Raw genomic sequence first — 72089 nt, 5'->3', positions numbered from 1 at the left:
ACCCTTCTAAATCGGGTAATTTTGTAGATCTTGGCTTGGCGCCTCATTAAAAAACCTTTTCGGGAAAAAGAGTGCTTCTTAACCTAAGATCTTTATTACTTTCTAACTATAGTACATTCTTAGGTTACAGGCATGCCATGACCTTGGTAGTTCTCGTCCCTCGAGGTCGAATACTGTTCCGAGGGTTACCTGAAACTGTAGGTCGATCTCGGACGAGATCTTCTGTACTGGTTGAAGCTGATGTGTCCGACTTGATGATGGTGGCCAGAGCTGCCGTGTTCGACTTGTTGGACTTGGTGGTGGTGCTGATCCTTCGTCACCGGAGGGTGGTGGTACCTGCAAGGGACTCCGATTCTTAAGTTAGCAAGGGTATTAAGCAGGTTTTTAGTAGAATCAGAGTATGAGTTATACCTGGGTGCTCTAGTGTATTTATAATATTTGTAGAGTGATCTTTCTGGGGATAAGATAGTTATCTTATCTTATCTTTGAGTGAAGTCATCTTTACCTTTAAGGGAAATGCCCTTATCCTTCTAGGCTTGGGATGCCTTTGGATTTGGGTCGTGTTCCTCTGTTTGGGCCGTTTTTGGGATTTCCTGGTGATTTGGCCGAGCTCTTGGAGAAGAGGTCGGATAGTCCTGACCTGAAGAGGTCGGTCGGCTTGTCGTCGATCATCCCGGGTTGGACATCTCGACCCAGGATATGAACAGTGCCCCTGCTCGAGTGTGGTCTTCCCTTTGAGGCCGAGTCCTTAGTTTTAGGACTTTAATCCTTCTCTGGAGAAGCCGAGCCGAGCATTTTCGATTTATTCTTTGTAGAGTTTTTGTTCCAAGGGTTACTTGAAACTGAAGGTCGATCTCGGACGAGATCTTCTGTGCTGGTCAGTGCTGCTGTGTCCGACCTGTTTAGAGCTGGTGGCCGGAGCTGTCGTGTCCGACTTGTTGGATCTGGTGGCCGGAGCTGTCGTGTCCGACTTGGTAGAACCGGTGGCCGGAGCTATTGTGTCTGACCCGGTGGAACTGGTGGAGCTGGAGATGCTGCTGATCCTTCGTCACCGGAGGGTGGTGGTACCTGCAAGAGACTCCGATGCTTAAGTTAGCATGGGCTTTAAGCAGGATTTTAGTAGAATCAGAGTATGAGTTATACCTGGGTGCTCCAGTGTATTTATAATAGTGTGGAGTGACCTTTTTGGAGATAAGATAGTTATCTTATCTTATCTTATTTTTGAGTGAAGTCATCTTATCTTTAAGGGGAACCACCTTTATCTTTCTAGGCTTTGGCTGCCTTTAGATTGGGCTATGTTCCTTTGTGGCCTGCTTAGGCCTCTTATGGCGATTTGTCCGAGCTCTTTGTGAAGAGGTCGGTCATGGCCAACCTTCCAAGAGGTTGGTCATGGGCCAACCTTCTAAGAGGTCGGCCAACCCGGTTCGTTACAGCTCGAACCGATGCATGAACAGTGCCCCTGCTTGAGTTTGACCTTTCCGTGAGGTCGTGCTTTCAGAGCTTCGATCTCTTTGGGGAAGTCGTGCTCAAGCATCTGTCTGGCTTGTTTCTTCATTGCTTTGCAATTCTTGCATATTTTCTAGAGGTTTGGTACTTCCCAGTCCAACCTCTTTTGAGTGGTAGTGTGGGTTTTCTACCCTTGCCTTCTGGATCACGCCTTGCTTTAAGTTTGTGTTGACAACCCTCTGCTTTGGCGAAGTTATCCTTGCGGCTTGATATCCGGGCTTTTAGTGACTTGTCTAGTGACTTTTTAGTGTTCTTTATATTGAACCTTTTTTAGTCTCGGATGACGTTCGTAGCCCTGTTTGAGATTGTGCCTTCTTTGAGCGGAGTTGTATCCCTTTTAGCTAAGCACATTTGAGCCTTAAGTTGTTTCCTAACCATTTGGCTTGTTATTTTTTGAGATCGTACTTGCGCCTCTTCTTAGCTGACATCGACCTATACGACTTTGCCCCTGCTTGAGTTTGGACCTTTCCGTGAGATCGTGCTTTTAGAGCTTCGATCTGTTTGGGGAAGTCGTGCTCAAGCATCCTGACTTTGGTCGATCTTGAGTAGTTTCTCCTTGTGCGAGTTTGGTATTGCCCTTTTTAGTTTGTTGAGAGGACTTCTCAGCCTTATTCCGACTTGTTTGTCTTCACTGCTCGGGGTTTTTAGTCATAATCCAACAACTTTTTAGGTAGTTGGTATGCGAAATTGTTACTTAGGTTGTGAATTTTTGTTCAAAATTGATTCCCTGGCGATGGCACCAAAAACGGATGCACAGAACTAAGGTCTAAACATATCTTCACAACTTCGCATAACTGACCAGCAAGTGCACTGGGTCGTCCAAGTAATACCTTACGTGAGTAAGGGTCGAATCCCACGGAGATTGTTGGTATGAAGCAAGCTATGGTCACCTTGTAAATCTCAATCAGGCGGATATAAAATAGTTATGTAGTTTTCGAAATGTAGTAATGAAAGAAGGATAGAAATACTTATGTAAATCATTGGTGAGAATTTCAGATAAGCGTATGGAGATGCAATCGTTCCTCTGAACCTCCGCTTTCCTGCTGTCTTCATCCAATCAGTCTTACTCCTTTCTATGGCTGGCTTTATGCAAGGGCATCACCGTTGTCAGTGGCTACATCCCCTCCTCTTGTGAAAATGGTCCAAGATGCCCTGTTACGGCACGGCTAATCATCTGAGGTTCCCGATCATGCTGGAATAGGATTCACCCTCCTTTTGCGTCTGTCACTACGCCCAGCAATCGCGAGTTTGAAGCTCGTCACAGTCATTTAATCATTGAATCCTACTCGGAATACCACAGACAAGGTTTAGACTTTCCGGATTCTCTTGAATGCCGCCATCATTCTAGCTTACACCACGAAGATTCTGGTTAAGAGATCTAAGAGATACTCATTCAGTCTAAGGTAGAATGGAAGTGGTTGTCAGGCACGCGTTCATAGGGAATGATGATGATTGTCACGTTCATCACATTCAGGTTGAAGTGCGAATGAATATCTTAGAAGCGAAATAAGATGAATTGAATAGAAAAACAGTAGTACTTTGCATTAATCTTTGAGGAACAGCAGAGCTCCACACCTTAATCTATGGAGTGTAGAAACTCTACCGTTTGAAAATACATAAGTGAAAGGTCCAGGCATGGCCGAATGGCCAGCCCCTCTGATCTAAGAACCAGGCGTCCAAAGATAAAACTTAGGATGTCTAATACAATAGTAAAAAGTCCTATTTATAATAAACTAGCTACTAGGGTTTACAGAAGTAAGTAATTGATGCATAAATCCACTTCCGGGGCCCACTTGGTGTGTGCTTGGGCTGAGCTTGAATGTTACACGTGCAGAGGCTCTTTCTGGAGTTGAACGCCAGGTTGTAACGTATTTCTGGCGTTCAACTCTGGTTTGTGACTTGTTTCTGGCGTTTAACTCCAGACAGCAGCATAGAACTGGCGTTCAACGCCCTTTTACGTCGTCTAAACTCAGCCAAAGTATGGACTATTATACATTGCTGGAAAGCCCTGGATGTCTACTTTCTAACGCAACTGGAAGCGCGCCATTTTGAGTTTTGTAGCTCCAGAAAATCCACTTTGAGTGCAGGGAGGTCAGAATCCAACAGCATCAGCAGTCCTTCTTCAACCTCTGAATCTGATTTTTGCTCAAGTCCCTCAATTTCAGCCAGAAAATACCTGAAATCACAGAAAAACACACAAACTCATAGTAAAGTCCAGAAATGTGAATTTAACATAAAAACTAATGAAAACATCCCTAAAAGTAACTAGATCCTACTAAAAACATACTAAAAACAATGCCAAAAAGCGTACAAATTATCCGCTCATCAGTAGTGTTCCGATGGGGAACCTTTTTATAGTTTGTTTGGATGACTTTTTAGCGCCGTTCTAATTTGTGCTTTTGCCTTTTAAGTAGTGTCTTTTTTCAAGACTTCGTACTTTTTAGCGAAGCACTTTTGGCTTTGGCCTTTTGACCTTTCCTTGGCCTTTGTGAGATGTTTATAGAGTGCTGGTACTTTACTGTCCGACCTCTTTTTGATCAGATCTTGTTTTGTCTGTCTTCTGTTTGGGCGAGATGATCCTTGGAGCTAACTTGTCCGACAACTTTTTAGTGTTCTCGTAGGACACTTTTTAGTCAGTCTGAACAATTTTGATAGCCTTGTCGTGGAGTCGTGGCCTTTTAGGCTGAGCTGTGTCCCCTTTTAGCGCACGCTTTTCGTTGGTCTGACTTCTCTTGTCGATCCAAGCTGTAGCTTTCGTTGGTCCGACTTCTTCTTGTCGGTCCAAGCTGTAGCTTTCGTTGGTCCGACTTCTTCTTGTCAGTCCAAGCTGTAACTTTCGTTGGTCTGACTTCTTCTTGTCGGTCCATTCTAAGTTATTTCTAGTAATCCATTTTATTTGGACCTTGTTAGGTCTCTTTTTATGGATTACTTTTTATAACTTTTTGTAGTTTTGTTGGGCCGACTTCATCATGTCAGTCCCTTCTAAGTTATTTCTAGTAATCCATTTTCAGGGCTGGCCAGGCCTCTTTCTTATGGCTTTACTTTTTATAACTTTTTGTCGCTTTGATCTGGTCCAACTTCTTTTATGTCGGTCCATTCTAAGTTATTTCTAGCAGTCCATTTTTTGTTTCAGACCTCGTCAGGTCTCTATTCATGGATTACTTTTTTTTATAACTTCTTGCATTAATATGTTTTTATCGCTTTCATCTTATCCGACTTTGTCGAAATTGGACGATGAATTCTGCTTTCACTTTTTTCCCGACCTTGTCAAAATCGGGCGATGAATTCTGCTTTCATCTTTGCCGAATTTTATCGTGATCGGGCGGTGAATTTGGTTTTCACCCCGCCGACCTTGTCGTGATCAGGCAGTGAATTTTTGCGCTCAGATTAATGCGTCTTGGTAGGAAACTTTTTGGGGAATCTGCAAACCTTATTTAGATAATAGAAATAAGATATGAATAAGAGTGTGTGCACGTTTAGTGCTTACCCTTCTAGGTCAGACAATCTTTTAGATCTCGGCCTGGTGCCTTCTTAGGTTGCAGGCATGCCATGACCTTGGTAGCTCTCGCCCCTCGAGGTCGGATACTTTGTGGTGACCTTTCCCCAGTACCTCTGAACATTTGGTATGGTTCTTTCCAGTTGGCTGCTAGCTTCCCTTCTCCTGACCGACCTATTTCGATATCATTTCGGATTAGGATGAGATCATTGTTGGCGAAACTTTGCTGGATTACCTTCTGATTGTATCTTGAGGCCATTTGACGCTTTAACGCTTCCTCCCTATTCCGAGCTCTTTCTCGGACTTCTGGAAGTAGGTCGAGTTCTTCGCTTTGGATTTGGGAGTTGACCTCTTCATTGTAGAGGATCATTTTGAGGGATCCTTCTTCGATCTCTACTGGGATCATTGCCTCCATTCCGTAAGCCAATCAGAAGGGTGATTCCCCCGTGGTGAAGTGTGGAGCTGTCTGATATGCTGATAGGACTTGTGGGAGCTCTTCAGCCCAAGCTCCCTTTGTGTCCTGTAGTCTCCGTTTTAACCCAGCTAGTATGACTTTGTTGCCAACTTCTGCTTGTCCATTGGCTTGTGGGTTTTCTACAGATGTGAATTGGTGCTTTATTTTCAAGTCAGCCACCAACTTCTTGAAACCTGTGTCCGTGAATTGAGTGCCATTATCTGTGGTGATGGAGTAAGGAACCCCAAACCTTGTAACAATATTTCTGTACAAGAATTTTCGACTTCTTTGAGCAGTGGCATTAGCTAGGGGATCTGCCTCAATCCATTTTGTGAAGTAATCCACCCCTACAATGAGGAACTTGACTTGTCTCGATTCTTGGGGAAATAGTCCGAGGATGTCGAGTCCTCACTTTGCGAACGGCCAAGGTGATGTTACACTGATGAGCTCCTCTGGTGAGGCAATGTGGAAGTTAGCATGCTTTTGATGTAAAGCTTTGTATTTGGGTTTTTGCTCTGTTGTTGCCTCCAAAGGGTGCCCCTGGACTTTCGTGTGAGTCCTGGGGTTTCCCTTTTACTGCTATATCTGTCACTTGATGTTTTGCTGTTATTGTCCGAGTTGTTTCCTTATTTGCCCGAGTTGTTTAGTAGTAACCCCATAGTTGACCTATGTCTTCTCGAAAAAACATTGCTGAGATGTCTACTAAGATCCCGGACGGTATGTCTGATTGGCTGGATTTCATAGTTTTAATGTGTTACTGTCACTGACGCTGAGTACTGTGTGTGACTTAGGAGGTTCCGTAGAATTTGTAGGGATAGGGATGAGGAGAAGAATTATGAGTTGGTGTCGCCAGACCCTGAGGAGAGAGTTTGTTTTCCTTCCTTGACTCTGGGAGAATGACCATTTTTCTATGCTTATGACTACTGTTCATACCCTGGGTTGAGATATCCGACCCGGGATGATTAGCGACAAAGCGACCGACCTCTTCAGGTTAGACTATCCGACCTCTTCTCAAAGAGCTTGGCCAAATTGCCAGAAAAGCCCAATAAAGGGCCCAGATAGAGGAACACGACCCAAATCCAAAGGCAGCCCAAGCCTATAGAGATAAGGGCGGTTCCCTTGAAGATAAGATGACCTCACTCAAAGATAAAGATAAGATAAGATAACTAACTTATCTTATCTAAAAAGGTCACTCCACACCATTATAAATACACTAGAGCACCCAGGTATAACTCATACTCTGATTCTACTAAAAACCTGCTTAATACCCTTGCTAACTTAAGTATCGGAGTCCCTTGCAGGTACCCCCACCCTCCGGTAATGAAGGATCAGCAGTGCAGCCAAGCTCAACAAGTTGGATACGATAGCTCCGGCCGCCACTCACAGCCGGACACGTCATCTCTGATCAGCACAAAAGATCTTGTCCGAGATCGACCTACAGTTTCAGGTAACCCCCGGAACGTTGGTGCCGTTGTCGGGGACCTGAAAGTCATCCCATCACCATGGTGGACGACCATGACAATGACCATGATTCAGATCTAGAAGATAGAACGCCGCACAAGAACGCGGACACTACACCAAAAGATACTCCTCACCCTAACAAAAACAATGATTCACCAAATATGGAAGCTGTGGAGGCACTTCAAGACCGCTTAAAGCAACTCGAAAAAGAGGTAGAGCATCAACGAGAAGCTGAGAGAGACCTGCGAAGGGAAGTTAGGCGATGCCGTGAGTTAGAGGACAAGCTCCTAAAACTCGAAGCAGATCTCAAAACCAAAACTACTAGATCAAGTCACGAAGATGATTCCCGGAAAGACCAAGATCCATTCACCAAAGAAATCATGAGGGAAAAAATCCCAAAAGACTTCAAACTTCCTGACATGACTCTGTATGATGGCACTACAGATCCTGGCCATCATCTCAGCAATTTCCGAAGTAGAATGTACCTCACCGATGCCTCAGATGCAGTTCGCTGCAAAGCCTTTCCGACTAATTTAACAAAGACAGCAATTAGATGGTTCGACAATCTACCTCCTAGGTCCATCTCAAGCTTCGACGACTTAGCCAAGAAGTTTCTGGCCAGATTCTCCATCCAAAGAGATAAAGCTAAGCATGCCCCGAGTCTATTAGGGATCAAGCAAGGAGATCGGAAAAGTCTTCGCAACTACATGGAAAGATTCAACAAAATATGCCTAGACATACAAAGCCTACCAACGGAGGCCGCCATTATGGGCCTCATCAATGGCTTGCGGGAGGGACCTTTTAGCCAATCTATATCGAAAAAACACCCCACATCTCTGAACGAAGTGCAGAAACGAGCAGAGAAGTACATTAACATGGAGGAAAACTCTTGACTAGGAGAGACCTCAAAATCCGGATTCACCTACCGGGATAAGGATAAAGAGTCCAAAAAGAAGGAAGATCGACATAGGAAAAAAACCAAAAAATACCACAATTACACCCCTCTTCGGGTGTCCCTTGTGGATGTCTACAGAGAAGTTTGCCACACCGAAAAAATACCCCCAGCTCGACCACTCAAAGGCAAAAAAAGGGGAAGAAATCGGACTGAATATTGTGAATACCATCGAATCCGCAGGCATTCTACCAATGAATATTTTGACTTAAAGAATGTCATAGAAAAACTAGTCAGAGAAGGGAAATTAGATTGGTACCTGACCACCCGAGACGATGAGCAAAGAAAAAGAAGAAGGGACGAAGATGTCGGACGAACTGAGCGATCACCTCGTACACCAGAAAGACATGTCCACATGATACACGGAGGATTTGCGGGAGGAGGAATCTCCAAATCATCTCGCAAAAGATATCTTAAAGAAGTATATCATGTCGAGGGAAAGGAGGAAGCACCCCGACATCCCCGCAATTACTTTCACCAAAGAAGACGCATCCGGTGTCATCTCAGGACACGGCGATCCCATGGTCATCACTATTATACTGGCAAACGCAAATCTCCACCATATACTGATAGACCAATGAAGCTCTGCCGACATCTTATTCAAAACTGCCTTCGACAAGCTCGGCCTAGAAGAAAAAGAACTCAGAGCATATCCGAACAGCCTGTTCGGACTAGGAGACACCCCAGTTCAACCACTTGGATACGTCTCACTACACACAACCTTCGGAAAAGGAAGCCAGTCAAGAACACTCAAGATAGACTACATCGTGGTCGACGTGAGTTCGGCTACAACGCCTTAATAGGTCGGACAACATTGAATCAGCTCGGCGCAATAGTCTCGACGCCACATCTATGCATGAAATTCCCAACTACAGAAGGGATAGCTACAATAAAAGCAGACCAGAAGATGGCGCGCCGCTGCTACAATGAAAGTCTAAACCTTAGATGCAGAGGAGAAGAGTTCCACACAATCGAACTCGGGGGAGTTCAGAGGCGGGAAGAACTCCGTCCACAGCCCGAAGGTGAAGTAGAGAAAGTCCAGATCGGAGACATCCCGGACAAAACAACCAATATTGGTACAATCCTAAAGGGAGACATAAAAGAATCACTCGTACAGTTCTTACAAGATAACGTCGACCTCTTTGCGTGGAAGGCGGTAGACATGCCAGGCATAGACCCCAAATTAATGTGCCATAAGCTGGCGGTCTACCCAGGATCTCGGCCAGTACAACAGAAATGAAGAAAGCTCGGACCAGAATGATCTCAAGATGTGGAAGAGCAGGTACAAGCCCTACTGGAGGCATGATTCATACGAGAAGTCAAGTACCCACTATGGCTAGCTAACGTCATCTTGGTGAAAAAATCAAATGGGAAGTGGCGAATGTGCACCGACTACACTGATCTCAACAAAGCCTGCCCAAAAGACCCTTACGCACTCCCAAGTATCGACGCTCTAGTGGATGCCTCCTCTGGATACAAATACCTCTCGTTTATGGATGCATATTCGGGATACAATCAAATCCAGATGTACCCACCCGACAAAGAGAAAATTTCATTCTTAACCCCAAAAGCAAACTACTGCTACATCGTCATGCCTTTTGGACTTAAAAACGTAGGGGCTACTTACCAGAGATTAATGAATAAAGTCTTCACGGATCACATCAGAAAAATCATGGAAGTCTATGTGGACGACATGTTAATAAAGACACAAAGTGAAGAGACGTTACTGTCCCACCTCGCCCAAGTATTCGACACCATAAGAAGGCATGGCATGCGACTTAATCCTGCAAAATGCACCTTCGCAGTAGAAGCTGGCAAATTCCTGGGTTTTATGCTCACACAAAGAGGAATCGAGGCAAATCTGGATAAATGCCGGGCCATACTCGATATGAAGAGCCCGACTTGTGTCAAAGAAGTACAACAACTCAACGGAAGGTTTGTAGCCTTCTCCAGATTTCTAGCCGGATCGGCAATAAGATCTCTCCCCTTCTACGCCACTCTAAGGAAGGGAAAGAAGTTTGAATGGACCACTGAGTGCGAGCAAGCCTTCCAAGATTTCAAAAGATTCCTGAGATAACCACCTATCATAACTCGGCCACGGGAGGAAGAACCACTCATATTGTACCTCGCGGTAGGAAGTCGGGCAGTAGCCTCAGCATTAGTCCGAGAAGACGACAGTGGGCAACAACCCGTATACTTCATCAGCAAGGCATTACAAGGATCCGAGCTGAACTACCAAAAAATAGAAAAATTCGCCTATGCTCTCATCTTAACATCTCAACGACTTTGCCCATATTTCCAAGCCCACAGCATCATGGTTCAGACCAATCAGCCAATAAAAGGCATTCTGCAGAAAACAGATTTAGCAGGAAGATTCTTACAATGGGCAGTCGAGTTGTCTAAATTTGACCTTCAATACAAAGCTCGGACAGCCATCAAATCCCAATATTTGGCCGACTTCATTGCAGAATTCACAGACACCCCGGAAGCCCCTACAAAATGGAATCTCTACGTAGATGGCTCCTCAAACAAAAACAGAAGCAGCGCGGGCGTGATAATTGAAAGCGATCAGGGAACCCAAATCGAACTTTCCCTCAAATTCGGGTTCCCTACCTCAAACAACCAAGCTGAGTATGAGGCACTACTAGCTAGTTTGAAGCTGGCTAAAGAGGTCGGAGCTTAAAAACTCATCATCTACAGCGACTCACAGGTGGTCACTTCACAGATAGCAGGGAGCTACCAAGCCAAGGACCCCACCATGAAAAAGTACTTGGATAAAACCAAGGAACAGCTCAAACAACTCGGGGAATATGAGGTCCGCCACATACCCTGCGAACAGAACGCCCGAGCTGATGCACTCTCAAAGCTAGCCAACACCAAACCAGGGGGCAACAATAGAAGCCTCATCCAGGAAACGCTGCAGAACCCGTCAATCTCGGAAGAGGAAAAAGTCATAGCCATAACAGGTCTGGATCAAGGATGGATGACTCCCAAAATTAACTACCTCAAAACAGAAATGCTTCCTACAAATGAATAGGAGGCAAAAAGGTTAAAACGGGAGGCACAATACTACACTATCATAAACAACACTCTATACAAAAGAGGGATTTCAATACCATTGTTAAAATGTGTACCGACTTCCAACACAAAAGAAATTTTAGAAGAAGTACACAGTGGCATCTGTGACAGTCATCTCGGAGCGCAAGCACTTGCCAAAAAAGTACTCCGGGCAGGGTTCTATTGGCCAACTCTACAAAAAGAAGCCACGGAGTTCGTAAAGACATGTCCACCATGTCAGAACCATGCCAACTTTCACATCGCCCCGCCAGAGGAACTTATCAACGTAACTGTTCATACCCAGGGTCGAGCTGTCTGAACTGGGATGTTCAGTAGCGAAGCGACCGACCTGTTCAGGTCAAGCGGACCGACTTCTTTACGAAGAACTCGGCCAAATCGACAGCAAAGCCCAATAAAAGGGCCCAAATAGAGGAACACGACCCAGAATCCAAAGGCAATCCCAGCTTATAGAGATAAAGGCGGTTCTCTTGAAAATAAGCTGACTTCACTCAAGATAAGATAAGATAAGATAAGATAACTAACTTATCTTATCAGAAAGGTCAACCCACGTTACTATAAATACACTGGAGCACCCAGGTATAACTCATACTCTGATTCTACATAAAAACCTGCTTAATACCCGTGCTAACTTAAGCATCGGAGTCTCTTGCAAGTACCCCCCACCCTCCGGTGGCCAAGGATCAGCAGTGCAGCAAGTCCAATGAGTCGGACCCAACAGCTCCGGCCGTCATCAGCCAGCCGGACACGTTATCTCCGACCAGTACAGAAGATCTCATCCGAGATCGACCTCCAGTTTCAGGTAACCCTCGGAACATTGGCGCCGTTGCCGGGGAACCTGGAAGTCATCCCAAAACCATGGCGGACGGCCATGACAACGACCACGATTCAGATCTGGAGAACAGAACGCCGCACAAGAACGCGGACACTACGCTAAAGGATACACCGGAATCCAACGGGGACAAAAACTCACCAAATCCGGGAGCCATGGAAGCACTCCGAGATCGTTTAAAGCAGCTAGAGAAAGAAACCCAGCAACAACGGGAGATCGGAAAAGATCTACAAAGAGAAGTACGGCGACGTCGAGAACTAGAAGAAAAACTACAGCAATTAGAAGCCGACCTCAAAACAAAAGCTCCTCGGACCACTCCTGAAGAAAAATCACGCAAAGAACAGGACCCATTCACCAGGGAAATCATGAAGACCAAAATTCCAAAGGACTTCAAGCTTCCGGATATGGTTTTGTACGATGGCACTACAGATCCCAACCATCATCTTAGCAATTTCAGAAGCAGGATGTACCTTACCGATGCCTCGGATGCCGTTCGCTGCAAAGCTTTTCCAACAACTCTCACAAAAACAGCGATAAGATGGTTCGACAACTTACCTCCGAGGTCCATCTCAAACTTCGACGATTTGGCCAAAAAGTTCCTGGCCAGATTCTCCATCCAGAAAGATAAGGCCAAACACGCACCCAGCTTACTAGGGATCAAGCAAGGAGATCGGGAGAGCCTCTGTAACTACATGGAAATATTCAACAAAATATGCATGGACATACAAAGTTTACCAACAGAGACCGCCATCATGGGGTTTATCAATGGCTTACGAGAAGGACCTTTCAGCTAATCCATATAAAAAAAGTATCCTACCTCCTTAGACGAAGTACAGGAGCGAGCAGAAAAATACATCAACATGGAAGAGAATGCTCGGTTGGGAGAAACCTCAAAATCTGGAGCCTCCTACCGAGACAAAGACAAAGACTCCAAAAGGAAAGAAGATCGACAGGGTGAGAAAATCAAAAAGTACCACAACTACACTCCTCTCAAAGCATCCCTGGTCGACGTATACAAAGAAGTCTGCCATACAGAAAAAACCCCCCAGCGCGACCACTCAAAGGCAAAAGGGGAGGAGGAAATCGGAAGGAATATTGTGAATACCATCGAATTCGAGGGCACTCTACCAACGAATGCTTCGACTTGAAAAATATCATAGAAAAATTGGTAAGAGAAGGAAAATTAGACCGATTTCTGGCCACCCGGGATGATGACCAAAGAAAAAGACGGAGAGACGAAGATGATGGACGAACTGAACGGTCACCTCGGACACCAGAAAGAAACGTCCACATGATACATGGCGGATTCGCAGGAGGTGGGATCTCCAAATCGTCCCGAAAGAGATATCTCAAAGAAGTATACCACGTTGAGGGAAAGGAGGAAGCACCCGACATCCCAGCGATAACATTTACTAAAAAGGACGCGTCCGGCATTATCCCGGGACACGACGATCCCATGGTCATCACAATTATACTGGCAAACGCCAATTTACACTGCACACTAATAGACCAAGGGAGTTTTACTGACATCTTATTCAAAACAGCTTTCGACAAACTCGGCTTAGACGAAAGTGAACTTAGAGCATACCCGAACAATCTGTTTGGACTAGGAGATACTCCGATACAACCCTTGGGATACGTATCGCTACACACTACTTTTGGAAAAGGGAACCAATCTAGGACCCTCAAAATAGACTACATTGTGGTCGACGTAAGTTCAGCCTACAATGCTCTCATAGGTCGGACAACACTCAATCAACTCGGTGCAATAGTCTCAACTCCACATCTATGCATGAAATTCCCAACTACAGAGGGGATAGCCACGGTAAAAGCAGATCAAAAGATGGCATGTCGCTGCTATAACGAGAGCTTAAACCTTAAAGGCAGAGGAGAAGAGTTTCATACAATTGAGCTTGGTGGAGCTCAGCGTCGAGAAGAACTCCGTCCGCACCCAGAAGGCGAGATAGAGAAGGTTCAGATTGGAGACACCTCGGATAAAACGACTAACATCGGCACGGTCCTAAGAGGAGACTCAAAAGAATCACTGATATAATTCTTGCGAGATAATGTCGACCTCTTCGCATGGAAAGCTGCAGACATGCCAGGAATGGACCCTAAGTTGATGTGCCACAAGTTAGCAGTCTATCCAGGATCTCGGCCGGTGCAGTAGAAACGAAGAAAACTCGGACCAGAACGATCCCGAGCTGTGGAAGAACAAGTACAAGCATTATTGGAGGCAGGATTCATAAGAGAAGTCAAGTATCCACTATGGCTAGCCAACGTCGTTTTGGTAAAAAAGTCAAACGGGAAGTGGCGCATGTGTACCGATTACACCGATCTCAACAAAGCCTGCCCAAAAGATCCATATCCACTCCCAAGTATTGACGCTCTGGTAGATGCTTCCTCTGGATATTGATACCTCTCGTTTATGGACACCTATTCGGGATACAACCAAATCCCCATGTATCCACCAGATCAAGAAAAAACGTCGTTCTTAACACCAAAGGCGAACTACTGCTACATCGTGATGCCTTTCGGTCTTAAGAACGCGGGAGCTACTTATCAAAGGCTAATGAATAAAGTCTTCTCAGATCACATCGAGAAAATCATGCAAGTCTATGTGGACGACATGTTGATAAAAACACAGAACGAAAATACATTATTGTCCGACCTGTCCCAAGTATTCGACACTATAAGGAAGCATGACATGCGACTCAACCCCGCAAAATGCACCTTCGCAGTTGAAGCAGGCAAATTCTTGGGTTTCATGCTCACACAAAGGGGAATTGAAGCAAATCCAGACAAATGTCAAGCTATACTCAACATAAAGAGCCCAACCTGTGTCAAAGAGGTACAACAACTCAACGGGAGATTGGCCGCCCTATCCCGATTTTTAGTAGGAGCTGCGATAAGATCTCTCCCCTTCTATGCTACTTTAAGAAAAGGAAAAACAGTTCGAATGGACGACAGAATGTGAACAAGCTTTCCAAGACTTCAAGGAGTTCTTAGGACGGCCACCTATCCTATCTCGACCACAAGAAGGAGAACCACTTATATTATATCTCACAGTAGGAAGCCGGGCGATAGCCTCAGCACTAGTCAGAGAAGACGAAAATGGGCAACAACCTGTTTACTTCATTAGCAAAGCACTACAGGGATCCGAGCTGAACTACCAGAAAATAGAAAAATTTGCCTATACTCTCATCCTAACATCTCGACGACTCCGCCCGTACTTTCAGGCTCATACCATCAAGGTTAGAACTAACCAGCCCATAAAAGGAATACTGCAAAAAACAGATTTAGCAGGCAGAATTCTACAATGGGCAGTCGAGTTATCGGAGTTCGACCTCCAATATGAAGCTCGGACGGCCATCAAATCACAGTATCTGGCCGACTTCATCGCAGAATTCACAGATATCCCGGAAACTCCCGCAGAATGGAATCTCTACATGGACGGTTCCTCAAATAAAGCTGGAAGCGGCGCAGACGTGATAATAGAAAGCAACCAAGGAACCCAAGTTGAGCTTTCCCTCAAGTTCGGGTTCTTGGCCTCCAATAACCAAGCGGAATATGAAGCACTATTGGCTGGTTTGAAGATGGCTAAAGAGGTCGGAGCTCAAAAACTCAACATTTATAGCAATTCACAAGTGATCACATCACAAATAACAGGGAGCTACCAAGCCAAAGACCCCACCATGAAAAAATATTTAGACAAAACCAAGGAACTACTCGGACAAGTCGGGGAATATAAGATCTGCCACATACCCCGCGAACGAAATGCCCGAGCTGATGCACTCTAAAAACTAGCCAGCACCAAACCAGGGGGCAACAATAGAAGCCTCATCCAGGAAATGTTGCAAAACCCGTCAATCTCGGAAGAAGAACAAGTCCTGGCCATAACAAGTCAGGACCAAGGATGGATGACCCCCATAGTCAACTACCTCAAAGAAGGAACACTCCCCGCAGAAGAAAAGGAGGAAAAAAAGTTAAAAAGGGAGGCACAGTACTACACCATCATAAACAACATCCTGTACAAAAGAGGAATCTCAATACCTTTACTAAAATACGTGCCGACCTCCAACACAAAGGAAGTGCTAGAAGAAATACATAGGGGCATTTGTGGTAATCATCTTGGAGCGCGAGCTCTCGCCAAAAAAGTACTCCGAGCAGGATTTTATTGGCCAACTCTACAGAAAGAAGCCACAGAATTTGTAAAGACATGTCCACCATGTCAAAAACATGCCAATTTTCACATCGCCCCAACAGAAGAGCTCATCAGCGTGACTTCACCTTGGCCATTTGCAAAATGGGGACTCGATCTTCTCGGCCCCTTCCCACAGGGATCAGGACAAGTTAAATTTCTCATAGTAGGAGTAGATTACTTTACAAAGTGGATTGAGGCAGAGCCCCTAGCCAATGCCACCGCTCAAAGGAGTCGAAAATTCTTATATAGAAACATTGTCACGAGATTCGAGATTCCATATTCGATAACTACAGACAATGGCACTCAATTCACGGATGCAGGTGATGAGCGGATAATTTATACGCTTTTTGACATTGTTTTTAGTATGTTTTTAGTAGGATCTAGTTACTTTTAGGGATGTTTTTAATAGATTTTGTGTTAAATTCACATTTCTGGACTTTACTATGAGTTTGTGTGTTTTTCTATGATTTCAGGTATTTTCTGGCTGAAATTGAGGGACTTGAGCAGAAATCAGATTCAGAGGTTGAAAAAGGACTGCTGATGCTGTTGGATTCTGACCTCCCTGCACTCAAAGTGGATTTTCTGGAGCTACAGAACTCGAAATGGCGCGCTTCCAATTGCGTTGGAAAGTAGACATCCAGGGCTTTCCAGCAATATATAATAGTCCATACTTTGGCCAAGAATTGATGACGTAAACTGGCGTTCAACACCAGCTTTCTACCCAAATCTGGCGTCCAGCGCCAGAAAAGGATCCAAAACCAGAGTTGAACGCCCAAACTGGCACAAAAACTGGCGTTCAACTCCACAAATGGCCTCTGCACGTGTAACACTAAAGCTCAGCCCAAACACACACCAAGTGGGCCCCGGAAGTGGATTTATACATCAAATACTTACTCATGTAAACCCTAGTAGCTAGTTTATTATAAATAGGACCTCTTACTATTGTATTAGGCATCCGGGATTGTATTCTGATCCTGTGATCACGTTTAGGGGGCTGGCCATCTCGGCCATGCCTGGACCTTTCACTTATGTATTTTCAACGGTAGAGTTTCTACACTCCATAGATTAAGGTGTGGAGCTCTGCTGTCCCTCAAAGATTAATGCAAAGTACTACTGTTTTCTATTCAATTATTCTTATTTCGCTTCTAAGATATCCATTCGCACCCAAGAACGTGATGAAGGTGATGATTATGTGTGACGCTCATCATCCTTCTCCCTTATGAACGCGTGCCTGACAAACACTTCTGTTCTACATGAAATAAGCTAGAATGAATATCTCTTAGATCTCTTAACCGGAATCTTCGTGGTGTAAGCTAGAATGATGGCGGCATTCAAGAGAATCTGGAAGGTCTAAACCTTGTCTGTGGTATTCTGAGTAGGATTCAATGATTGAATGACTGTGACGAGCTTCAAACTCGCGAGTGCTGGGCGTTAGTGACAGATGCAAAAGGAGGGTGAATCCTATTCCAGCATGATCGAGAACCGACAGATGAATAGCCGTGCCGTGACAGGGTGCGTGAGCATATTATTCACTGAGAGGAGGGGATGTAGCCACTGACAACGGTGATGCCCTTGCATAAAGCCAGCCATGGAAAGGAGTAAGACTGATTGGATGAAGATAGCAGGAAAGCAGAGGTTCAGAGGAACGAAAGCACCTCCATTCGCTTATCTGAAATTCCTACCAATGAATTACATAAGTATCTCTATCCCTATTCTATTATATAATATTCGAAAACACCATTATCACTTTATATCTGCCTAACTGAGATTTACAAGGTGACCATAGCTTGCTTCATACCAACAATCTCTGTGGGATTCGACCCTTACTCACGTAAGGTATTACTTGGACGACCCAGTGCACTTGCTGGTTAGTTGTATCGAAATTGTGACAGACTGTAAAACTAGATCAGAGTATCTGGCCTAAGAAGCCATTACCAGAGATCACAATTTCGTGCACCAGCAGGCTTCAGAAAACTAGTAGCCGACTTGAATATAAAGCACCAGTACACCTCCGTTGAGCATCCACAAGCCAATGGACAGGCCGAGGTGGCTAACAAAGTCATATTGGCTGGGCTAAAACGGAGATTACAAAATGCAAAGGGAGCCTGGGCAGAAGAGCTTCCACAGATCCTATGGGCATATCGAACAACTCCACATTCCACCACGAAGGAATCCCCCTTCCGATTAGCATAAGGAACGGAAGCGATGATTCCAGTAGAAATTGAGGAAGGATCGCCAAGAGTAGTCCCCTACAATGAAGGAGCAAACTCCCAACTTCAAAGAGAAGAGCTCGACTTGTTACCCGAAATCCAAGAAAGAGCTCGGATCAAGGAAGAAGCCCTAAAACGCCGAATGGCTTCCAGATACAATCAAAAGGTAGTGCCGAGAATTTTTGCAGAGAATGATCTTATCCTAATCCGAAATGATATCGGAACAACTCGACCGGGAAAAGGAAAGCTGGCGGCAAACTGGAAAGGACCCTACCGAGTTATAGAAGTACTTGGAAAGGGCTACTACAGACTGTCTAAACTCGATGAACGAGAGCTTCTCAGGTCATGGCACGCCTGCAACCTCAGAAGGTACTACAGTTAGAAAAAAGGATATAAAAGATCTCATCATTGGATGCACTCTTTTTCCTAAAAAGGTTTTTTAATGAGACACCAAGTTGAGACTCAGACAATCCCATATGTATATGTTTCTAATTTTTCTTTTAATAAAATATATTTGAGATATTCTACAAAGATTTCAAGATGCATTAATCTAAAGCATTCATCGTCCGATTATAAAGCGACGGATCGGCAGAAAGTGAAAAACAATTTCACTGCACGATCACGGTAAAGACAAACCGTCCGATAAAGGTGAAAACGCGATTCACCCAAAGGACGATCTAGAGATGACAACACTTTCTACAAATCGGCAAAGATGAACACAGAATAATGTAAGAAGTTATCGAAAGTGATCTAAAAAAAAAAGGAACCTGACGAGGTCCTACGGATCACTAAAATAATAACTTTAAGACTGGCCGACATTGAGAAGTCGGACCAAGTCAACCCGAGTTATAAGTAAACCCTGGAAAGAGGTCTGGCCAACCCTATTAAAGAGGATTACTTTAACTCAGAAGGGCTCGACATGACAAAGTCAGCCCAAACTAAAAGTTATCAAAGTAGTCCCTGAAAGAGATCTGACAAAGATCCAAGAAAGAGGACTACAAATAACTTAAAGGAGACCGATATAACCAAGTCAGACTCCTACTACTAAAAGTTATCAAAATAGTCCCTGAAAGAGATCTGACAAAGATCCAAGAAAGAGGACTACAAATAACTTAAAGGAGACCGATATAACCAAGTCGGACTCCTACTACTAAAAGTTATCAAAATAGTCCCTGAAAGAGATCTGACAAAGATCCAAGAAAGAGGACTACAAATAACTTAAAGGAGACCAATATAACCAAGTCGGACTCCTACTACTAAAAGTTATCAAAGTAGTCCCTGAAAGAGATCTGACAAAGATCCAAGAAAGAGGACTACAAATAACTTAAAGGAGACCGATACAACCAAATCGGACTCCTACTACAAACAAGTTATCAAAGTAGTTCCTGAAAGAGATCTGACAAAGATCCAGGAAAGAGATTACAACTATAACTTGGAAATGGACTGCGAAAACAACTCGGAGACCAACTTAAAGGAATCGGTTACGAATCGTCAGAAATAAAACCAGAGCGAGAATGAACCAAAAAAATTCTTAGTTAGACCTACCTAGCCACAACCACAAAGGATTCAAAATACAAAATACAAAAGCAGTCCAAAAGAGATTAAGCTGTAGGGTTCCAACATTCACAGAAAAAGAAATACCAAGTCAAGCACAAAAGACAAAGTTATCATCCACAAGATTAAAAAAGCCTCGGAGGCAACCAAAACCTACCGCAAAAGTAGAAGTATGCTACCATTTGTTTTTATAAAAAACAAAAGTTGCTAGGCAAGCAACAAGAAAGTGTTAGCAAAACATAAAGAGTTTAAAAAAAGCCCACAAGCCGGGCCAACTACATGTCCAGAATAAAAATAAAAAGCTAAGAGTCAGAAGATTTTTTAACAGCATCAGGCCGAGGAGACGGAGGCTGAGTCTGGAGAGGAACGGCATCTACAGTACCGTCATCCCGATTCAAAATCTGGCAGTCGGGATCAGAAACAGGAGGACCAACCTCGGCAGGGGCAGCAGAAGTCGACACCTTGGTAGAGGTAACAGGGGGAGGATCGACATCATCCTCCTCCTCGTCATCAGGGACAACCTTTCCATCCCTGACAACGTTCTCCAAGCTAAAGAGGCTTAGGTCAGCCTCGGGAGCAATAACCCAAACTTGTTCCTTCAGGTTCTCATAGGCAGCAGTTACACTGCCAACAAGGTGACCTTGGAGTTCGGAATAATTCTCCTGGGCACTCTCCAATTCTTCTCTTAGACGCAACACCTCCCGGTAAGACGTCAAATAACTATCCTTATGTCGCATAGCCGTGTCCTCGGCCAGTTTCAGAGAGCCAGCCAAGGAAGTAGAAATAGCCTTTTCATTTCTAAATCTTTTTCCAACCTGGCCACCCTTACTTCAAGCTCCCCCTTTAAATCCTTCATCCGATCAAACTCCTGTTTGGCCTCCTCCATAAAAGCTTTAGTGGCATGGAGAGGAAGACTTTGAGCAGTCCGATATAGGGCCGCCCCCATGTGTGCCAACTTGATACCACTCCGGGTGATATAATCAAAATGATGAAGAATCGATACGTCATCCATCGGAAGAACACCATAAGGGCTGATTTGTTGATCTACAAACTCAACTGCATCAAAGTCAGGAGCATCAAGGTTGAAAGGTTCAGTTGTTCTTTGCTTCTTACTAGGAGGGGGACCGGAAGCAGCAACGGAAGATTGTGGAGGATCGACCTGACGGACCCGAGGAGTAGGAATTGCTCTCCTCGGCCCGGGAGAACTCGGTATAGGATGTTTAACTAGAGGCTGAGAAGACCCATCTCCGGCCGCTTTGGCCGAGAGGTTTAGTGCTGCGGTCGCCTTCTTCGCCTTCTTATAGGCTCTCATAGAATCATTATTCTTCGACATCTCTGAAAAACACAAAAAACAAAGACAAGTTACAACACAGGAAAAACAAAGCCCGAAAGCAAGTATAAAAACAAATCAGGCAGTACCCAAAGCAGCCCGAACCAAAGATGGATCACTCAAAAATCTCTTCGGGTCCAGGTGGGGTGGCTTCCCCCACAAATCTTCAAGAACGACCACAAAGGCCCGCTCAACCTCACTAAGCATTTTCCACGTGTAACGTGGCACTCTTACATTCTTTTGCCACTCCAGAGGAAAAGCAGGTTCATCATTTTCATCAAGAAAAAAGGGGCGAACCCCCTCAATGGCACGGACTCGGAAGAAATAGTTCTTAAAATCTTTAAATGACTCATCATACATGGCAAAAACTTTATGCCCCTGGGCCGACCTGAAAGAAACCCAGGAAGCTTTCTTTTTGGAGGAACCCCCAGGTTTGGCCGAGACAAAAAGATAAAGGAAAAGAGTTTCAGAAGGTGTTATATCCAACTCCTGACAAAGAAGTTGAAATATCTTGATAAAACCCCAGGAGTTTGGATGCAGCTGGGATGGGGCAATGTTGCAGGACCACAACAAATCAGTTTCAAAGGCAGTAAACGGGAAAGTAACGTTCAATTGGCTAAAAAAGTATTCATAGGCATAGAAAGAGGGACGCTCCCCCTCGACGGAAATCGGAAAACAAACTCTCTCATCAGAGTCAGGAGCAACAAGCTCATAATCACCCTCGCAGGAACTGTTAGCACAAATCCTATGGCGCTTCTTCAGCTCTGTGCAAAATTCAGCATCCACAATAGAAACACACAACAAAACAAGGGAGTCCAGCCAATCAGACATCCCCTCGGGAACCCTCGAAGACATCTCTACAATGTTATTGCGAGAAGACATGAGGCCAACTAAATCCTACAAGTAAGAAAAGAAGAGGGGATTACTAAAAACATCTCGGACAAGGGAGAAAACAACTCAAAACGATGCAGGAGATCACACAGAAAAGGAAAACCCCAAGACTCAAACCAAAATCTTGGGGCATCCTTTGGAGGCAATAATCAGGCAAAGTTTCCAGGAAAAATCTACAGCTCGCACCCCAGCATCTCTTAGAAAGAAAACAAAAGAAAGCGAAAATGCAAAAAAGATCACCCTCATACAGTTTATCAGAAGAAAGCACTATTTCTACAGTGTAGTAAAAATGGCCAAACGGAAAGGCGCAAACTTTTTTCGAAATCAAGCAAAAAGCAAGCACCAACACCGAGCGTACCAAACAAGAAATCATCAAAGACACCAGCCTTTTTTCCAGAATCAAACGCACTATCATCAAAAGCACAAACGAGAAATAACATGCAGAAGCCCTAAGCACATTAAAGCAATAGGAAAGGCGAAAAAGATTCAGAGCACGCATTACGATTGTAACCAGGCACAATAGAAGCAGAAAGATCCAAACTTCCCTCAAAGCAAAATCGCAACTTAATCACAAAAAGCCAAAAGCAGTAAAAGAGAAAGAAAATGCGAATGGAACTCACCTGGAGAAGAGAAAAGCTTCAAAGGAAAAAAGGAGATGTAAGTTGTCCCGAGAATCGCCAAGCGACGCCACCACGAAGGAAAAGAAGAAACGAAGGCGAAAAACAGAGAACGAGAAAAACGGAGGAAAATGGTGAAGAAGTTACGAAAGAGCAAAGAAGAGAAACCGTCTCTGAGCTTTCAAAAATCAAAATAAAGAGCCAAAGGAAAACGGAGCAATTAATACTAATTAATTAGGGCATTAAACCCTCGCACGTTCCCCAGGACAAAGCGCTAATACAAAAGGGCGCGCTTTTAAAGGAAAACGTTCTACATTCAAAAAAGCTTCTGCAAAGGAATCGACAAAATGCTTGAGTTCGGCTTCACTAAAGAAGGACCGAAGTCAAGAACTCGACCTCAAAAAGAAGACCGAGCTCAAGCAGGGGCACTGTTCATACCCAGGGTCGAGCTGTCCGAACCGGAATGTTCAGTAGCGAAGCGACCGACCTGTTCAGGTCAAGCGGACCGACTTCTTTACGAAGAACTCGGCCAAATCGACAGCAAAGCCCAATAAAAGGGCCCAAATAGAGGAACACGACTCAGAATCCAAAGGCAATCCCAGTGGTGCACGAAATTGTGATCTCCAGGCTCGAACAAATCCTGGTAATGGCTCCAGAGCTTGGTGCTCTGATCTTAATTCATAATTGTCACAACTTCGATACAACTAACCAGCAAGTGCACTGGGTCGTCCAAGTAATACCTTACGTGAGTAAGGGTCGAATCCCACGGAGATTGTTGGTATGAAGCAAGCTATGGTCATCTTGTAAATCTCAGTTAGGCAGATATAAAGTGATAATGGTGTTTTCGAATATTATATAATAAAATAGGGATAGAGATACTTATGTAAATCATTGGTAGGAATTTCAGATAAGCGAATGGAGATGCTTTTCGTTCCTCTGAACCTCTGCTTTCCTGCTATCTTCATCCAATCAGTCTTACTCCTTTCCATGGCTGGCTTTATGCAAGGGCATCACCGTTGTCAGTGGCTACATCCCCTCCTATCAGTGAATAATATGCTCACGCACCCTGTCACGGCACGGCTATTCATCTGTCGGTTCCCGATCATGCTGGAATAGGATTCACCCTCCTTTTGCGTCTGTCACTAACGCCCAACAATCGCGAGTTTGAAGCTCGTCACAGTCATTCAATCATTGAATCCTACTCAGAATACCACAGACAAGGTTTAGACCTTCCGGATTCTCTTGAATGCCGCCATCATTCTAGCTTACGCCACGAAGATTCTGGTTAGGAGATCTAAGAGATATTCATTCTAGCTTTATTTCATGTAGAACGGAGGTGTTTGTCAGGCACGTGTTCGTAGGGGAGATGGTGATGAGCGTCACACATGATCATCACCTTCATCACGTTCTTGGGTGCGAATGGATATCTTAGAAGAGAAATAAGAAGAATTGAATAGAAAACAGTAGTACTTTTATTAATCTTTGAGGGACAGTAGAGCTCCACACCTTAATCTATGGAGTGTAGAAACTCTACCGTTGAAAATACATAAGTGAAAGGTCCAGGCATGGCCGTGATGGCCAGCCCCCTAAAACGTGATCACAGGATCAAAATACAATCCAGGATCCAAAGATGCCTAATACAATAGTAAGAGGTCCTATTTATAATAAACTAGTCACTAGGGTTTACATGAGTAAGTAGTTGATGCATAAATCCACTTCCGGGGCCCACTTGGTGTGTGCTTGGGCTTGGGCTTGAGTGTTACACGTGTAGAGGTCCTTTCTGGAGTTGAACGCCAGCTTTTGTGCCAGTTTGGGCGTTCAACTCTGGTTTTGGCTCCTTTTCTGGCGCTGGACGCCAGATTTGGGTAGAAGGCTGGCGTTGAACGCCAGTTTACGTCGTCAATTCTTGGCCAAAGTATAGACTATTATATATTTCTGGAAAGCCCTGGATGTCTACTTTTCATCGCAATTGGAAGCGCGCCATTTTGAGTTCTGTATCTCCAGAAAATCCACTTTGAGTGCAGGGAGGTCAGAATCCAACAGCATCAGCAGTCCTTCTTCAACCTCTGAATTTGATTTCTGCTCAAGTCCCTCAATTTCAGCCAGAAAATACCTGAAATCACAGAAAAACACACAAACTCATAGTAAAGTCCAGAAATGTGAATTTAGCATAAAAACTAATGAAAACATCCCTAAAAGTAACTAGATCCTACTAAAAACATACTAAAAATAATGCCAAAAAGCGTATAAATTATCCGCTCATCACAACACCAAACTTAAATTGTTGCTTGTCCCCAAGCAACTGAAAATCAAATAGGATAAAAAGAAGAGAATATACTATAAATTTTAAACTATCAATGAAACATAGCTTCAATCATATGAGCGGGACTTATAGCTTTTTGCCTCTTGAATAGTTTTGGCATCTCACTTTATCCATTGAGGTTCAGAATGATTGGCATCTATAGGAACTTCAGATTTCGAATAGTGTTATTGACTCTCCTAGTTCAGTATGATGATTCTTGAACACAACTTCTTTATGAGTCTTGGCCGTGGCCCTAAGCACTTTGTTTTCCAGTTTTACCACCGGATACATAAATGCCACAGACACATAATTGGGTGAACCTCTTCAGATTGTGACTCAGCTTTGCTAAAGTCCCCAATTAGAGGTGTCCAGGGTTCTTAAGCACACTCTTTTTTTGCTTTGGACCTTGACTTTAACCGCTCAGTCTCAAGTTTTCACTTGACACCTACACGCCACAAGCACATGGTTAGGGACAGCTTGGTTTAGCCGCTTAGACCAGGATTTTATTCCTTTAGGCCCTCCTATCCACTGATGCTCAAAGCCTTGGGATCCTTTTTATTTCCCTTGCCTTTTGGTTTTAAGGGTTATTGGCTTTTTGCTCTTGCCTCTTGGTTTTAAGAGCTTTGGCTTTTTCTGCTTGCTTTTTCTTTTTCTTTCTAAAATTTTTTTTTTCGCCTATATTTTTTTTTCTGCAAGCTTTGTTCTTTGCTGCTTTTTCTTGCTTCAAGAATCATTTTTATGATTTTTCAGATTATCAAATAACATGTCTCCTAGTCATCATTCTTTCAAGAGCCAACATATTTAACATTCTTTAAACAACAACTTCAAAAGACATATGCACTGTTCAAGCATACATTCAGAAAACAAGAAGCATTGTCACCACATCAATATAATTAAGCTAAGTTCAAGGATAAATTCGAAACTCATGTACTTCTTGTTCTTTTAAATTAAAACAGTTTTTATTTAAGAGAGGTGATGTATTCATAGGACATTCATAACTTTAAGACATAGTTACTACTACTAATGATCATGTAATGAAGACACAAACACAGATAAGCACATAACATAGGAAACGAAAAACAGAAGAAATAAGAACAAGGAATGAATCCACCTTAGTAATGGTGGCGTTTCCTTCTTGAGGAACCAATGATGTCCTTGAGCTCTTCTATGTCTCTTCCTTGTCTTTGTTGCTCCTCCTTCATTGCTTTTAGATCTTCTCTGATTTCATGAAGGATGATGGAGTGCTCTTGATGTTCCACCCTTAGTTGTTTCCAATAATTGTGTGGAAGAAAATGTATCCCCTGAGGTATCTCAGGGATCTCTTGATTTGCAGTCAAATGTTCTACCACTGAGCTATAGACCCTTGATGGAAGCTTTTGTCTTCCCTTTCCTCTTTCTAGAGGTTTCTCTGGCCTTAGGTGCCATCAATGGTTATGGAAAAAAACAAAAAAGCTATGCTTTTACCACACCAAACTTAGAATGTTGCTCGCCCTCGAGCAAAAGAAGAAAGAATAGAAGAATAAGAAGAAGATATGGAGGAGATGGATGGGAGTGTGTATTCGGCCATATGGGTGGGATTGGGTGGGAGAGAGATGTTGAATTTTGAAGGTAGTGGGTGTATGGATGTGAGTGGTAAATGGAAAATAGAAGGGATGATCATAAATGGAAAGAGAGATGATGAGGTAGGTGGGGATCCTGTGGGGTTCACAGATCCTGAGGTGTCAAGGCATTTACATCCCTGCACCAATTTAGGCATGCAAAATGCCCTTGCACACAACTCTGGGCGTTCAGCGCCAGGTTGGTGCCCATTTTGGGCGTTCAACGCTCCTTTGCTGCCATTTCTGGCGTTGAACGCCAGAACCATGCTTGTTCTGGGCGTTCAGCGCCAGGATGCTCCCATTCTGGGTGTTCAGCGCCAGAACTATGCTCTGTTCTGGCGTTTGAACGCCAGACAGATGCTCCTCCAGGGTGTGATTTTTCTTCTGCTGTTTTTGATTCCATTTTTGATTTTTTTGTTTATTTTGTGACTCCACATGATCATGAACCTAAGAAAACATGAAAAACAATAAAAATAAGAATTAGATAAACATTGGGTTACCTCCCAACAAGCGCTTCTTTAATGTCAATAGCTTGACAGTGGGCTCTCATGGAGCCTCACTGATGTGCAGAGCTTTGTTGAGACTCTCCAACACCAAACTTAGAGATTGGATATGGGAGTTCAACACCAAACTTAGAGTTTGGTTGTGGCCTCCCAACACTAAACTTAGAGTTTGACTGTGGGGGCTCTGGTTGACTCTGCTTTGAGAGAAGCTTTTCATGCTTCCTCTCCATGGTTGCAGAGGGAGATCCTTGAGTTTTAAACACAAGGGAGTCCTCATTCCATTGAAGGACTATTTCACCTCTGTCAACATCAATCACAGCTCTTGCTGTGGCCAGGAAAGGTCTTCCTAGGATGATGGATTCATCCTCTTCCTTTCCAGTATCCAGGACTATGAAATCAGCAGGGATGTAAAGGCCTTCAACCTTTACTAACACGTCCTCTACTTGTCCATATGCCTGTTTTCTTGAGCTGTCTGCCATCTCTAGTGAGATTTTAGCAGCCTGCACCCCATAGATTCCCAGTTTCTCTATTACAGAGAGGGGCATGAGCTTTATTCCTGAACCAAGGTCACACAGAGCCTTAAGGATCATGGTGCCTATGGTACAGGGTATTATGAACTTTCCAGGATCCTGTCTCTTCTGAGGCAATGTCAGTTGATCCAGATCACTTAGTTCATTGATGAACAAGGGAGGTTCAACTTCCCAAGCATCAATGCCAAACAATTTGGCATTCAGCTTCATGATTGCACCAAGAAACTTGGCAGTTTGCTCTTCAGTGACATCCTCATTCTCTTCAGAAGAGGAATACTCATCAGAGCTCATGAAGGGCATAAGGAGGTTCAATGGAATCTCTATGGTCTCTAGATGAGCCTCAGAGTCCCTTGGTTCCTCAGAGGGAAGCTCCTTATTGACTACTGGACGTCCCAGGAGGTCTTCCTCCTTGGGATTCACGTCCTCTTCTCTCCTCACAGGTTCGGCCATGGCGCTTATGTCAATGGCCTTGCACTCTCCTTTTGGGTTCTCTTCTGTATTGCTTGGGAGAGTACTAGGAGGGATTTCAGTGATTCTTTTACTCAGCTGGCCCACTTGTGCTTCCAGATTTCTAATGGAAGACCTTGTTTCATTCATGAAACTTACAGTGGCCTTAGATAGATCAGAGACTAGATTTGCTAAATTAGAGGCATTTTGTTCAGAGTTCTCTGTCTGTTGCTGAGTTGATGATGGAAAAGGCTTGCTATTGCTAAACCTGTTTATTCCACCATTATTAAAGCCTTGTTGGGGCTTTTGATCCTTCCATGAGAAATTTGGATGATTTCTCCATGTTGAGTTATAGGTGTTTCCATAAGGTTCACCTAAGTAATTTACCTCTGCTATTGCAGGGTTCTCAGGATTATAAGCTTCTTCTTCAGAAGATGCCTCTTGAGTACTGTTGGATGCAGCTTGCATTCCATGCAGACTCTGAGAGATCATATTGACTTGCTGAGTCAATATTTTATTCTGAGCCAATATGGCATTCAGAGTATCAACTTCAAGAACTCCCTTCTTCATAGGCATCCCATTACTCACAGGATTCCTTTCAGAAGTGTACATGAACTGGTTATTAGCAACCATGTCAATGAGTTCTTGAGCTTCTGCAGGCGTTTTCTTTAGGTGAATGGATCCACCTGCAGAAGTGTCCAGTGACATCTTTGATAGCTCAGATAAACCATCATAGAATATATCCAGGATGGTCCATTCTGAAAGCATGTCAGAAGGACACTTTTTGGTCAACTGTTTGTATCTTTCCCAAGCTTCATAGAGGGATTCACCTTCTTTCTGTCTGAAGGTTTGAACATCAGCTCTAAGCTTGCTCAGTTTTTGAGGAGGAAAGTACTTGGCTAAGAAAGCCGTGACCAGCTTATCCCAAGAGTTCAGGCTGTCTTTGGGTTGAGAATCCAACCATAATCTAGCTCTGTCTCTTACAGCAAAAGGGAAAAGCATGAGCCTGTAGACTTCAGGATCTACTCCATTAGTCTTAACAGTATCACATATCTGCAAGAATTCAGTTAAGAACTGAAAAGGATCTTCAGATGGAAGTCCATGAAACTTGCAGTTCTGCTGCATTAGAGAAACTAATTGAGGTTTAAGCTCAAAGTTGTTTGCTCCCATGGCAGGAATGGAGATGCTTCTTCCATGTAAATTGGAATTAGGTGCAGTAAAGTCACCAAGCATCTTCCTTACATTATTATTATTTTCGGCTGCCATCTCCTTTTCCTGTTCGAAAATTTCTAAAAGGTTATCTCTGGATTGTTGTATTTTAGCTTCTCTTAATTTTCTCTTCAGAGTCCTTTCAGGTTCTGGATCTGCTTCCACAAGAATGTTCTTATCCTTGCTCCTGCTCATATGACAAAGAAGAAGGCACAGAAAAATAATAATAATAATGGAGATCCTTTATGTCACAGTATAGGGATCCCTGTGTGAGTAGAAGAAGAGGGGGAGATAAAGGATGTGATGTAAAGGAAGAAACACAACTGTACAGATGGAAGAGATGTGAGATGAGATGTTAGGATATGAATGAATAAATAGAATAGGATGGAGGAGGGATAACTTTCGAAAATTATTTTGAAAAAGAGTTAGTGATTTTTGAAAATGGTTTTTGAAAAATGTTAGTAATTTTCGAAAATTTTTGAAATCAAAAATAAAAAATAAAAATAATTAGTTAATTAAAAAGAAATTTTTGAAAAAGAGGGGAGATATTTTCGAAAATTAGAGAGAGAGAGAGTTAGTTAGGTAGTTTTGAAAAAGTTAAGAAACAAACAAAAAGTTAGTTAGTTAGTTGAAAGAAATTTTGAAAAGATAAGAAGTTAGGAAGTTAGAAAAGATATTTTGAAAAGATATTTTTGAAAAAGATAAGAAGATATTTTTGAAAAGATATGATTGAAATTAGTTTTGAAAAAGATTTGATTTTTAAAATCACAATTAATGACTTGATTCATAAGAAATCACAAGATATGATTCTAGAACTTAAAGTTTGAATCTTTCTTAACAAGCAAGTAACAAACTTCAAATTTTTGAATCAAAACATTAATTGATTATGTTATTTTCGAAAATTTGATTTAAAAATAAGAAAAAGATTTTTGAAAAATATTTTTGGAATTTTCAAAAATAACCAAGAAATTTGAAAAAGATTTGATTTTTGAAAAAGATTTTGAAAAAGATAAGATTTTCAAATTGAAAATTTGATTTGACTCATAAGAAACAATTTGATTTTAAAAATTTTTGAAAAAGTCAACTCAAATTTTCGAATTTGATGAGAGAAAAAGGGAAAGATATTTTTTTTTATTTTTGAATTTTTATGATGCAAGAGAAAAACACTAAAAGGATGCAATGCATGAAATTTTTAGATCAAAACAATGAATGCATGTATGAATGCTATGAATGTCAAGATGAACACCAAGAACACTATGAAGAACATGATGAACATCAAGAACATATTTTTGAAAAAATTTTAATACAAAGAAAACATGCAAGACACCAAACTTAGAATTCTTTAATGCTTAGACACTAAGAATTCAAGAATGCATATGATAGACATGAAAAGACACAAAACAAAAAAATCATCAAGATCAAACAAGAAGACTTACCAAGAACAACTTGAAGATCATGAAGAACACTATGAATGCATGATATTTTCGAAAAATGCAAGATGCATATGCAATTGACACCAAACTTATAACATGACTCAAGACTCAAACAAGAAACAGAAAAATATTTTTGATTTTTATGATTTTCTAATTTTTTTGGATTTTTATTTTATATTTTTCGAAAATTAAAAGGAAAAATAAGGATTCCAAAATTTTTAATATGAATTCCAGGAATCTTGCATTCTTAGTCTAAAGCTTCAGTCCAGGAATTAGACATGGCTCACTAGCCAGCCAAGCTTTCAATGAAAGCTTCAGTCCAAAACACTAGACATGGCCAATGGCCAGCCAAGCTTCAGCCTTTAACACGAGAGTATATTGCTCTTTGATAACAAATTGCAAGCCTCAGTCCAAATAAATTTAGACATGACTTTACAGCCAGCCAGGCTTCAACATGCTTCATGAAACACTAGAATTCATTCTTAAAAATTTTGAATAAATTTTTGAAAACATTTTTATATAAATTTTTTTTTCGAAAACAGATGAGAGATTTTTGAAAATATTTTTGAAAAAATTTTTGAAAAGAAAACAAAAAGAAAATTACCTAATCTGAGCAACAAGATGAACCGTCAGTTGTCCAAACTCAAACAATCCCCGGCAACGGCGCCAAAAACTTGGTGTTGTTGCCGGGATTGGGATCTCAGACGATTCTTGGCGCCAAACAGGAACAATTCGATCCCCGGCAACGGCGCCAAAAACTTGGTGCACGAAATTGTGATCTCCAGGCTCGAACAAATCCTGGTAATGGCTCCAGAGCTTGGTGCTCTGATCTTAATTCATAATTGTCACAACTTCGATACAACTAACCAGCAAGTGCACTGGGTCGTCCAAGTAATACCTTACGTGAGTAAGGGTCGAATCCCACGGAGATTGTTGGTATGAAGCAAGCTATGGTCACCTTGTAAATCTCAGTTAGGCAGATATAAAGTGATAATGGTGTTTTCGAATATTATATAATAAAATAGGGATAGAGATACTTATGTAAATCATTGGTAGGAATTTCAGATAAGCGAATGGAGATGCTTTTCGTTCCTCTGAACCTCTGCTTTCCTGCTATCTTCATCCAATCAGTCTTACTCCTTTCCATGGCTGGCTTTATGCAAGGGCATCACCGTTGTCAGTGGCTACATCCCCTCCTCTCAGTGAATAATATGCTCATGCACCCTGTCACGGCACGGCTATTCATCTGTCGGTTCCCGATCATGCTGGAATAGGATTCACCCTCCTTTTGCGTCTGTCACTAACGCCCAACAATCGCGAGTTTGAAGCTCATCACAGTCATTCAATCATTGAATCCTACTCAGAATACCACAGACAAGGTTTAGACCTTCCGGATTCTCTTGAATGCCGCCATCATTCTAGCTTACGCCACGAAGATTCTGGTTAGGAGATCTAAGAGATATTCATTCTAGCTTTATTTCATGTAGAACGGAGGTGTTTGTCAGGCACGTGTTCGTAGGGGAGATGGTGATGAGCGTCACACATAATCATCACCTTCATCACGTTCTTGGGTGCAAATGGATATCTTAGAAGAGAAATAAGAAGAATTGAATAGAAAACAGTAGTACTTTCATTAATCTTTGAGGGACAGCAGAGCTCCACACCTTAATCTATGGAGTGTAGAAACTCTACCGTTGAAAATACATAAGTGAAAGGTCCAGGCATGGCCGTGATGGCCAGCCCCCTAAAACGTGATCACAGGATCAAAATACAATCCAGGATCCAAAGATGCCTAATACAATAGTAAGAGGTCCTATTTATAATAAACTAATCACTAGGGTTTACATGAGTAAGTAGTTGATGCATAAATCCACTTCCGGGGCCCACTTGGTGTGTGCTTGGGCTTGGGCTTGAGTGTTACACGTGTAGAGGTCCTTTCTGGAGTTGAACGCCAGCTTTTGTGCCAGTTTGGGCGTTCAACTCTGGTTTTGGCTCCTTTTCTGGCGCTGGACGCCAGATTTGGGTAGAAGGCTGGCGTTGAACGCCAGTTTACTTTGTCAATTCTTGGCCAAAGTATGGACTATTATATATTTCTGGAAAGCCCTGGATGTCTAATTTCCAACGCAATTGGAATCGCGCCATTTCAAGTTCTGTAGCTCCAGAAAATCCACTTTGAGTGCAGGGAGGTCAGAATCCAACAGCATCAGTAGTCCTTCTTCAACCTCTGAATCTGATTTCTGCTCAAGTCCCTCAATTTCAGCCAGAAAATACCTGAAATCACAGAAAAACACACAAACTCATAGTAAAGTCCAGAAATGTGAATTTAGCATAAAAACTAATGAAAACATCCCTAAAAGTAACTAGATCCTACTAAAAACATACTAAAAATAATGCCAAAAAGCGTATAAATTATCCGCTCATCACCCAGCCTATAGAGATAAAGGCGGTTCCCTTGAAGATAAGCTGACTTCACTCAAGATAAGATAAGATAAGATAAGATAACTAACTTATCTTATCAGAAAGGTCAGCCCACGCTACTATAAATACACTGGAGCACCCAGGTATAACTCATACTCTGATTCTACATAAAAACCTGCTTAATACCCGTGCTAACTTAAGCATCGGAGTCTCTTGCAGGTACCCCCCACCCTCCGGTGGCCAAGGATCAGCAGTGCAGCAAGTCCAACGAGTCGGACCCAACAACTCCGACCGTCATCAGCCAGCCGGACACGTTATCTCCGACCAGTACAGAAGATCTCATTCGAGATCGACCTCCAGTTTCAGGTAACCCTCGGAACAGTAACCTCACCTTGGCCATTCGCAAAATGGGGACTCGACCTTCTCGGACCCTTCCCTCAGGGATCGGGACAAGTTAAATTCCTCATAGTAGGAGTAGACTATTTCACAAAGTAGATCGAGGCAGAACCCCTAGCTAACGCCACTACTCAAAGAAGTCGAAAATTCCTATATAGGAACATTGTCACAAGGTTCGGGGTTTCATACTGCATCACCACAGACAATGGCACCCAATTCACAGGTGCGGGCTTCAAAAAGTTAGTGGCCGGCTTGAACATAAAACACCAGTTCACTTCCGTAGAACATCCCCAAGCCAATGGACAAGCCGAAGCTGCCAATAAAGTCATATTAGCTGGGCAAAAATGGAGATTACAGGACGCAAAGGGAGCCTGGGCTGAAGAGCTCCCACAAGTCCTATGGCATATCGTACAACGCCACATTCCACCACAAAGGAATCACCCTTCTGATTAGCGTACGGAATGGAGGCAATGATCCCAGTGGAGATTGAAGAAGGGTCGCCTAGAGTAATCCACTATAATGAAGAAGCCAACTCCCAACTTCAAAGGGAAGAACTCGACCTGTTTCCAGAAGTCCAAGAAAGAGCTCGGATCAGGGAAGAAGCATTAAAACGTCGAATGGCTTTGAGATACAATCAAAAGGTAGTGCAGCGAGGTTTCACTGAAAACGATCTCATCCTAATCCGAAATGATATCGGAACAACTCGACCTGGAGAAGGAAAGCTGGCAGTAAACTGGAAAGGACCCTACCGAGTCATAGAAATACTTGGAAAGGGGTACTACAGACTGTCTGAACTCGATGGGCGAGAGCTTCCTAGGTCATGGCACGCCTGCAACCTAAGAAAGTACTATAGTTAGAGAGAATAAAGGGTCTTAGGATAAGGCGCACTCTTTTTCCCGAAAACATTTTTTAATGAGGCGCCAAGCCAAGACCTACATATTGTGCAACTGAAAGGGATAAAACTCCTGCATGTATATATTGGGATTTTCTTTTGAATAAAATCTGTTTAGATCTTCTACAAATTCTCAAGGCGCATTAATCTGAAACATTCATCGTCCGATTATAAAGCTACCGATCGGCAGAAAGTAAAAATCAAATTCACTGCACGATCACGATAAAGACCAACAGAGATGAAAACCAAAAGGTCGACCAAACGAGGATTAAACCCAATTTCTACAAAATCGGCAAAGATGAAAACAGAATAATGCAAGAAGTTATCGAAAGTGATCCATAGAAAGGACCTGACGAGGTCTTAATAAAATGGATTGCTAAAAAATAACTTAAAGACTGGCCGACGTAAAGAAGTCGGATCGGTCGCAATAACTAAAGTTATAAGTAAATCCCTGGAAAGAGGTTTGGCCAACCCTATAAAAGAGGATTACTATAACTTCGAAGGGCCCGACATGATGAAGTCGGCCCAAAATTTAAAGTTATAAAAGTAATCCCTGAAAGAGACCTGAACAAGGTCCAAGAAAGAGGATTACAAAAATAACTTAGAAGGGACCGACATGATGAAGTCGGCCTCCCACAAACAAGTTATAAAAGTAATCCCTGAAAGAGACCTGACAAAGGTCCAAGAAAGAGGATTACTAGAAATAACTTAGAAGAGACCGACATGATGAAGTCGGCTTCCCACAAACAAGTTATAAAAGTAATCCCTGAAAGAGACCTGACAAAGGTCCAAGAAAGAGGATTACTAGAAATAACTTAGAAGAGACCGACATGATGAAGTCGGCCTCCCACAAACAAGTTATAAAAGTAATCCCTAAAAGAAACCTGACAAAGGTCCAAGAAAGAGGATTACTAGAAATAACTTAGAAGAGACCGACATGATGAAGTCGGCCTCCCACAAACAAGTTATAAAAGTAATCCCTAAAAGAGACCTGAACAAGGTCCAAGAAAGAGGATTACAAAAATAACTTAGAAGGGACCGACATGATGAAGTCGGCCTCCCACAAACAAGTTATAAAAGTAATCCCTGAAAGAGACCTGACAAAGGTCCAAGAAAGATGATTACTAGAAATAACTTAGAAGAGATCGACATGATGAAGTCGGCCTCCCATAAACATGTTATAAAAGTAATTCCCAACAGAGACCTCACAAAGGTCCAAACAAAATGGATTACTAGAAATAACTCCAGGCCAAAGCAAGGAAGCCGACATCCCAATTGGATCCAAACATCCATGACCTCAAAGGAATCAAGCCACAAGTACGAAACACAAAGGCAATCCAAAGAGGTCGAGAAACATGGCTTCAACACTTCCAAAAAACCTAAAAAAGGTACCAAGGCAGATAAAAACAGATATGATATGAAAAACATAAAGTTATAATAATAACAAGCTTAAGAGGCTACCAAAACCAGCCCCAAAAGCTTAGAAACCATTTTGTTTTTCAAAAACAAGTTGCTAAACAAGCAACTAAGAAAGTGTCAAGGGCCAGCAACCACTAATTACAAAATAAAGAGTTCAAAAGCCCACAAGCCAGGCTATTTACACAAAAATTCAGAAAATTCATTTAAGATCCGAAGGCTTCTCGGCAGCATCAACACGGGGTAAAGAAGGGCGAATCTGAAGAGGCACTGCATCCATTGTCCCATCATCCCTGTTTAAGATCTGGCAATCAAGTTCCGATTCAGGATGACCAACCTCAGATGAAGGAGCTGAAGAAGTCGGGACAATAGAAGTCTTGGCGGCAGGCACAGGAGGGGGTTCAACATCATCGTCATCAGGGTCGTCAGGGACAATCTTACCATCCTTTACAACATTGTCCAGGCTGAAGAGAGTAAGATCGACCTCGGGTGCAAGAACTCGAACCTGCTCCTTCAGGTTCTCATAAGCAGCATTTACGCTGCCTACAAGGTGACCCTGGAGCTCGGCATAATCAACCCGTGCAGACTCCAACTCCTCCTTGAGACGTATCACTTCCCTGTAGGTCGTGACATAGCTATCCTTGTGCCTCAATGCCGTGTCTTCAGTCAACCTCACAGAAGCCGCCAAGGCAACAGAACTAGCCTTTTCACCCTCCAACTCCTTCTCCAGCCTGGTCACTTTCACTTGGAGCTCCTCTTTCAAACCCTTCATCCGGTCGAACTCTATCTTAGCCTCCTCCATAAAGGCTTTGGTATCATGAAGAGGAAGATATTGGGCAGTTCGGTACAGGGCAGCTCCCATATGTGCCATCTTGACGCTACTCTGAGTAATAAAGTCCAAATGGCAAAGGAGAGAGACATCGTCAGTAGGAATGGTACCATAAGGATTAATCTGCTGATCGACAAACTCAACCGCGTCAAAGTTAGGCGCATCAAGGTTAAAAGGCTCAGTTGTCTTTTTCTTCTTGTTTGGAGGAGCACCAGAAGTAACAATAGAAGCTTGCGGAGGATCAACCAAATGAACCGGGGGAGTAGGAATCATCCTCCTCACCCATGGTGAGTTCGGTACGGACGACTTCGACTGAACCTGAGACAATCCCTCCCCGGCCGCCTTGGTCGAGACGTTTTGAGCAGCCGTAGCCTTCTTCACCTTTTTAAAGGCCTTCATGGAATCATTATTTTTTGCCATCTCTGAAAAAGAAAAATCAACCACAGGAGCAGGTTACAGACTGGAAAAAGAAGAAAGAAAAGTAAAAATAAAAATATACGAGATATACCAAGCTCAGTTCGGATAAGGGAGGGATCCCCCAAGAACTTCTTGGTATCAAGATGGGTAGGCTCCCCCCATATATCCTCCAAGACATTCACAAAGGCCTGCTCGACCTCGTCTAACATCTCCCAAGTATATCGGGATACCACTACATTCCTCTACCACTCTAAAGGAAAATGGGGTTCGTTATTCTCGTCCAGAAAGAAAGGCCGAACTCCTTCAACAGCCCGGACCTTAAAGAAGTAATTCTTAAAATCTTGGAAAGACTCATCGTACATAGAAAAAACCTTGTGCCCCTGGGCAGACCTAAAAGAAATCTAAGAAGCCTTCTTCTTGGTAGTGCCAGGCTTGGTCAACACAAAAAGATACAAAAAGAGAGTTTGAGAAGGCGTAATAGCAAATTCCTGACAAACCAGCTGAAAAATCTTGATAAAACTCCAAGAATTCGGATGAAGCTGAGAAGGGGCTACGTTACAGGACCATAACAAGTCAGTTTCAAAGGAAGTAAAAGGAAGTGTGATGTTCATTTGGCTAAAAAAGAAGTCATATGCATAAAAAAAGGGACACTCCCCCTGAGCCAGGACAGGGAAGCAAACTCTATCATCAGAATTAGGTGCCACTAACTCGTAATTATTCTCCTGATCCCCACCACTACAAATTCGGTGATGTTTTCTAAGAGCTATGCAAAATTCAAAATTGGCTAAAGAAACACACAGTAACACAAGGGAGTCCAACCAATCGAACTTCCCCTCAGGAACCTTAGAAGACGCCTCGACAATATTTTTGCGAGAAGACATGGCCAACTAGTCCTACAAACAAGAAAGGAAGATAGATTATAAAGTAAAAAACACCTCAGGCGAAGTCAAAATAACTCGGCCAGTATAATTCAGGACAGCACAAACAACAAAAGGAAACCCCAGGACCCACAACGAAAATCCAGGGGCATCCTTTGGAGGCAGTCGTGGAACAAGGATTCAGGAAAACCTACGAGACTAACATCCCAACAAAACTCTCAGCAAAGACAAAGAAAAGCTCTTTCAGGTAAAAGCAACATCCTGAGAAGAAAAGAAATTCAAAACAAAGTCATCAAAGGAGTAGCAAAGTAGCAGTTCAATCAGAAAACCAAAAATAGAACGCGCCAAGCAGAGGACGTCAAAGACACAGAAAGCTACAACAGCAAGAGGCAACAAAATGTGCAAAACCCAAAAACACCGGGAGAAATACCAGAAACATACATCACAGCAACGATTGAGCATCACAACGAAAAAAGATTTAAACTTTCAAACATGCAAATGAAAAATCAAAGCTTCACTAAAAAACCGAAGACAAAGCAACGAAAAAAGTAAAAAAGGGAGGCCGAAAGTAGAACCAACCTAAAAAAGCAGAAAACTTCAAAGAAGTTGAAAATGGAAGGTGGAATCTGGAGTCACCCTCTCACAGCAAAGAAAGCCCTAATAATCGCCAAACAAACATCGCAGGGAGAAACGCAAAAATTGCAAACTTCAGGCAAAAACAGAAAAGAGAGAAAGAAAAGGGAAGTTACGGAGAAGAGAAACCATTTTCCTGAGTGTGAAATTCAAAATAGAGAGGCTAGGAGAAACGGGGCAATTAAAAACCAATTAATGAGGGTATTTGTTCATACCCTGGGTCGAGCTACCCGACCCGGAATGATTGGCGACAAAGCGACCGACCTCTTCAGGTCAGACTACCCGACCTCTTCTAAAGAGCTCGGCCAAATCGACAGGAAAGCCCAATAAAGAGTCCAAATAGAGGAACACGACCCAAATCCAAAGGCAATCCAAGCCTATAGAGATAAAGGCGGTTCCCTTGAAGATAAGCTGACTTCATCCAAAACAGGATAAGATAAGATAAGATAACTAACTTATCTTATCAGAAAGGTCAGCCCATACTACTATAAATACATTGGAGCACCCAGGTATAACTCATACTCTGATTCTACATAAAACCCGCTTAATACCCGTGCTAACTTAAGCATCAGAGTCTCTTGCAGGTACTCCCCACCCTTCGGTGACCAAGGATCAGCAGTGCTGTAAATCCAACAAGTCGGATACAACAGCTCCGGCCGCCATCAGCCAGCCGGACACGTTATCTCCGACCAGTACAGAAGATCTTGTCCGAGATCGACCTCCAGTTTCAGGTAACCCTCGGAACATTGGCGCCGTTGCCGGGGAACCTGGAAGTCATCCCACCACCATGGAGGACGGCCATGACAACGACCACGATTCAGATCTAGAAAACAGAACGCCGCACAAAAACGCGGACACCACATTGAAAGATACCCTGGAATCCAACGGAGACAAAAATTCATCAAATCCGGGAGCAATAGAGGCGCTTCAAGATCGCTTGAAACAACTTGAGAAAGAAACCCAACAACAACGAGAAATCGAAAAGGATCTACAAAGAGAGGTACGACGACGTCGAGAATTGGAAGAAAAACTACAGCAATTAGAAGCCGATCTCAAATTGAAAACTCCTCGGACTACTCCTGAGGAAAATTCACGCAAAGAACAAGATCCATTCACCAGGGAATTCATGAAAACTAAAATTTCAAAAGACTTCAAACTCCCGGATATGATTTTGTACGACGGCACCACAGATCCCAACCATCATCTCAGCAATTTCAGAAGCAGAATGTACCTTACCGACGCCTCAGATGTCGTTCGCTGCAAAGCTTTTCCAACAACCCTCACGAAGACAGCGATCAGATGGTTCGACAACTTACCTCCAAAGTCCATCTCAAACTTTGACGACCTGGCCAAAAAGTTCCTGGCTAGATTCTCCATCCAGAAGGATAAGGCCAAGCACGCACCCAGTTTACTAGGGATCAAGCAAGGAGATCGGGAGAGTCTCCGCAACTACATGGAAAGATTCAACAAAACATGCATGGACATACAAAGTTTACCAACAGAGGCCGCCATCATGGGACTCATCAATGGCCTACGAGAGGGACCTTTTAGCCAATCTATATCAAAGAAGTACCCCACCTCCTTAGACGAAGTACAGGAGCGAGCAGAAAAATACATCAACATGGAAGAGAATGCTCGGCTAGGAGAAACCTCAAAATCCGGGGCCTCCTACCGAGACAAAGACAAGGAATCCAAATGGAAAGAAGATCGACAAGGGGAGAAAATAAAAAAATACCATAATTACACTCCTCTCAGAGTATCCCTGGTTGATGTATACAAAGAAGTCTGCCATACGGAGAAAATTCCCCCAGCACGGCCACTCAAAGGCAAAAGAGGAGGAGGAAACCGGAAGGAATATTGTGAATACCACCGAGTTCGAGGGTACTCCACCAACGAGTGCTTCGACTTGAAGAATATCATAGAAAAAATTGGTGAGAGAAGGAAGATTAGATCGCTTTCTGGCTACCCGAGATGATGACCAAAGAAAGAGACGAAGGGACGAAGATGACGGACGAGCTGAGCGATCATCTCGGACACTAGAAAGACACGTCCACATGATACACGGGGGATTCGCAGGAGGCGGGATCTCCAAATCATTCCAAAAAAGATATCTCAAAGAAGTATATCATGTCGAGGGAAAGGAGGAAGCACCCGACATCCCTGCGATAACATTCACTAAAGAGGACGCATCCGGCATCATCTCGGGACACGACGACCCCATGGTCATCACTATCATACTGGAAAACGCCAATCTACACCGCACATTAGTAGACCAAGGGAGTTTTACCGACATCTTATTCAAAACAGCCTTCGACAAACTTGGCTTAGACGAAAAGGAGCTTAGAGCATACCCGAATAGTCTGTTCGGACTAGGAGATACCCCGGTACAACCACTGGGATACGTATCGCTACACACAACCTTCGGAAAAGGGAACCAATCCAGGACCCTCAAGATAGACTACATCGTGGTCGACGTAAGTTCAGCCTACAATGCCCTAATAGGTCGGACAACACTCAATCACCTCGGTGCAATAGTCTCAACCCCACATCTATGCATGAAATTCCCAACTACAGAGGGGATAGCCATGGTAAAAGCAGATCAAAAGATGGCACGCCGCTGTTATAATGAAAGTCTAAACCTTAGAGGCAGAGGAGAAGAGTTTCATACAATTGAGCTTGGCAAAGTTCAGCGACGAGAAGAACTCCGTCCGCAGCCGGAAGGCGAGATAGAGAAGGTTCAGATCGGAGACACCTCGGACAAAACAACTAATATCGGAACGATCCTAAGAGGAGACTCAAAAGAATTACTGATACAATTCTTATGCAATAATGTCGATCTCTTCGCATGGAAAGCCGCAGATATGCCAGGTATAGACCCCAAGCTAATGTGCCACAAGTTGGTGGTCTATCCGGGATCTCGGCCGGTGCAGCAGAAACGAAGAAAACTTAGGCCAAAGCGATCCCAAGCGGTGGAAGAGCAAGTACAGGCACTACTGGAGGCAGGATTCATAAGAGAAGTCAAGTATCCATTATGGCTAGCCAACGTCGTCTTGGTGAAAAAATCAAATGGGAAGTGGCGAATGTGTACCGATTACACCGATCTAAACAAAGCCTGCCCAAAAGATCCTTACCCACTCCCAAGTATCGACGCTCTGGTAGATGCTTCCTCCGGATATAGATACCTCTCGTTTACGGACGCATACTCGGGATACAACCAAATCCCCATGTATCCACCAGATCAAGAAAAGACCTTGTTTTTAACGCCAAAACCAAATTACTGCTACATCGAAATGCCCTTCGGTCTCAAGAACGTGGGAGCTACTTATCAAAGGCTGATGAATAAAGTCTTCTCAGACCACATTGGAAAGATCATGGAAGTCTATGTGGACGACATGTTGATAAAGACACAAAGCGAAGAAACATTATTGTCCGACCTGGCTCAAGTGTTCGACACCATAAGGAAGCACGACATGCGACTTAATCCGGCAAAATGCACCTTTGCGGTAGAAGCAGGCAAATTCCTAGGTTTCATGCTCACACAAAGAGGAATTGAAGCAAACCCGGATAAATGCCAAGCCATACTCAACATGAAGAGTCCGACCTGTGTCAAAGAAGTGTAGCAACTCAACGGGAGATTGGCCGCCCTATCCAGATTCTTAGCAGGGGCAGCGATAAGATCTCTCCCCTTCTATGCTACTTTAAGGAAGGGAAAACAGTTCGAATGGACGACAGAATGCGAACAAGCCTTCCAAGACTTCAAGGAGTTCTTAGGACGACCGCCTATCTTATCTCGACCACGAGAAGGAGAACCACTCATACTATATCTCACAGTAGGAAGCCGGGCAATAGCCTCAGCACTAGTCAGAGAAGATGAAAGTGGGCAACAACCCGTCTACTTCATTAGCAAAGCACTATAGGGATCCGAGCTGAACTACCAGAAAATAGAAAAGTTTGCCTATACTCTCATTCTAACATCTCGACGACTTCGCTCGTACTTCCAGGCTCACACCATTAAGGTTCGAACCAACCAGCCCATAAAAGGAATATTGCAGAAAACAGATTTAGCAGGCAGAATTTTACAATGGGCAGTCGAGTTATCAGAATTCGACCTCCAATATGAAGCTCGGAGGCCATTAAATCACAGTACCTAGCCGATTTTATCGCAGAATTCACAGATGCCTTGGAGACCCCCATAGAATGGAATCTCTATGTGGAAGGTTCTTCAAATAAGACTGGAAGCGGCGCAGGCGTGATAATAGAAAGCAACCAAGGAACCCAAGTTGAGCTCTCCCTCAAGTTCGGGTTCCCGGCCTCAAACAACCAGGCGGAATACGAAGCGTTATTAGCCGGTTTGAAGCTGGCTACAGAGGTTGAGCTAAAAAACTCAACATTTACAGCGATTCACAAGTAGTCACCTCGCAGATAACAGGGAGCTATCAAGCCAAAGATTCCACCATGAAAAAGTATTTGGATAAAACCAAGGAACAACTCGGACAACTCGGGGAATAGAAAATCTACCACATACCTCGCGAGCAAAATGCCCGAGCTGACGCACTCTCAAAACTAGCCAGCACCAAACCAGGGGGCAACAATAGAAGCCTCATCCAGGAAATGCTACAGAACCCGTCAATATCGGAAGCAGAAAAAATCCTAGCCATCACAAGTCAGGACCAAGGATGGATGACCCCCATAATTAACTACCTCAAAGTAGAGACGCTCCCCACGGAGGAAAAAGAGGCGAAAAGATTAAAAAGGGAGGCGCAGTACTACACTATTATAAACAATATCCTGTACAACAGAGGGATCTCAATACTACTACTTAAATGCGTGCCGACCAACAACACAAAGGAAGTGTTAGAAGAAGTACACGGCGGCATGTGCGGCAATCATCTCGGAGCACGAGCTCTTGCCAAAAAAGTACTTCGAGCGGAATTTTATTGGCCAACCCTACAGAAGGAAGCTATAGAATTTGTAAAGACATGTCCACCATGTCAAAAATATGCCAACTTCCACATCGCCCCGCCAGAAGAGCTCATCAGTGTAACCTCGCCCTGGCCATTTGTAAAATGGGGACTTGATCTTCTCGGACCCTTTCCCCAGGGATCAGGACAAGAAAAATTCCTCATAGTCAGAGTAGACTATTTTACAAAATGGATTAAGGCAGAGCCCCTAGCCAGCGCCACGGCTCAAAGAAGTTGGAAATTCCTATGCAGGAATATTGTCACGAGGTTCGGGGTTCCATACTCCATAACCACAGACAATGGCACTCAATTCACAGACGCAGGCTTCAGGAGACTAGTAGCCGACTTGAATATAAAGCACCAGTTCACCTCCGTCGAACACCCTCAAGCCAATGAACAGGCCGAAGCTGCCAACAAAGTCATATTGGCAGGGTTAAAACAGAGACTACAAGATGCAAAGGGAGCTTGGGCCGAAGAACTTCCGCAAGTCCTATGGGCATATCGAACAACGCCACACTCCACGACAAATGAATCACCCTTTCGACTAGCATACAGAGTGGAGGCAATGATCCCAGTAGAGATCGAGGAAGGGTCACCCAGAGTAGTCCACTACAATGAAAAGGCCAACTCTCAACTTCGGGTAAAGAAGTTTGCTTTATAAAACGTCGAATGGCTTCCAGATATAAAGGTAGTTCCAAGAAGTTTTACGGAGAACAACCTCATCCTAATCCGAAATGATATTGGAACAACTCGACCAGGAGAAGGAAAGTTGGCAGCAAACTAGAAAGGACCCTACCGAGTTGTAAAAGTACTCGGAAAGGGCTACTACAGACTGTCCGAACTCGAAGGTCGAGAGCTTCCCAGATCATGGCACGCCTGCAACCTAAGAAGGTACTACAGCTAGAAAAATAAAAGATCTCACTATTGGATGCACTCTTTTTCTTGAAAAGGTTTTTTTAATGAGGCACCAAGTTGAGACTCAAACACTATTCGACATAAAGGGATGAAAAATTCCCACATGTACATATTTGCACTTTCCTTTGAATAAATATATATTTTAGATATTCTACAAGATTTCAAGATGCATTAATCTGAAGTATTCATCGTCCGATTATAAAGCAACAGATCGGCAGAAAGTGAAAAAAAATAATTTCACTACACGATCACGATAAAGATAACCGTCTGATAAAGGTGAAAACGTGATTCACCCAAAGGACGATCTAGAGATGACAACCACTTTCTACAAATCGGCAAAGATGAACACAAAATAATGTAAGAAGTTATCGAAAGTGATCTAAAAAAGAACCTGACGAGGTCTTACGGATTGCTAAAATAATAACTTAAAGATTGGCCGACATTAGGAAGTCGGACCAAGTCAACCCAAGTTATAAGTAAACCCTGGAAAGAGGTTTGGCCAACCCTATTAAAGAGGATTACTTTAACTTAGAAGGGCCCGACATAACAAAGTCAGCCCAAAACTAAAAAGTTATACAAGTAGTCCCTGAAAGAGACCTGACACAGGTCCAAAAAAGAGGACTACAAAAATAACTTAAAGGAGACCGATATAACAAAGTTGGACTCCTACTACTAAAAAAGTTATTTGCAAAAATAACTTAAAGGAGACCGATATAACGAAGTCGGACTCCTACTACTAAAAAGTTATTTGCAAAAATAACTTAAAGGAGACCGATATAACGAAGTCGGACTCCTACTACTAAAAAGTTATAAAAGCAATCCCTGAAAGAGATCTGACAAAGATCCAAGAAAGAGGATTACAAAAATAACTTAGAAAAGAACGACGTAAAGAAGTCGCTCTACTACAAAGGAAGTTACAAAGGTAACCCCTGAGAAAACCGGAACAGGACTACCAAAACAACATAGACTAACTTGAAGAAATCGGTTATAGATCGACAGAAATACAAGCAAGAGCGAAAAAACCAAGAAACAAGTTAGACCCACATAACCACAACCACAGAGGATTCAAGCTACAAAAGTACAAAGCAAATCCAAAAAGGTCGAGCTGCAAGGTTCCAACATTCTCAAAAAACAGAAGAGATACCAAATCAAGCACAAAAAGCATGATATAGTCTACAAAAAGTTATAAAAGCCTCGGAGGCCACCAAAACCTACCTTAAAAAGCTAAGCGAGCTACCTTTTGTTTTTTAAAAATAAAAGTTGCTAGGCAAGCAACAAGAAAGTGTCAGCAGAACATAAAAAGTTTAAAAAGCCCACAAGCCAGGCCAACTATATAAATATCCAGAATAAATGAAGCTAAGGGTCAGAAGACTTTTTAGCAGGAGACGGAGGGCGAGTCTGGAGAGGAACAGCATCCACAGTACCGTCATCTCGGTTTAAGATCTGGCAGTCAGGATCAGAGGCGGGAGGGTCGACCTCGGTAGGAACAGCAGAAGTCGACACCTTAGCAGAGGACACAGGGGGAAGTTTGACATTATCATCATCCTCGTCATCAGGGACAATCTTGCCATCCTTGACAACATTATTCAGGCTGAAGAGGGTCAGGTCGGCCTCGGGAGCAATAACCCGAACTTGCTCCTTCAGGTTCTCATAAGCAGCAGTCACGCTGCCAACAAGATGACCTTGAAGTTCAGAATAATCTTCCCGGGCACTCTCCAGCTCCCCCCTCAGGCGCATCACCTCCCGATAGGACGTAACGTAACTATCCTTATGCATCATTTCCGTGTCCTCGGCCAACCGCACAGAAGCTGCCAGAGAAAGGGAACTCACCTTCTCGTTCTCTAGATCTTTTTCCAGCTTGGCCACCTTCACCTCGAGATCCTCCTTCAGCCCCTTCATCCAGTCGAACTCTTGCTTTGCCTCCTCCATAAATGCTTTGGTGGCATGGAGAGGTAGGTTCTGAGCAGCTCGGTGCAGAGCAGCCCCCATATACGCCATCTTTATGCTATTTCGGGTCATAAATTCCAAATGATAAAGGATGGATACATCGTCCATAGAAAGGGCGCCATAGGGGCCGATTTGCTGATCTACAAATTCAATAGCATTAAAGTCGGGAGCATCGAGGTCGAAGGGCTCAACTGTTTTTTGTTTCTTATTGGGAGGAGCGACAGAAGGAGCAGCAGAAGTTGGAAGAGAGTCAGCCAGACGAACTCGGGGAGTAGGGATCACCTTCCTCATCCCAGGAGAACTCGGCATGGACGGCTTCACACGCACTTGGGAAGATCCCTCCCCGGCCGCCTTAACCGAGATGTTTTCGGCAGTAGTCGCCTTCTGTTCCCTCTTAAAAGCCTTCATGGATTCATTATTCTTCATCGCCTCTGCAAATAAGACACAACAGTAAGAAATTAAGCTATAAGTCGGAAAGGCATTCACAAGCAATATAAACAGATAACAAAGAAAACGCAAAATACCCAGCTCAGTTTGAAGAAGAGACGGATTGGTTAAAAATTTCTTTGTATCAAGATAGGGGGATTGACCCCAGTGTTCTTCCAAGACAGTCACAAAAGCTAGCTCAGCCTCATCCAACATTTCCCACGTATATCTGGACATTCTCACATCTTTTTGCCATTCCAAGGGAAAGGCGGGCTCATCATTCTCATCCAGGAAAAAGGGTCGAGCTCCTTCAACAGCTCGGACCTTGAAAAAATAGTTCTTAAAATCGTGAAATGATTCATCAAACATGGAAAAGACCTTCTTTCCCTGGGAAGATCGGAAGGAGACCCACGCTGCCTTCTTTTTTACTACTCCAGGCTTTGTCAAGACAAATAGGTAGAAAAAGAGAGATTGCGAGGCAGGGATACCAAAACCATTACACAACAATTGAAAAATTTTAATGAAACCCCAGGAATTAGGGTGAAGTTGAGAGGGAGCAACATTACAAGACCATAACAGGTCGGTCTCAAACTCAGTAAAAGGAAGGGTGATACCCAGCTGACCAAAGAAGAAGTCATAAGCATAAAAAAAAGGGCGATCATTAACAACCCGAGTAGAGAAACAAACTCTCTCCTCAGAAGAGGGAGGGACAAGTTCATAATTCTTCTCATCACCAGGATTACTACAGACCCTATGAAACTGCCTAAGCTGCGCGCAAAACTCAGAATCAACCAAAGAGACACACATAAGAACCATCGAGTCTACCCAATCGGCCATGCCCTCGGGAACCTGGGAAGATATCTCTATAACGTTATTGCGAGAAGACATGAGGCCAACTAAATCCTACAATAAGAAAAGAAGAGTGGATTACTAACAAAACATCTCGGATGAGGGGCAAAACAACTCGACAGACGAACAAACAGGAAAGGAAAATCCCAAGACTCAAACCAAAGCCGTGGGGCATTTTTTGGAGGCAGTAACAAAGCAAGGTTTCAAGAAAATTCTACAGCTTACGTCCCGGCACCCATCAAAAAAGGAGAAAATAAGGTTTCAAACGAAAACAAAGGAAGTAAAAAACACAAAGTCACTACCTTTCTACAGTCTATCAGCCAAAGCATTGTCAAAATAAAAAATGACCAGCAGAAAATCACCAAAGACGCAAACTTTTTCAGAATCAAGCAAAACCACCATCGAAGGCACAAGCAGAAACAACAACAAACATGCAAAAGCCCCAATTTTTAGATTCAGGCAACAAGAAAAGAAAAAAGATTCACACCAAAAACGAAAAAATTCCAGAACACATCAGGTACAGTAAAAGCAGAAAAGATTCAAACTTTCTCTGAACAAAATTAAAAAAACAGACATATAAAGAAACAGGAGAAGAAAATCGAACCTGGAAAACAAAAAGGAAGCTGAAGAGAAGAAGCATCAAAGCCACCCCTCGAAGCGGAAAACTGCGAAGATAGAAGGAGAAATCTGGAAATCACCCCTCTTCCTCAGAAAGCAGTAGCAGAACAGGCGTTGCGGGAAGGAACTACGAAAGAAACAGAAAATGAGAGAGTAAAGGAAGAAGTTACGAAGAAGAGCGAAGAAGAGAAACCGTTTTTTGATTGAGAGATTCAAAATAAAAGCCAAGAGAAAATGGGACAATTAATACCAATTAATGAAGGTATTAAACCCTCTCACATTCCCAAAAAACAAAGTGCTGATATAAAAGCGCGCGCTTTTAGAGGAAAATGTTCTACATTCAAAAAGAGTCTACAAAAGGAAGAAATCGACAAAATGCTTGAACTCGGTTTCACTAAAGAAGGATCGAAGTCAAAGGACTCGACCTCAAAAAATAAGACCGAGCTCAAGCAGGGGCACTGTTCATACCCTGGGTCGAGCTACCCGACCCGGGATGATTGGCGACAAAGCGACCGACCTCTTCAGGTCAGACTACTCGACCTCTTCTAAAGAGCTCGGCCAAATCGACAGGAAAGCCTAATAAAGGGCCCAAATAGGGGAACACGACCCAAATCCAAAGGCAATCCAAGCCTATAGAGATAAAGGCGGTTCCCTTGAAGATAAGCTGACTTCATCCAAAACAGGATAAGATAAGATAAGATAACTAACTTATCTTATCAGAAAGGTCAGCCCACACTACTATAAATACACTGGAGCACCCAGGTATAACTCATACTCTGATTCTACATAAAACCTGCTTAATACCCGTGCTAACTTAAGCATCGAAGTCTCTTGCAGGTACCCCCACCCTTCGGTGACCAAGGATCAGCAATTCTGTAAATCCAACAAGTCAGATACAACAGCTCCGGCCACCATCAGCCAGCCGGACACGTTATCTCCGACCAGTACAGAAGATCTCGTCCGAGATCGACCTCCAGTTTCAGGTAACCCTCGGAACAGTATTAAACCCTCGCACATTCCCAAGGCTAAGAGCGCTAATACAAAAGCGCGCGCTTTTAAGAAGAAGCAAAAGAAAACGTTCCGTATTCAAAAAAGGAGAACTCTACAAAGATGAAGTCAACAAAATGCTCGAGTTCGGCTTCACCAGAGAAGGATCGAAGTCCTAAAACTAAGACTCAATCACAGAAAGAAAGACCGAGCTCGAGCAGGGGCACTGTTCATACTCTAAGTCGAGTTATCTGACCCGGGATGATTAGCGACAAAGCGACGGACCTCTTCAGGTCAGACTATCTGACCTCTTCTCAAAGAGGTCGGCCAAATTGCCAGGAAAGCCCAATAAAGGGCCCAGATAGAGGAACACGACCCAAATCCAAAGGCAGCCCAAGCCTATAGAGATAAGGGCGGTTCCCTTGAAGATAAGATGAACTCACTCAAAGATAAAGATAAGATAAGATAACTAACTTATCTTATCTAAAAAGGTCACTCCACATCATTATAAATACACTGGAGTACCCAGGTATAACTCATACTCTGATTCTATTAAAAACCTGCTTAATACCCTTGCTAACTTAAGCATCGGAGTCCCTTGCAGGTACCCCCCACCCTCCGGTAACGAAGGATCAGCAGTGCAGCCAAGCTCAACAAGTCGGATACGATAGCTCTGGCCGCCACTCATAGCCGGGCACGTCATTTCCGATCAGCACAAAAGATCTCGTCCGAGATCGACCTACAGTTTCAGGTAACCCCCAGAACAACTACTTTTTCAGTCAGTTGAATATTACCATCCTTTATACCGCCTTTGAGATCGTCTTGTTGTGGTCTTGTAATGTAGCCTGGATGAGGCTTCTGTTATTGCCCCCTGGTTTGGTGTTGGCTAGTTTTGAAAAATGCATCAGCTCGGGCATTCTGCTCCCGAGGTATGTGTTGGACCTCATATCCCCCGAAATGTCCGAGCTATTTTCTGTTTTTGTTCAGGGTCCCCCGAATTGTCCGAGCTGTTCTCTGGTTTTGTCCAGGGTCCCCCGAATTACCCGAGGTATTTTTTCATGGTGGGATCCTTAACTTGGTTGCTCCCTTCTATTTGTGAGGTGACTACTTGTGAATCACTGGACACGGTAAGCTCCTACCTTCTTAGCCAGCCTTAAACCAGCCAGTAGTGCCTCGTATTCAGTTTGGTTATTTAGCTTGGTTTGGCTTCCCTAATCGCTTTTTATAATTACACCTGCACCACTCCCAGTTTTGTTTGAAGAGTCGTCCACGTAAAAATTCCATTTTGTAGGAGTTTTCGGGGTGTCAGTGTACTCTGTAATGAAGTCGGCCAGATACTATGATTTGATGGCTGTCCGAGCTTTCATATCGAAGATCGAATTGGGATAACTCGACTGTCCACTATAGGATTCTTCCAGCTAAGTTTGTTTTCTGTAGGATGCCTTTTATGGGCTGGTTGGTCCGAACTCCGATAGTGTGAGCTTGAAAGTATGGGTGGAGTCGTTGAGAGGTGAGTACGAGGGCGTAGACGAACTTTTTCTATCTTTTGATAGTTTAGTTCGGCCCTGTTCCGAGGGTTACCTGAAACTGTAGGTTGATCTTGGACGAGATCTTCTGTACTGGTCGGAGATGACGTGTCCGGCTGGTGGGTGGCGGCCGGAGTTGTCGTGTCCCACTTGTGGGACTGGCTGCACTGCTGATCCTTCGTCACCGAAGGGTGGGGGGTACCTGCAAGGGACTCCGATGCTTAAGTTAGCAAGGGTATTAACAGGTTTTTTAGTAGAATCAGAGTATGAATTATACTTGGGTGCTCTAGTGTATTTATAATGGTGTGGAGTGACCTTTTTAGATAAGATAAGTTAGTTATCTTATCTTATCTTTATCTTAGAGTGAGGTCATCTTATCTCCAAGGGAACCGCCCTTATCTTTGTAGGCTTGGACCGCCTTTGGACTTAGGTCGTGTTCTTCTATCTGGGCCATTTACTGGGCTTTTCTGGCAATTTGGCCGATCTCTTTGAGAAGAGGTCAGATAGTCTGACCTAAAGAGGTCGGTCGCTTTGTTACTGAACATCCCGGGTCGGGTAGCTCGACCCAGGATGTGAACAGTGCCCCTGCTCGAGCTCGGTCTTTTTCTTTTTTTTTTTTGAGATCGAGCCTTAGTCTTAGGACTTCGATCCTTCTTGGGTGAAGCCGAACTCGAGCATTTGTTGACTTCTTTCTTTGTAGAATCTTCCTTTTTTGAATGTGGAACGTTTTTCTCCTCAAAGCGCACCCTTTTGTATTAACGCTCTGTTCTTGGGAACGGGCGAGGGTTTTAATACCCTTATTAATTTCTTTTTAATGCTCCGTTTCCCTTAGCTCTTTATTTTGAATTTTACATACAAAAAACGATTTCGCTTCTTCGCCTTTCTTTGTAACTTCCTCCTTTATTCTCTCGCCTTCTGTTTTTGCCCAAATTTTTTCATTGCAACGTCATTTGGTGATCTCTGGTTATTTTCTTTGAAAGGCGATTCTGTCTCTCCGTCTTCAATCTCTTTCGAAGCTTCCTCCTTGGTCCAGGTTTGGTTTTTCTTTATCTTGCCGTTCCTTTTCTTTCTTTTGCTTTGCCTTCGGTTCTTGGTAAAGTTTTGGTTTTGCTTGAATGCATGTTTGGAAAGCTTGAATCTTTTTGTATTGTCGTGCTCGCTTGTCGCTGTGCTGTATGTTTTTCTGGTTTTTTATGAACCTGTTTTACTTTGCTTAGAAGGTTGCTCCTTTTGATGACTTTCGCTATGTTGATGATTTCATTGATGATCCTTTGTAGAAAGTAACGATTTTTCTAGTGGCTTGTTTCTTTGGGGTGTTTATGTTCTAAAAAAGGCGATGTCTTTGATGACTTCTGGTTGATACTTTTGTTGCTTGGTAGTTTCGTCTGCGACTGTGAATTTTGGGAGGTAGTTAGTTTGATGACTTTATTTGATTTGTAGGTCGTGGCTTTCTTCTCAGAGTGTTATCTTCCTGTTTAAGATGTGTAGAGGTGTAGACTTGTAGGTTTCCCTGAGTCCTTGTTCCATAAGTTGCCTCCAAAGGATGCCCCTGAATTTTTAGTGTGGGTACTGGGGTTTCCTTTTGTTGCTTGTATTGCTCTGGTGTCATGCTTGTCCGGGCTGTTCTGATATGGTTTTTTGACTTTATCCGAGATATTTTGGGTTAGTAATCTATTTTCTTCTTTTCTTGCTGTAAGACTAGTTGACCTCATGTCTTCTCGCAAGAACATTGTTGAGACATCTTCCCAAGTCCCTAAGGGCATGGCTGATTGGGTGGATTTGATGGTTCTTTTGTGCGTTTCTTTGGTTGATTCTGAGTTTTGTCAGTAGCTTAGGTAGTTTCATAGGTTTGTAGTAGTGGTAGTGAGGAAAAGAATTATGAGCTTGTACCCCCCACTCCTGAAGAGAGAGTTTGTTTCTCTACTTGAGTTGCTGGAGACCGTCCTTTTTTCTATGCATATGATTACTTTTTTGGCCAGATGAATATCACCATTCCTTTTACTCCTTTTGAGACTAACCTGTTGTGGTCTTGCAATGTAGCTCCATCCCAACTTCACCCCAATTCTTGGGGTTTTATAAAGATCTTTCAATTGCTGTGTCGCGAGTTTGATGTCCCTGCTTCGCAATCCCTTTTCTTTTATTTGTTTGTCTTGACAAAACCTGGGGTAGTGAAGAAAAAGGCTACCTGAGTTTCTTTTCGAGCTTCACAAGGGAAGAAAGTTTTTTCTATGTATGACGAGTCGTTTTGTGATTTTAAGAATTATTTCTTCAAGGTCCGAGCTGTTGAAGGAGCTCGTCCCTTTTTTCTGGATGAGAATGATGAGCCCACTTTTCCTTTAGAGTGGCAAAAGAACGTTGTCAGAAAACTTAGCCGACTTCATTGAAGAATTTACAGACACCCCGGTAGAGATCGAGGAAGGGTCGCCTAGAGTGGTCCATTACAATGAAGAAGCCAACTCCCAACTTCAAAGGGAAGAGCTCGACCTACTTCCTGAAATCCAAGAAAGGGCTCGGATCAGAGAAGAAGCACTAAAACATCGAATGGCTTTCAGATATAATCAAAAGGTAGTGCCAAGAGGTTTTGCTAAGAATGATCTCATCCTAATCCGAAATGATATTGGAACAACTCGACCCGGAGAAGGAAAGCTGACAGCAAACTGGAAAGGACCCTACCGAGTCATAGAAGTACTTGGGAAGGGCTACTACAGACTATCCGAACTCGACGGGCGAGAACTTCCTAGGTCGTGGCACGCCTGCAACCTAAGAAGGTACTATAGCTAGAGAAGGTAAAAGATCTCAACATAGGATACACTCTTTTTCCTGAAAAGGTTTTTTTAATGAGGCACCAAGTTGAGATCCAGAAAACTCTATATGTACATATTTTCATTTTCTTTTAAATAAAATATATTAGACGTTCTACAAAGTTTTCAAGACGCATTAATCTGAAACATTCATCGTCCGATTATAAAGCGACCGATTGGCAGAAAGTGAAAAAAAAATTCACTGCATGATCACGATAAAGACCAACAAAGATGAAAACCAAAGTCATCTAAAAGTCGACTAAACGAGGATTTAATCCACTTTCTACAAATCGGCAAAGATGAAAGCAGAATAATGCAAGAAGTTATCGAAAGTGATCCGGAGAAAGGACCTGACGAGGTCCTGATGGATTGCTAAATAATAACTTAAAAGACTGGCCGACGTTAAGAAATCGGACCAAGTCAAACCAAGTTATAAGTAAACCCTGGAAAGAGGTCTGGCCAACCCTATAAAAGAGGATTACTTTAACTTAGAAGGGCTCTACATGACGAAGTCGGCCCAAAACATAAAGTTATAGAAGTAATCCCTGAAAGAGACCTGAACAAGGTCCAAGAAAGAGGATTACAAAAGTAACTTGAAAGGGCCCGACATGACGAAGTCGGCCCAAAACACAAAGTTATAGAAGTAATCCCTGAAAGAGACCTGAACAAGGTCCAAGAAAGAGGATTACAAAAGTAACTTGAAAGGGCCCGATATGACAAAGTCGGCCCAAAACACAAAGTTATAGAAGTAATCCCTGAAAGAGACTTGAACAAAGCCCAAGAAAGAGGATTACAAAATAACTCGATCCAACATGATGAAGTCGGTCCAAAACACAAAGTTATAGAAGTAATCCCTGAAAGAGACTTGAACAAAGTCCAAGAAAGAGGATTACAAAATAACTCGATCCGACATGACGAAGTCGGTCCAAAACACAAAGTTATAGAAGTAATCCCTGAAAGAGACTTGAACAAAGTCCAAGAAAGAGGATTACAAAATAACTCGATCCGACATGACGAAGTCGGTCCAAAACATAAAGTTATAGAAGTAATCCCTGAAAGAGACTTGAACAAAGTCCAAGAAAGAGGATTACAAAATAACTTATCCCGACATGACGAAGTCGATCCACATAAAGTGCAAAGGCTACAAAAAGTAATACTTGCCAGAGACCTCACAAAAGATCCAAAATAACAGGATTTTTGCCTCAAAAGGAATCAAAGCCAAAAGCACAAAAGCCACTCAAAGAGATCGAGCGACAAGACCCCAAGCACTACCAAAAGCCTAGAAAAAGTGCCTAGACGAGATAAAGATCGATATGATACTAAAGGCGCGAAGTTGTGATAAAAACAAATTCAAAGGGGCTACCCAAATCAGCCCCAAGAACTTGGAAGCTATTTTTGTTTTTTAGCCTAAGGTTGCTAAACAAGCAACTAAACAAGTGTCAACAGTCAGCAAAATAAAATTTACAAAATAAAGAGTTTAAAAGCCCACGAGCCGGGCTATCTACACAATCAAAGATAAAAAAGTTCAGTTAAACATCAGAAGTCTTCCCGGTAGCATCAGCACGGGGAGAAGGAGGGCGAGTCTGAATGGGCACAGCATCCACAGTCCCATCATCCCGATTCAGGATTTGACAGTCCGGATCGGATACGGGATAACCGACCTCAACTGAAGGAACTGTAGAAGTTGACACTTTGACAGCAGGCGCAGGGGGAGGTTCGACATCATCATCATTCGGGTCGTCAGGGACAATCTTACCATCCCTCACAACATTGTCCAGGCTGAAGAGAGAGAGGTCGACCTCGGGAGCCAGAATCCGAACCTGCTCCTTCAGGTTCTCATAAGCAGCATTCACGCTGCCGACAAGGTGACCTTGGAGCTCGGAGTAATCAGCTCGGGCAGACTCCAACTCCTCCCTCAGACGCATTACCTCCTGATAGGATGTAACATAGCTGTCTTTATGCCTCAATGCCGTGTCTTCGGTCAACCTCACAGAAGTCGCCAAGGCAAGGGAGCTAGCCTTCTCGCTCTCCAGCTCCTTCTCCAGTTTTGTCACTTTCACTTCAAGCCCCTCCTTCAAGCCCTTCATCCGATCAAACTCCTGTTTAGCCTCCTCCATGAAGGCTTTGGTGGCATGAAGAGGAAGATTTTAGGCAGTTCGGTACAAGGCAGCCCCCATGTGCGCCATCTTAACACTACTCCGAGTTATAAAGTCCAAATGGCGAAGGAGTGATACATCATCTATAGGGAGGACACCGTAAGGACCGATCTGCTGATCTACGAACTCGACCGCGTCAAAATCAGGGGCATCAAGATTGAAAGGCTCAATGGTTTTTTGCTTTTTGTTGGGAGGAGCACCAGAAGTAGCAACAGAGGCTTGGGGAGGATCAATCAAATGAACCCGGGGAGTCGGAATTACCTTCCTCGTCCCAGGTGAGCTCGGAACGGCCGGCTTCAACTGAGCCTGGGATGATCCCTCCCCGTCCGCCTTGGCCGAGACGTTTTTGGCTACGGTAGCTTTCCTCGCCCTTTTGAAGGACTTCATAGATTCATTATCCTTAATCATCTCTGCAAGCAAAGCACAACAGTAAGGAATCAATTAACAAATCAGAAAAGAGCTTGCAAACAATATAGGAGCAGACAAAAGAGGAAAATAAAAAAATTAACTACCCAGCTTAGTTCGGAGGAGAGAAGGATTGGTTAAAAATTTTTTTGTGTCGAGATGGGGAGGCTGACCCCAGGTCTCTTCCAGAACAGTCACGAAAGCTTGCTCAGCCTCATCCAACATTTCCCATGAATATCTAGATACCCTCACGTCCTTTTGCCATTCCAAGGGAAAGGCAGGCTCATCATTTTCATCCAGAAAAAAAGGCCGAGCTCCTTCAACAGCTCGGACTTTAAAAAAGTAATTTTAAAAATCACGGAAAGATTCATCAAACATGGAGAAGACCTTCTTTCCCTGGGAAGCTCGGAAAGAAACCCAAGCAGCTTTCTTCTTTACTACCCCATGCTTCGTCAAAACAAAGAGATATAAGAAAAGATATTGCGAGGCAAGAATACCGAATCCATGACACAATAATTGAAAGATTTTTATGAAACCTCAGGAATTGGGGTGAAGTTGGAAAGGAGCAATATTACAGGACCATAACAGGTTGGTCTCAAAATCAGTAAAAGGAAGGGTGATACTCATCTGGCCAAAAAAGAAATAGTAAGCATAGAAAAAAGGGCGATCTCCAGCAACCCGAGTAGAGAAACAAACTCACTCTTCAGAAGTGGGAGGTACAAGTTCGTAATTCTTTTCCTCACCAACACTACTACAAACCTTATGAAATTGCCTAAGCTGCTGACAAAATTCAGAATCAACCAAAGAAACACACAAAAGAACCATTGAATCCACCTAATCAGCCATGCCTTCAGGGATCTGGGAAGATGTCTCAACAATGTTCTTGCGAGATGACATGATCAACTAGTCCTACAGCAAGAAGAGAAGAAAACAGATTACTAACCCAAAAACATCTCAAATAAAAAACAAAACATCTCAGAACAGCTCGGACCAGCGCGACACGGAGCAATACAAACAAAAGAAAACCCCCGGGACCCACACTAAAGATCCAGGGGCATCCTTTTGGGGGCAAGTTAGGGAGCGAGGACTTAAGGAAACCTACAAGTTTACATCTCTACACGTCCTGACAGGAAGATAACACTCCGAGAAGAAAAGCCACAAGTTACAAATCAAAAATCATCAAAATACCTCCCAAAATTCACAGTCTCAGACAGAACTAACAAGCAACAAAAGCATCAAGAGGAAGTCAAGAAAACGCACTCCGAACAAAAGGCGAAAATTAAATTATGGGTATCGTTATCTCCTACAAAGGTACAGCAACAAGGAAAGCCACCAAAACAGAGCAGAAGTCAAGGGGCAATCTCTTGAAATTGTGAGCAAGATACAGTTTTTTCAAAAAAACAGCCAGAAGCGACAGTAGAACATGCAAAGCCCTAGGAAGCCTCAAACAGAAATACCAGGAGTATGCGTAAAAACGAAAAAGAAAAAACACATTACAGCGACAAGCAAACACAAGATCATAGAAAGGTTCAAGCTTTTTTTGACATGCAGTCAAATATCAAAGAAAACCAAAGACAAAGCAACGAAAAAAGTGAAGAAACTGTAAATAGAACAAACCTAGAAAAAAGCGGAAAGCTTCAGAAGAGTTGAAGATGGAAAGACGGAATCGCCGGATCGCTGAATGACGCCGCAACGCAAGAAAAGGCAAGCTATAGGTGAAAAACAAAAAGCGAGAGAACGAAGGGAGAAGTTACAAAGAAAAATGAAGGAGAGAAACCGTTTCTGATTGCGAAATTCAAAATAAAAGCCAAGGGAAACGGTGCAATTAATACCAATTAATAAAGGTATTAAACCCTCACACGTTCCCAAAAACAAAGCGCTGATATAAAAAGCGCGCGCTTTTAGAGGAAAACGTTCCACATTCAAAAAAGGCTCTACAAAGAAAGGAATCGATAAAATGCTCGAGTTCGGCTTCACTAGAGAAAGATCGAAGTCAAAGATTCGACCTCAAAGCAGAAGGCCAAGCTCAAGCAGGGGCACTATTCATACCCTGGGTCGAGCTATCCAATCTGGGATGTTCAGTAATAAAGCGACCGACCTCTTCAGGTCAGGCTATCCGACCTCTTCTCAAAGAGGTCGGTCGAATCGACAAGAAAGCCCAGTAAGGGGCCCAAATAGAGGAGCACGACCCAAATCCAAAGACAGTCCAAGCCTATAGAGATAAGGGTGGTTCCCTTAAAAGATAAGCTGACCTCAACTCAAAGATAAGATAAGATAAGATAACTAACTTATCTTATCTAAAAAGGTCACTCCACAACCATTATAAATACATTGGAGCACCCAGGTATAACTCATACTCTGATTCTACTAAAAACCTGTTTAATACCCATGCTAACTTAAGCATCGGAGTCTCTTGCAGGTACCCCCACCCTCCGGTGACGAAGGATCAGCAGTGCAGCCAATCCCACAAGTTGGACACGACAGCTCCGGCCGCCACCCACCAGCCGGACACGTCATCTTCGACCAGTATGGAAGATCTCATCTGAGATCGACCTACAGTTTCAGGTAACCCTCGGAACAATACCGGATGCGTCTTCTTTGGTAAAAGTAATTGTGGGGATGTCGGGTGCTTCCTCCTTTCCCTCGACATGATATACTTCTTTAAGATATCTTTTGCGAGATGATTTGGAGGTTCCTCCTCCCACAAATCCTCCGTGTATCATGTGGACGTGTCTTTCTGGTGTACGAGGTGATCGCTCTGTTCGTCCGACATCTTCGTCCCTTCTTCTTTTTCTTTGCTCATCATCTCGGGTAGCCAGGTATCGATCTAATTTTCCTTCTCTTACTAGTTTTTCTATGACATTTTTTAGGTTAAAGCATTCGTTGGTGGAATGTCCGCGGATTCGATGGTATTCAAAATTTTCAGTCCGATTTCCTCCTCCTTTTTTGCCTTTTAGTGGTCGAGTTGGGGGTATTTTTTCAGTATGGCAAACTTCTCTGTAGACATCTACAAGAGACACCCGAAGAGGGGTGTAATTGTGGTATTTTTTATTTTTTTTCCATGTCGATCTTCTTTCTTTTTGGACTCTTTATCCTTATCTCGAGAGGAGTAGGTGAATCTGGATTTTGAAGTCTCTCCTAGTCGAGAGTTCTCCTCCATGTTGATGTACTTCTCTACTCGTTCTTGCACTTCGTTCAGAGATGTGGGATGTTTCTTTGATATAGATTGGCTAAAAGGTCCCTCTCGCAAGCCATTGATGAGACCCATAATGGTGGCCTCTGTTGGTAGGCTTTGTATGTCCAGACATGCTTTGTTGAATCTTTTCATGTAGCTGCGAAGACTTTTCCGTTCTCCTTGTTTGATTCCTAATAGACTCGGGGCGTGATTCGTTTTGTCTTTTTGGATGGAGAATCTGGCGTAGATTGTCAAACCATCTAATTGCTGTCTTTGTTAAGGTAGTCGGGAAGGCTTTGCAGCGAACTGCATCTGAGTCGTCGGTGAAGTACATTATACTTCTGAAATTACTGAGATGATGGCTGAGATCTGCTGTGCCATCATACAAAGTCATGTCAGGAAGTTTGAAATATTTTGGGATTTTGGTCCTCATGATCTCTTTGGTGAATGGGTCTTGGTCCTTACGGGAGTCGTCTTCGTGTCCGGATCGAGTATTTTTGGCTTTGAGATCTGCTTCGAGTTTTAGGAGCTTGTCCTCTAACTCGCGGCATCGCCTAACTTCCCTTCGTATGTCTCTCTCAGCTTCTCGTTGCTGCTCCACCTCTTTTTCTAGTTGCTTAAAGCGGTCTTGAAGTGCCTTCACTGCTCCCATATTTAGTGAATCGTTGTTTTTATTAGGTTGGGGGTATCTTTTGGTGTAGTGTCTGCGTTCTTGTGCGGTGTTCTATCTTCTAGATTTGAATCGTGGTCGTTGTCATGGTTGTCCGCCATGGTGATGGGATGACTTCCTGGTTCCCTGACAACGGCGCTAATGTTCCGAGGGTTACCTGAAACTGTAGGTCGACCTCGGATGAGATCTTCTGTGCCGGTCAGCTCTGACGTGTCTGGCTGATGTGGGACTGGCTGTGCTTCTGATCCTTCGTCACCGGAGGGTGGTGGTACCTGAAAGGGACTCCGATGCTTAAGTTAGCAAGGGTATTAAGCAGGTTTTTAGTAGAATCAGAGTATGAGTTATACCTGGGTGTTCCAGCGTATTTATAGAGGTGTGTGATGAGCGGATAATTTATACGCTTTTTGACATTGTTTTTAGTATGTTTTTAGTAGGATCTAGTTACTTTTAGGGATGTTTTTAATAGATTTTGTGTTAAATTCACATTTCTGGACTTTACTATGAGTTTGTGTGTTTTTCTGTGATTTCAGGTATTTTCTGACTGAAATTGAGGGTCTTGAGCAGAAATCAGATTCAGAGGTTGAAAAAGGACTGCTGATGATGTTGGATTCTGACCTCCCTGCACTCAAAGTGGATTTTCTGGAGCTACAGAACTCGAAATGGCGCGCTTCCAATTGCGTTGGAAAGTAGACATCCAGGGCTTTCCAGCAATATATAATAGTCCATACTTTGGCCAAGAATTGACGACGTAAACTGGCGTTCAACGCCAGCCTTCTGCCCAAAACTGGCGTCCAGCGCCAGAAAAGGATCCAAAACCAGAGTTGAACGCCCAAACTGGCACAGAAACTGGCGTTCAACTCCACAAATGGCCTCTGCACGTGCTACACTTAAGCTCAGCCCAAACACACATCAAGTGGGCCCCGGAAGTGGATTTATGCATCAATTACTTACCCATGTAAACCCTAGTGACTAGTTTATTATAAATAGGACCTCTTACTATTGTATTAGGTATCTTTGATCAGTGTAAACAATCTTTGGACGCCTGGTTCTTAGATCAGAGGGGCTGGCCACACGGCCATGCCTGGACCTTCACTTATGTATTTTCATACGGTAGAGTTTCTACACTCCATAGATTAAGGTGTGGAGCTCTGCTGTTCCTCAAAGATTAATGCAATTACTACTGTTTTCTATTCAATTCTTCTTATTTCTCTTCTAAAATATCCATTCGCACCCAAGAACATGATGAAGGTGATGATTATGTGTGACGCTCATCATCCTTCTCCCTTATGAACGCGTGCCTGACAAACACTTCCGTTCTACATGAATTAAGCTAGAATGAGTATCTCTTAGATCTCCTAACCAGAATCTTCGTGGCGTAAGCTAGAATGATGGCGGCATTCAAGAGAATCCGGAAGGTCTGAACCTTGTCTGTGGTATTCTGAGTAGGATTCAATGATTGAATGACTGTGACGAGCTTCAAACTCGCGAGTGCTGGGCGTTAGTGACAGACGCAAAAGGAGGGTGAATCCTATTCCAGCATGATCGGGAACCGACAGATGAATAGCCGTGCCGTGACAGGGTGCGTGAGCATATTATTCACTGAGAGGAGGGGATGTAGCCACTGACAACGGTGATGCCCTTGCATAAAGCCAGCCATGGAAAGGAGTAAGACTGATTGGATGAAGATAGCAGGAAAGCAGAGGTTCAGAGGAATGAAAAGCATCTCCATTCGCTTATCTGAAATTCCTACCAATGATTTACATAAGTATCTCTATCCCTATTTTATTAGTCATTATTCGAAAACACCATTATCCATTTATATCTGCCTGACTGAGATTTACAAGGTGACCATAGCTTGCTTCATACCAACAATCTCCGTGGGATTCGACCCTTACTCACGTAAGGTATTACTTGGACGACCCAGTGCACTTGCTGGTTAGTTGTATCGAAGTTGTGACAATTATGAATTAAGATCAGAGCACCAAGCTCTGGAGCCATTACCAGGATTTGTTCGAGCCTAGAGATCACAATTTCGTGCACCAAGTTTTTGGCGCCGTTGCCGGGGATTGTTTGTGTATGGACAACTGACGGTTCATCTTGTTGCTCAGATTAGGTAATTTTCTTTTTATTTTATTTTCAAAAATCTTTCAAAAATATTTTCAAAAATTCTTCTTTGTTTTTGAAAAAATAAAAAAGTTTTCAAAAAATAAAATAAAATAAAATAAAATAAAAAATAAAAATGTTTTCAAAAATAAATTATTCTATGGCTTCAAAATTTTTAAGAATGAATTCTAGTGTTTCATAAAATATGTTGAATCATATCTGGCTGTAAAGCCATACCCAAACTACTTTGGGATTGGCATTCAACTAATCACTTCAGCCCATGTAATTATATGTTGCATCCTGGCTGGCTGTAAAGCCATGTCTAAATTTATTTGGACTGAGGCAGCAATTTGTTATCAAGAGCAAGCTAGTTGGAGTTAATCCACCTGCTACTGTTTCTGATTTACATACTAAAGCTTGGCTGGCTATTAAGCCATGCCTGACCCTTTGATTGGAGCTTTAGAGCATAAGATTCCTGGAATTCATATTAAAAATTTTGAATCCTTATTTTTCTTTTTTCTAAATAATTTTCGAAAAATATAAATTAAAAATCCAAAAAAAAAAAATTCATAAAATCATAAAAATCAAAAATATTTCATGTTTCTTGTTTGAGTCTTGAGTCATATCATAAGTTTGGTGTCAATTGCATGTGCATCTTGCATTTTTCGAAAATATCATGCATTCATAGTGTTCTTCATGATCTTCAAGTTGTTCTTGGTAAGTCTTCTTGTTTGATCTTGATGATTTTTTGTTTTGTGTCTTTTCATGTTTATCATATGCATTTTTCGTTTCTTAGAGTCTAAACATGAAAGATTTCTAAGTTTGGTGTCTTGCATGTTTTCTTTGCATTAAAAATTTTTTCAAAAATATGTTCTTGATGTTCATCATGTTCTTCAAAGTGTTCTTGGTGTTCATCTTGACATTCATAGCATTCTTGCATGCATTCATTGTTTTGATCTAAAAATTTCATGCATTGCATAATTTTCATGTTTTTCATAAAAATTTCAAAAATCAAAAAAATATCTTTCCCTTTTTCTCTCATCAAATTCGAAAATTTGGATTGACTTTTTCAAAATTTTTTTAAATCAAGTTGTTGCCAATGAGTCAAATCAAATTTTCAATTTGAAAATCCTATCTTTTTCAAAATCTTTTTCAAAAAAATCAAATCTTTTTCAAAATTCTTAGTTATTTTCGAAAATTCCAAAAATATTTTTCAAAAATCTTTTTCTTATTTTTCCATCAAATTTTCGAAAATAATATGATCAATTAATGTTTTGATTCAAAAATTTGAAGTTTGTTACTTGCTTCTTAAGAAAGATTCAAACTTTGAGTTCTAGAATCATATATTGTGATTTCTTATGAATCAAGTCATTAATTGTGATTTTAAAAATCAAATCTTTTTCAAAAACTAATTTCTATCATATCTTTTTCAAAAATATCTTCTTATCTTATCTTTTGCAAAAATATCTTTTCAAAATATCTTTTCTAACTTCCTAACTTCTTATCTTTTCAAAATTTGTTTCAACTAACTAACTAACTTTTTGTTTGTTTCTTAACTTTTTCAAAACCACCTAACTAATTCTCCCTTTCTAATTTTCGAAAATATCTCCCTCTTTTTCAAAAATTTCTTTTTATTAACTAATTATTTTTATTTTTGATTTAAAAAAAAAATTTTTCGAAAAAAACAATACTAAATATTTTTCAAAAACTATTTTCAAAAATCACTAACTCCTTTTCAAAATAATTTTCGAAAATTATTCCTTCTCTCTCATCCTATTCTATTTATTCATTCATATCCTAACATCTCATCTCACATCTCTTCCATTCGTACAGTTGCTTCTTCCTTTACATCACATTCTTTGTCTCCCCCTCTTTTCTTCCACTCACAAAGGGATCCCTATACTGTGGTATAAAGGATCTCTATTATTATTATTATTTTTCTGTCCATTCTTCCTTGTATGAGCAGGAGCAAGGATAAGAACATTCTTGTGGAAGCAGATCCAGAACCTGAAAGGACTCTGAAGAGAAAATTAAGAGAAGCTAAAATACAACAATCCAGAGAAAACCTTTCAGAAATTTTTGAACAGGAAAAGGAGATGGCAGCCGAAAATAATAATAATGTAAGGAAGATGCTTGGTGACTTTACTGCACCTAATTCCAATTTACATGGAAGAAGCATCTCCATTCCTGCCATTGGAGCAAACAACTTTGAGCTGAAACCTCAATTAGTTTCTCTGATGCAGCAGAACTGCAAGTTTTATGGACTTCCATCCGAAGATCCTTTTCAGTTCTTAACTGAATTCTTGCAGATATGTGATACTGTTAAGACTAATGGAGTAGATCCGGAAGTCTACAGGCTCATGCTTTTCCCTTTTGCTGTAAGAGACAGAGCTAGATTATGGTTGGATTCTCAACCCAAAGACAGCCTGAACTCTTGGGATAAGCTGGTCACGGCTTTCTTAGCCAAGTACTTTCCTCCTCAAAAGTTGAGCAAGCTTAGAGCTGAGGTTCAAACCTTCAGACAGAAAGAAGGTGAATCTCTCTATGAAGCTTGGGAAAGATACAAACAGTTGACCAAAAAGTGTCCTTCTGACATGCTTTCAGAATGGACCATCCTGGATATATTCTATGATGGTTTATCTGAGCTATCAAAGATGTCACTGGACACTTCTGCAGGTGGATCCATTCACCTAAAGAAAACGCCTGCAGAAGCTCAAGAACTCATTGACATGGTTGCTAATAACCAGTTCATGTACACTTCTGAAAGAAATCCTGTGAATAATGGGACGCCTATGAAGAAGGGAGTTCTTGAAGTTGATACTCTGAATGCCATATTGGCTCAGAACAAAATATTGACTCAGCAAGTCAATATGATTTCTCAGAGTCTGCATGGAATGCAAGCTGCATCCAACAGTACTCAAGAGGCATCTTCTGAAGAAGAAGCCTATGATCCTAAGAACCCTGCAATAGCAGAGGTGAATTACTTAGGTGAACCTTATGGAAACACCTATAACTCAACATGGAGAAATCATCCAAATTTCTCATGGAAGGATCAGAAGCCTCAACAAGGCTTTAACAATGGTGGAAAAAACAGGTTTAGCAATAGCAAACCTTTTCCATCATCAACTCAGCAACAGACAGAGAACTCTGAACAAAATGCTTCTAATTTAGCAAATCTAGTCTCTGATCTATCTAAGGCCACTGTAAGTTTCATGAATGAAACAAGGTCTTCCATTAGAAATTTGGAAGCACAAGTGAGCCAGCTGAGTAAAAGGATCACTGAAATCCCTCCTAGTACTCTCCCAAGTAATACAGAAGAGAACCCAAAAGGAGAGTGCAAGGCCATTGACATAAGTGCCCTGGCCGAACCTGTGAGGAGAGGAGAGGACGTGAATCCCAAGGAGGAAGACCTCCTGGGACGTCCAGTGACCAATAAGGAGCTTCCCTCTGAGGAACCAAAGGACTCTGAGGCTCATCTAGAGACCATAGAGATTCCATTGAACCTCCTTATGCCCTTCATGAGCTCTGATGAGTATTCCTCTTCTGAAGAGAATGAGGATGTCACTGAAGAGCAAACCGCCAAGTTTCTTGGTGCAATCATGAAGCTGAATGCCAAATTATTTGGCATTGATGCTTGGGATGTTGAACCTCCCTTGTTCATCAATGAACTAAGTGATCTGGATCAACTGACATTGCCTCAGAAGAGACAGGATCCTGGAAAGTTCATAATACCCTGTACCATAGGCACCATGATCTTTAAGGCTCTGTGTGACCTTGGTTCAGGAATAAACCTCATGCCCCTCTCTGTAATAGAGAAACTGGGAATCTATGGGGTGCAAGCTGCTAAAATCTCACTAGAGATGGCAGACAGCTCAAGAAGACAGGCTTATGGACACGTAGAAGATGTATTGGTAAAAGTTGAGGGCCTTTACATACCTACTGATTTCATAGTCCTGGATACTGGAAAGGAAGAGGATGAATCCATCATCCTAGGAAGACCTTTCCTGGCCACAGCAAGAGCTGTGATTGATGTTGACAGAGGTGAAATATTCCTTCAATGGAATGAGAACTCCCTTGTATTCAAAACTCAAGGATCCCCCTCTGCAACCATGGAGAGGAAGCAGGAAAAGCTTCTCTCCCAGCAGAGTCAACCAGAGCCCCCACAGTCAAACTCTAAGTTTGGTGTTGGAGAGTCTCAACAAAGCTCTGCACATCTGTGAGGCTCCATGAGAGCCCACTGTCAAGCTATTGACATTAAAGAAGCGCTTGTTGGGAGGCAACCCAATGTTTATCTAATTCTTATTTTTATTGTTTTTCATGTTTTCTTAGGTTCATGATCATGTGGAGTCACAAAATAAACAAAAAAATCAAAAACGGAATCAAAAACAGCAGAAGAAAAATCACACCCTGGAGGAGCATATGTCTGGCGTTCAAACGCCAGAACAGAGCATAGTTCTGGCGCTAAACGCCTAGAATAGGAGCATCCTGGCGCTGAACGCCCAGAACAAGCATGGTTCTGGCGTTCAACGCCAGAAATGGCAGCAAAGGGGCGTTGAACGCCCAAAATGGGCACCAACCTGGCGCTGAACGCCCAGAGTTGTGTGCAAGGGCATTTTGCATGCCTAAATTGGTGCAGGGATGTAAATGCCTTGACACCTCAGGATCTGTGGACACCACAGGATCATCTCAGGATCTGTGGACCCCACAGGATCCCCACCTGACCTCCTCATAATCCTAGTTTTTATTTCCACATCTTCTTCATCTATCCCTTCTTCTTTTGCTCGAGGGCGAGCAACATTCTAAGTTTGGTGTGGTAAAACAATTATGTAAAGGATCTATAGCTCAGTGGTAGAACATTTGACTGCAAATCAAGAGATCCCTGAGATACCTCAGGGGATACATTTTTTTCCACACAATTATTGGAAGCAACTAAGGGTGGAACATCAAGAGCACTCCATCATCCTTCATGAAATCAGAGAAGATCTAAAAGCAATGAAGGAGGAGCAGCCAAGGCAAGGAAGAGACATAGAAGAGCTCAAGGACATCACTAAGGTGGACTCATTCCTTGTTCTTACTTTCTCTGTTTTTTGTTTTCTATGTTATGTGCTTATCTATGTTTGTGTCTTCATTACATGATCATTAGTAGTTAGTAACTCTGTCTTAAAGTTATGAATGTCCTATGAATCCATCACCTCTCTTAAAATAAAAACTGTTTTAATTCAAAAGAACAAGAAGTACATGAGTTTCAAATTTATCCTTGAACTTAGCTTAACTATATTGATGTGGTGACAATGCTTCTTATTTTCTGAATGAATGCTTGAACAGTGCATATGTCTTTTGAAGTTGTTGTTTAAGAATGTTAAATATGTTGGCTCTTGAAAGAATGATGACTAGGAGACATGTTATTTGATAATCTGAAAAATCATAAAAATGATTCTTGAAGCAAGAAAAAGCAGCAAAGAACAAAGCTTGCAGAAAAAAAAAATAGGAAAAAAAAATAGAAAGAAAAAGAAAAAGCAAGCAGAAAAAGCCAATAACCCTTAAAACCAAAAGGCAAGGGCAAATAAAAAGGATCCCAAGGCTTTGAGCATCAGTGGATAGGAGGGCCTAAAGGAATAAAATCCTGGTCTAAGCGGCTAAACCAAGCTGTCCCTAACCATGTGCTTGTGGCGTGTAGGTGTCAAGTGAAAACTTGAGACTGAGCGGTTAAAGTCAAGGTCCAAAGCAAAAAAAGAGTGTGCTTAAGAACCCTGGACACCTCTAATTGGGGACTTTAGCAAAGCTGAGTCACAATCTGAAAAGGTTCACCCAATTATGTGTCTGTGGCATTTATGTATCCGGTGGTAATACTGGAAAACAAAGTGCTTAGGGCCACGACCAAGACTCATAAAGAAGCTGTGTTCAAGAATCATCATACTGAACTAGGAGAGTCAATAACACTATTCGAAATCTGAAGTTCCTATAGATACCAATCATTCTGAACCTCAATGGATAAAGTGAGATGCCAAAACTATTCAAGAGGCAAAAAGCTATAAGTCCCGCTCATATGATTGAAGCTCTGTTTCATTGATAGTTTGGAATTTATAGTATATTCTATTCTTTTTATCCTATTTTGATTTTCAGTTGCTTGGGGACAAGCAACAATTTAAGTTTGGTGTTGTGATGAGCGGATAATTTATACGCTTTTTGACATTGTTTTTAGTATGTTTTTAGTAGGATCTAGTTACTTTTAGGGATGTTTTTAATAGATTTTGTGTTAAATTCACATTTCTGGACTTTACTATGAGTTTGTGTGTTTTTCTGTGATTTCAGGTATTTTCTGACTGAAATTGAGGGTCTTGAGCAGAAATCAGATTCAGAGGTTGAAAAAGGACTGCTGATGCTGTTGGATTCTGACCTCCCTGCACTCAAAGTAGATTTTCTGGAGCTACAGAACTCGAAATGGCGCGCTTCTAATTGCGTTGGAAAGTACACATCCAGGGCTTTCCAGCAATATATAATAGTCCATACTTTGGCCACGAATTGACGACGTAAACTGGCTTTCAACGCCAGCCTTCTGCCCAAAACTGGCGTCCAGCGCCAGAAAATGATCCAAAACCAGAGTTGAACGCCCAAACTGGCACAGAAACTGGCGTTCAACTCCACAAATGGCCTCTGCACGTGCTACACTTAAGCTCAGCCCAAACACACATCAAGTGGGCCCCGGAAGTGGATTTATGCATCAATTACTTACCCATGTAAACCCTAGTGACTAGTTTATTATAAATAGGACCTCTTACTATTGTATTAGGTATCTTTGATCAGTGTAAACAATCTTTGGACGCCTGGTTCTTAGATCAGAGGGGCTGGCCACACGGCCATGCCTGGACCTTCACTTATGTATTTTCATACGGTAGAGTTTCTACACTCCATAGATTAAGGTGTGGAGCTCTGCTGTTCCTCAAAGATTAATGCAATTACTACTGTTTTCTATTCAATTCTTCTTATTTCTCTTCTAAAATATCCATTCGCACCCAAGAACGTGATGAAGGTGATGATTATGTGTGACGCTCATCATCCTTCTCCCTTATGAACGCGTGCCTGACAAACACTTCCGTTCTACATGAATTAAGCTAGAATGAGTATCTCTTAGATCTCCTAACCAGAATCTTCGTGGCGTAAGCTAGAATGATGGCGGCATTCAAGAGAATTCGGAAGGTCTGAACCTTGTCTGTGGTATTCTGAGTAGGATTCAATGATTGAATGACTGTGACGAGCTTCAAACTCGCGAGTGCTGGGCGTTAGTGACAGACGCAAAAGGAGGGTGAATCCTATTCCAGCATGATCGGGAACCGACAGATGAATAGCCGTGCCGTGACAGGGTGCGTGAGCATATTATTCACTGAGAGGAGGGGATGTAGCCACTGACAACGGTGATGCCCTTGCATAAAGCCAGCCATGGAAAGGAGTAAGACTGATTGGATGAAGATAGCAGGAAAGCAGAGGTTCAGAGGAATGAAAAGCATCTCCATTCGCTTATCTGAAATTCCTACCAATGATTTACATAAGTATCTCTATCCCTATTTTATTAGTCATTATTCGAAAACACCATTATCCATTTATATCTGCCTGACTGAGATTTACAAGGTGACCATAGCTTGCTTCATACCAACAATCTCCGTGGGATTCGACCCTTACTCACGTAAGGTATTACTTGGACGACCCAGTGCACTTGCTGGTTAGTTGTATCGAAGTTGTGACAATTATGAATTAAGATCAGAGCACCAAGCTCTGGAGCCATTACCAGGATTTGTTCGAGCCTGGAGATCACAATTTCGTGCACCAGTGTGATAGTGACCTTTTTAGATAAGATAAGTTAGTTATCTTATCTTATCTTATCTTTGGGTGAGGTCAGCTTATCTTCAAGGGAACCGCCCTTCTCTCTGTAGGCTTGGGTTGCCTTTGGATTTGGGTCGTGTTCCTCGATTTTGGGCCCTCTTTGGGCTTTCCTGTCGATTTGTCCGAGCTCTTTGGGAAGAGGTCGGATGGTTTGACCTAAAGAGGTCGGTCGCTTTGTCGCTAGTCTACCCGGGTCGGACATCTCGACCCAGGGTATGAACACTAACACTGTTGTTTTCTTTGTTAGAAACCATATTATTTGTCGCTTTGGATCACCACGAGCAATCGTGAGTGATCAAGACACTCACTTTTGTAACAGGAGATTAACAGGTCTACTGAAGAGACATGGCATTGTGCACAAGGTATCAACAGCTTACCATCCTCAGACCAATGGGCAAGCAGAGGTGTCTAAGAGAGAGATAAAGCACATTCTGGAGAAGATAGTCAAGCCTCATAGGAAGGACTGGAGTACCAGACTTGTTGATGCATTTTGGGCTTATCGGACAGCATACAAGACACCCATAGGAATGAGTCCCTTCTGCCTAGTATATGGAAAGGCTTGCCACCTCCCAGTGGAGGTGGAACACAAGGCTTTCTGGGCTGTGCGGGAATGCAACATGGGATTTGAAAAGGCTGGTGCTGAAAGGAAGCTGCAACTAGCAGAGCTGGAGACCCTTCGACTCGAAGCATATAACAACCCCAGACTATACAAAGAGAAGGTGAAGACTGTGCATGACAAGCATTGAAAGAGCTGGAAGATTGATGGTTTAGAAGTTATAGTAAGCTCTCGTTGCAAGTATAGTTACTAAACCAAGCAATCAACCTTTCTTACAAACGTTTTGGTTGTCACAAGTAACAAACCCCTAAATAAATTGATAACCGAAGTATTTAAACCTCGGGTCGTCTTCTCAAAGAACTTCAGGGAAGTATGTTCTTATTATTGGTTATGAAGATTGTAAATTGGGGTTTTTAAGATGAGGAACAAATAATTTAAATTGCAATTGAATTAGGTAAAAGATTGTAAAATAAATAAATAACTGTAAAATAAACTTTTGGTAAGGTATAAGAAATTAGAAGTCCTATCGTAGTTATCCTTATCAATGATGATGAAGATTGAATCTTAATTCCACTCAGTTAGTCTTTACTTAAAGTAAAGAAAAGTCAAGTGACTAATTAGTTAGATCCTCAAATCCTAGTTAATCCCTAAGGAAAGATTGGGATTATTGAAGTTCAATTCAATTAGCAAAGATAACGATTATCAATCATGTTTGAGTTTGATAACTCCTGAGTTACTGATTTCTTAACCAAGACCAAAAAGGGAAAACGTAAATCTACCGGAATAAAAATATCTTCAGATTGGAAGCAACAGTAATGTAAATAAAGGAGAGCAATAATAAACTGAATTACCTCAAATAACATTAATTCAAAAGAGTAATCTGTAACATAGAAAAATTCATAAATTAAATTGAAAAGATAAATAAAAAGGAATGTTGAACCTGATAGAAAGAGATAATCCTGAAAGCGATTAAAATCCTAAATCTAAATCCTAAAAGAGAGAGAGAGAGAGAACCTCTCCCTCAAAACTACATCTAAATCATGAAAACTAACTAATTGGAGAGTCTCCTCTGAATGGATGCATTACCCCACTTCATAACCTCTGATCTGTGCCTTCTGGACTTGGATTTGGGCCGAAAAGGGCTTCAGAAATTGCTGGGAGCATTTTCTGTAATTTCTGGTGCGTGGCCTCTGTCACGCGGTCGCGTCAGTCATGCGTCCGCGTCATATGCGTTTCTCTTAAGGCGCACGATCGCGTCAAGCACGCGGTCGCGTCGCTGTTAATTCGCGCTGGCATGCGGCCGCGTCGTCCATGCGATCGCGTCGCTGCCTGTTTCTTCAAAAACTCCGTTTTATGCTTTCCTTCCAATTTTGTATGTTTCCTTTCCATCCTTTAAGTCATTTCTGCTGTAGAAGATCTGAAATTACTCAACACACGAATCACGGCATCGAATGGTAATAAAGGGAAATTAAAATAATTACTTTTAAAGCATAGGAAACATGTTTTTCACATACATCACATAATAAGGAAGGGAAAGTAAAACCATGCAAGTAATATGAATAAGTGGGTGAAGGATTGACTAAATCACTCAATTTGAGCACAAAATATATCATAAAGTATGGGTTTATCAACC

General features: G+C 42.5%; 2 non-coding genes across 2 annotated transcripts; one reads left to right on the top strand and one right to left on the bottom strand.

Annotated features, from left to right (window-relative positions):
• Positions 1–28724: 28724 nt before the first annotated feature.
• LOC148554135 (small nucleolar RNA R71) lies at positions 28725–28832 on the top strand. The gene has a single exon (XR_015893243.1). It is a non-coding gene; the product is annotated as a small nucleolar RNA R71 (small nucleolar RNA).
• Positions 28833–64514: 35682 nt separating this feature from the next.
• On the bottom strand, positions 64515–64622 carry LOC148554134 (small nucleolar RNA R71). Its single transcript, XR_015893336.1, has one exon. It is a non-coding gene; the product is annotated as a small nucleolar RNA R71 (small nucleolar RNA).
• Between the last annotated feature and the right edge of the window lie 7467 nt (positions 64623–72089).

This window comes from Arachis ipaensis, chromosome B7 (genome assembly GCF_059453495.1).
Source record: "Arachis ipaensis isolate K30076 ecotype BB chromosome B7, ASM5945349v1, whole genome shotgun sequence".
Lineage (NCBI taxonomy): Eukaryota > Viridiplantae > Streptophyta > Magnoliopsida > Fabales > Fabaceae > Arachis > Arachis ipaensis.
Note: the sequence above shows the minus strand (reverse complement) of the source record. Positions and strands in the feature narration are given on the sequence as shown.